The sequence below is a fragment of the Heterodontus francisci genome, unplaced genomic scaffold, assembly GCF_036365525.1.
Source record: "Heterodontus francisci isolate sHetFra1 unplaced genomic scaffold, sHetFra1.hap1 HAP1_SCAFFOLD_888, whole genome shotgun sequence".
In the NCBI taxonomy this organism is placed as follows: Eukaryota; Metazoa; Chordata; class Chondrichthyes; order Heterodontiformes; family Heterodontidae; genus Heterodontus; species Heterodontus francisci.
In genome coordinates, this window is record NW_027140571.1 from 27,729 (window position 1) to 99,817 (window position 72,089).

Sequence of the window (72,089 nt, forward strand, 5' to 3'; positions counted from 1 at the left end):
GGTAAGGTGTTTTGCCCCATGATATCATGCAATAAAGTGTTTGATTCTCAACGTCTGAGTCCGGAGAATTTGTTCAGCAATTGGGCACAATCTGGATTTTCTCCAACAGTTTGGCGTAGTCAACAGGATCCCTGAGTTCACGGGATCCAAAAGAACCTAATGAAAAAAACTAATCGACAGGATCAGGGGTAAGTCAACTTTTCTGCGACCCTAGTGTCTCAATCACCCAGCCTGAGCCGGAATTAAGAGGGCGACTGGGCCCCACGTGAAAGCCAGATAACTGGGAGAGGGGGACAAATGGGGTCAAGGAAGAATTGGCTGAAACCTGATCAGAAAAGATCTAAAATTCCGCGAAGGGAAGTTGAAAAGGAGATAAGTAGAAAATCCAGTAAAATGTGGCGAATTCGGTGTAGTAGTTGTACCAAATTCCGGGAATTTGGTGATCCTAATTTGAGTTTGCACGAGCTGTTCCTCCACCGGGTGGAGTAAAGAGGCTGTGGGACAAAAGGAGTTAGGACAACCGTCTGGGACGGTGAACGACTGGGGCTGTAACTAAACTACCAAATTGACCCGACAGGCACGTGATCGTTGCTCCTGAGTACACGAGCCGGAATCTGGCCCGAGAGAGAGAGGCTGTGGGATGGAGGGAGAACGAAAGAGCGTTGGCCTGAGAGACAGGGGTGTGCCGGTTAGCTGACCTTGAGAATTTAACATTAACTGCGCCTGTTCAAAGAACAAAGAACAAAGAACAAAGATAATTACAGCACAGGAACAGGCCCTTCGGCCCTCCAAGCCTGCGCCGATCCAGATCCTCTCTCTAAACATGTCGCCTATTTTCTAAGGTTCTGTATCTCTTTTCTTCCTGCCCATTCATGTATCTGTCCAGATACATCTTAAAAGACTCCATGTGCCCGCGTCTACCACCTCCGCTGGCAACGCGTTCCAGGTGCCCACCACCCTCTGCGTAAAGAACTTTCCACGCATATCCCCCCTAAACATTTCCCCTTTCACTTTGAACTCGTGTCCTCTAGTAATTGAAACCCCCACTCTGGGAAAAAGCCTCTTGCTGTCCACCCTGTCTATACCTCTCATGATTCTGTACACCTCAATCAGGTCCCCCCTCAACCTCCGTCTTTCTAATGAAAATAATCCTAATCTGCTCAACCTCTCTTCATAGCTGGCGCCCTCCATACCAGGCAACATCCTGGTGAACCTCCTCTGCACCCTCTCCAAAGCATCCACATCCTTTTGATAATGTGGCGACCAGAACTGTACACAGTATTCCAAATGTGGCCGAACCAAAGTCCTATACAACTGTAACATGACCTGCCAACTCTTGTACTCAATGCCCCGTCCGATGAAGGAAAGCATGCCGTATGCCTTCTTGACCACTCTATTTACCTGCGTTGCCACCTTCAGGGAACAGTGGACCTGAACACCCAAATCTCTCTGGACATCAATTTTCCCCAGGACTTTTCCATTTACTGTATAGTTCACTCTTGAATTGGATCTTCCAAAATGCATCACCTCGCATTTGCCCTGATTGAACTCTATCTGCCATTTCTCTGCCCAACTCTCTAATCTATCTATATTCTGCTGTATTCTCTGACAGTCCCCTTCACTATCTGCTACTCCACCAATCTTAGTGTCGTTTGCAAACTTGCTAATCAGTCCACCTCTACTTTCCTCCAAATCATTAATGTATATCACAAACAACAGTGGTCCCAGCACGGATCCCTGTGGAACACCACTGGTCACACGTCTCCATTTTGAGAAACTCCCCTCTACTGCTACTCTCTGTCTCCTGTTGCCCAGCCAGTTCTTTATCCATCTAGCTAGTACACCTTGGACCCCAAGCGCCTTCACTTTCTCCATCAGCCTGCCATGGGGAACCTTATCAAACGCCTTACTGAAGTCCATGTATATGACATCGACAGCCCTTCCCTCATCAATCAACTTTGTCACTTTCTCAAAGAATTCTATTAAGTTGGTAAGACATGACCTTCCCTGCACAAAGCCATGTTGCCTATCACTGATGAGCCCATTTTCTTCCAAATGGGAATAGATCCTATCCCTCAGTATCTTCTCCAGCAGCTTCCCTACCACTGACGTCAGGCTCACCGGTCTATAATTACCTGGATTATCCCTGCTACCCTTCTTAAACAAGGGGACAACGTTAGCAATTCTCCAGTCCTCCGGGACCTCACCCGTGTTTAAGGATGCTGCAAAGATATCTGTTAAGGCCCCAGCTATTTCCTCTCTCGCTTCCCTCAGTAACCTGGGATAGATCCCATCCGGACCTGGGGACTTGTCCACCTTAATGCCCTTTAGAATACCCAACACTTCCTCCCTCCTTATGCCGACTTGACCTAGAGTAATCAAACATCTGTTCCTAACCTCAACATCCGTCATGTCCCTCTCCTCGGTGAATACCGATGCAAAGTACTCGTTTAGAATCTCACCCATTTTCTCTGAGTCCAAGCATAACATTCCTCCTTTGTCCTTTAGTGGGCCAATCCTTTCTCTAGTTACCCTCTTTCTCCTTATATATGAATAAAAGGCTTTGGGATTTTCCTTAACCCTGTTTGCTAAAGATATTTCATGACCCCTTTTAGCCCTCTTAATTCCTCGTTTCAGATTGGTCCTACATTCCCGATATTCTTTCAAAGCTTCGTCTTTCATCAGCCGCCTAGACCTTATGTATGCTTCCTTTTTCCTCTTAGCTAGTCTCACAATTTCACCTGTCATCCATGGTTCCCTAATCTTGCCATTTCTATCCCTCATTTTCACAGGAACATGTCTCTCCTGAACGCTAATCAACCTCTCTTTAAAAGCCTCCCACATATCACATGTGGATTTACCTTCAAACAGCTGCTCCCAATCTACATTTCCCAGCTCCTGCCGAATTTTGGTATAGTTGGCCTTCCCCCAATTTAGCACTCTTCCTTTAGGACCACTCTCGTCTTTGTCCATGAGTATTTTAAAGCTAACGGAATTGTGATCACTATTCCCAAAGTAGTCCCCTACTGAAACTTCAACAACCTGGCCGGGCTCATTCCCCAAATTTGTGCCTATTCGTTTTGTTGTGTCTTGTTTGTTTTCCTGTGTTTTAATGCTACTTGATTCATAGAAAAGAACTCGTAAATTTAGAAGGTTTTGAGAAAGTAGAAGTAAGGGTGGACTCAACGGCTTCCAAGAAGGAAGGGTTGCCCCCGGGGACAGGTAAGCCATGTCCTCTGGAGAAAGGCAACCCACGTCCGTTTGCCCCCTCGAAGGAGACGCAGAAGCGCCACGGTAAATATGTGTTTTAAAGATAGGTATGTTTTACAGTAAAACAAGTAACTGTGTCTTTGATTCGACTGTGAGAATGTCGGAAGCTTTCGTGAATGAATTGAATATCTGGGAAGAACAGCTTGTATTCTGTAGAACTGACTGTCGTTAACTCTTTGTTGTCTGGCTTTAATGTTAAAAGCATGAGTCTATTAAGTTGTTTGGAATTGAATGAGTGTGAAAAGTGATTGTTGAGTGTGTTCATTTCGATTTAAGATTGTGCACCCAGGAATGGGATATAAAATTGAATTATATTTTAAGTTAAAGTTTTATTTTTAGTTGGTTTTGCTACTGTGAAAAGGCAATGAACAGTTTTCTGAGGGATATTCTTCAGCCTTGAAGGTCTGAAGATGTCTGGCAGAAATTTAATTTGGGGTTTGGAACATTGTTTTAATTGGAAACTCTGCTATTGTTTTATTTTACAGTCTAAATTTGAAGACATGTTTTATTGACTGTTATATTGTTTTAAGGGAAAGAAAGGATAGAAAAGGAGGTATCGGAAAGATTCTGTCTGTTTAAAAACATTAAAGTTTGTGTAAGGACCTAGTGTTAAGTCTTTTGTTGCAATAATGTTAAATAACTGTTTCTTTAGTTTTTGGTTTTGTTACAGTCATTTGAAAAGGCGCCTGAAGAAAGAGCAAGAAAATGATGTAATTTACCTATCTTTTAAAATAAGCACGTGCTATTCTGTTCTGTTGTGTGTAGTTAATAAGTATTATAAGTTACTAAGTCTGAATTGAATTAATACTGTTAAGGTTAATTGGTCTGTTTAAGTTGAAGAACTGGAAATGTCATTTGCAACCACAATGTCGAGTTTTGGAGGTGTCTTAAGTTCCGGACAGGGGACTCAATCATATAACATCGGCAGTTTTGATTTTTAAATATTATTGCAATGAATTGGAATTGGAATCATCTTTGTCATAAAATTATTTGGATTGGGAACCTCTTACAAGAGATACAAAAAGTTTGGAAACAATTGGAGTTTAATCTAAAATGCTGTCTTTCCTGATGGAGATGCTTTCCTTTGAAGTTGAAAAATCTTACACATGATTTTGTTGTTTTTAAACCCTAAGGATACCAAAAGGACTGAAAAGGTTTAAAATAGATAGTTCTTTTCGATCAGAAAAGAAAGGTTTCGTAAAGTGACGCTGCTGAGAATGTTTTGCTCTGCCCCCTTGGAGACAAACAAAGAACTTAACCTGCTGCAGCTTTTTGCATTGCTGAGAGTCAAATTTATACATAATGGACATTGTTATATTTTACATTTCTAATAGACAGAGAGAATTGGACAAATTAACTCATTGGGCTCAGGTGCAGAGCCACAATGGATTCTTTTTAAGCAGGTGACGGCAGGTTCCAAGGCCACATGAGAACTGATGCCACAACAAGAGATCCAGCAGCTTTGAGAATTTAAAACTGAATTGCAGACATCAAATATCATAGCATCTTTATCAATGAGACAAAATGCTTCAGAAGGAACGATAGTTGCAAGCATTTCTGTCCTTAACGTACAAAAAGTACAACCAATTCTATGCATAAGAAATTGGAATCCAAAAACAAAATTTAATTGATATGAGTGGTTATTTAAAGCACTCAAAGAGAAATCTGTCTGATATTTAAGAGGACAATCAAAGCTTTAGAAGATAACAAATCACAGTGGTTTACTGTGTTGGACATTAGCAATGAGTTCTGGTCCATGCAGTTGGCACAAGAGTGTCAATATAAATTTGCATTTACGTTCAAGGGACAACAGTACATCTGGACGTGTCTCTCCCAGGGATTTTATCATAATCCATCGATATTCCAACTTCCTTCAGAAGGTTGGAGTGAAAGTTAAGCAGAAAATGGCACCGATAATGAAGGAAAAGGTTTCTTATTTGGGAATAATAATAACACAGGGAAAGTATGAGACAGAGCAAAAGTGAGTGCAGACAATCCTCGAACTCCCCTCGCGCAAGATATTAAAGCTCTAAAAAAAAAGGACTGTTCCTATTTCTGGTTATGAGATTAAACAGACAAGAAGCACCAACCCCCACGGTTAGCCCCACATCCGAATTACCGACGAGTAAAGTTACGACCCAACAGCCACAAGTGACTGGTCTCCCTTGCTCGGTCTTGACAACAGGACTAGAAAATAGACTTGTGATAACAAAACCTAATAAAATTGTATATGATAATGTAAAGCTTGAGTTGGTACCGGTAATATTGATTGTCTCAGATATGCAGCTACCTGACTGGTGCCCTGAGAAGACCCGAGAGTTGTACAAGGTATTACTGTAACAATTGTTGAGACAGGAATTTGGTCATGAGAAAATAATAAAGGGAAAGAGCCATAAACGCAGTTTAGTGAATGACGCAGCCACAGTCCTTAATACAGTAACTTCAATTGTCAATACTATAGATTTGGAAAATGTGGACCAGAAGTTTAGAACTCTCAGTCAGCTAGTAAAGGATATTTTAAAAAAAGGAACAAAAGGCACAGAAGTGGTGTAGCTAAAGTAGGACAGGATCTGTCAAAAACGGTGACAGGACTGTTGAGAGTACGGGAAGGTCATGCTCATACTATTAATGATATCATAGAAAAGGTAAAGGAGGTACACGACATTTCAAATAATGAAAGTGTTTGTAGTACATATGGTCCGTGGATGTCAGAACAAACGAAGGAAAATTGGAGGCAAATTGATGCAGGACAGGTACCAGTTTGGATCAATTACACCCAGTTGGATGACTTAGCTAGTGACACAAATGATAAAATTATCAGGTGCCAACTCAGAAAACTTAAGGTATGGAAATGTCAGGAATGTGTAAATACCGGATCTATGAGTATTGTAGTAGTGTTGGAAATACCTGTAATTCTGAGATATAAGTTAGGGATACAATTACATGAAGTAGAAAATATAGGAGTGATAAGGGGAAAATATTACATAAAATACAATGATATTTTACCATATGTTGTGGAAATTGGAAAAGAGGTAATTGGAACAACATTGTCCATTGTCTGAGTGTAGTCTGGAAAACCAGGTGATCATATGTCCTCATCCTATATATAAAACGGCAGAATCAAAATGTGGATTTAATACCACTGTAAATTGCACCATTAAGACTAGGAAAGCATTGTCAAGACTAACCCATGTGACCTATATGGGAAAGGGGAGATATTGCTTAACCACCACAGCGAAGGAGTACCAGTATGGACATAAACGGACTTGTCCGGTGAGCAACAGTACATTTTGGTTCAACCCACAAATACCAATCCGAGTAGGGAAGATGGAGTTGGTACAGATACATGAACAAAAGACAGAAACGAAAACTGTGACAGAAAGTATTAAGGAGGAATTGACAAATTACCTCAGAGAATATGAATATACTATTCAGCCATTGCTCGCACGCTTGGGTAAAGAGAGACAGCAGCTGGAAGCCATTGCAAGCTGGAACAACAGTCGAAGATGCTACAAGATGAGATTGACAAGATAAACGATTCTACCTGGAAGGAGGACTTCTGGAACAGGGGGTCAGACGTGCAGATACACCCCTGGTTTAGAATTATCTCCCATGTCCTGATAGTGGTTTTGGGTATCATGGTGTTAGATGTGACATACTTAATTTGGCAACTTAAGAAATTAATTAGGCAATGCAAGAGGATATATGAACACAGGTTGGACAGCTACCCGAAAAGCAATTAGTGTTTGAACTTGCTCTGTAAAAGGAGGGACAATTAGTTATGCCATAAAAAGGGGTAATTGCATAACCTTTTCATATAAACTTAAAGTGAGCAAATGAATGATCAATGTACTTTATGAAATTGTATTATGTTTATACAATCGGTTATGTAACAGTGATGTTTAAATGAATTTTTAATTGTACAAGTGTACCACCTTTTATGTTGTAAGCAAGTATTTGAAGCCCCTGCAAAACTTATGCCTTTACAAAATTCCCGCTGCCCCCTTGTGATATAAGCAGGCGACGTATTGAATGCGACCCCTCTGGGTGTTGAAGGCTGTTTCTAGACAAATAGAGACCATTAAAGGCACCTAGGTGGGATCAAGGGAAGGATTCTTAAAAGGGTTGTAGAAGAGTCAAGAGGGGACTGTGAGAACAGAATTTTAGAATTTTAAGAACAGAATTTATGGGGACATTTAAGCTGAGATTAATCAATCATGTATTGCTAGCTTGGCCTTGCGGCTGGTACAGCTCAATGGCAGGAAAGATATTATGCTTCAATTACTACTTTAAATACCTCTCCCCTCCACATACGATGATATTGTGTTATCATGGTATGATAAAAGGAGGGATTGTTGGAGAAATTTTCTTAGCTTTGCTAATTATTACTTAACTTTGTAGAAGCAGAAAAACAGGACACAGCTTGTAGATGATCTAACCACAACCAACGGTCATAAATTGTAGACAGAGCAGCTAACCACAATCAGACGTTACGGCCAGATATTGTGTCTGGAGTGGGCATTGAATTAAGGAACTAGCTTGTTATTGCTGAAACTGATGTTTTGCTGACCTCGGACCCTGCATGGTGCACCGTTACGTAGGCAGTCTTGTGAGTGCTTATCTAATTGTGAAATTGTTAGCTCTGCCTTTTTTATACTATATAAGTCCACGGCGATCTGTAGCTCTTTGGGAGTAGCACTGAACCGCATTTAGGTAAGGTGTTTTGCCCCATGATATCATGCAATAAAGTGTTTGATTCTCAACATCTGAGTCTGGAGAATTTGTTCAACAATTGGGCACAATCTGGATTTTCTCCAACACATAGATAGGGTAGATAGCCAGAGTCTGTTTCACATGATAGGGGTGACGAAAACTTGAGGACATGGATTTAAGGTGAGAGGGAGGAAGTTTAATGGGGAAATAGGGGTAATTTTTTCACACAAAAGAGTAGCGGGTATCTGGAATGAGCTGCCTGAGGAGGTGATGGAGGCAGGAAGGGTAGCAACATTTAAGAGGCATCTGGACAGGTACTTGAATGAGCAAGGCATAGAGGGATATGGAATTAATGCAGGCAGGTGGGGTTATGGTCGGCATGGATGCGGTGGGCCGAATGGCCTGTTTCTATACTGTACGACTCTATGACTCTAAATAAATAATTGGCACCGAGCTAGGTAAGGCGGTATTAGGCTAGGTGACCATAAACGTGGTCGAAGAATTTGGTTTTAATGAGTATCTTCAAAGAGGAAAGAGAGGTAGTGAGACAGAGAGGTATGGAATGGATCGAGCTACAAAGCAAATCATTGTCTTCTCTGTTCTATCAAACACTCCCAGGGCAGGTACCATGTGGGGTTAGATACAGTTGCCTCTATATATGTCTCTCTTTCTCCTCCTCCATCCTGATGGAGAGAGCAACAAAGAGGAAGACAGAGATAGATGCAGAGAGACAGTAACGGCGAGAGGGAAGGATAGCAATGGGGAGAGAGTACCAGAGAGAACAAGAAAGAGACTGGGATGGACAGTGTCGGTCAATGTTTCTGCAAAGCTGTGTGCAGCAGCTTGGAAGGTACCACTCAGGTCCTGTTCTGTGATAACTTACATACGTCTTCAAAAATTCATTAAAAACTTAAAGGGACCACGCACAGGGCAAAAAACCAGGCAGCACAAAACAATTACATTGTCAACGGAACATTGGAGCCAGCTGTGGCTCAGTGGGTAGTAATCTTGACTCTGAGTTACACCATAGTGGGTTCAGGGCAGAGCACAAAATCTAGGCTGATGCCTCCCATCAGAAAATCAGTCCAGACCAGCGAGACTCAGAAAACGAATCTTGTGTTGAATTTCTGCGCCTCACTTTCTGGAATACTTTAGTGTTTGTTCAGAATGGTTACCCAGTGAGTTTTCTTTCCCCTGTAGGCTGACAGTTATCTAAAAAGAGATTATATCATCCTAATGCAACATTAAGGTATCGTTCGTACTGAGTGCAACAACATTTGTAGCGTCCCGTAATATAATCTACTTTGCTAGGGATAGGATCAGGATTTGATAATTTCAAAACACTGAGGTAAACTGGAATTTCCCTCGACAGTCATTTCAGTGCTTTTAATCAGCCCTGGAAGGAAAGTAAACCGAGAGACCGTCAAGCAGTGATGAATGTCAGATTTGATTGATTACTGTGGATTAATCAATTACATTACACAAAGCATACAGAATATGCTGTTAAATAGCGGGAAACAGGTTTCTTACCATCCTGCATAAGGAAGTGCACCCTCTGCAGCTGTAGTGTCACCAAAAGCAGTCAGGTTAAAATGGCTAACAGATGTAGGTGGAGTTTTACTGAGGTTCTGAGACAGGAGAGAGAAACAGGCATAGATACACACACCGATACAGATGGACAAAGTGACAGAGTGTGAGAGAAGAATATTTCGATTTACGAAAGGTATCCGCCCCTAAAACCCTCCAATTTGCTCTCCAACAAAGGACTGGACAGAGAATGGGGATGTTACTGATTGTTACAACTTGTCTCATCCTCCCTCTGTCTTTTCCTTTCTCATTTCTGTCCCTCTCCACCTTTCTCTGTTTCAGTATCTCTATTCCTATCTCTGCCGCTCTTTCTAACTCTGCCTCTCTCTATTTCTCCCTCTCTCCCTCTGGCCCTCCCTTCAACTCTCCCTGTACCTGTGTCTCTCTCTTGTGTGTAAATAGAGACACAGCTAGGCCAGGTCTCTTCCGTAATTAAATTGTTCGAGTATTTCACTTTTCATTCCATTTCACTATTACTGAGACCAGCTTTCAATACCAGAATTTTATGAATTACTTGAATTTGAATTCCATCAGCGGCTATGGGATGATTTTAACCCGTGTTCCCAAGTTATTAGCATGGGCCTCAGGATTCTTAGCTCAGTGACATTACCAGTACACCACCCTGTCACTCTGTCATCAAGCCAACAGAAGCTCCTTTGATTGAGAGCTGCTTCAGTTCATGTCCAGCTGTGCTCTTCTGCACCGTCATTTTTGAGAAACAATTCATGTATCTTCTGCAATGATAGCCAGCCTCATTAGGTCCGATGTTTAATAAAATATTACAAAATCAAGTTTACAATCACTTTAGAGTTCATTACTGTGAATAGAACATTTACCACCCTGTAGTGAGTTTAGGCTGTAGACTCTGGAATGGATTTTAGTGCTAGAATTTGAAAACATTAACTTTTTCTATGAGTTAACTAATTTAACTATTAGATTGAGTGGGTATTTCACGACCTTCCTCAGCTCCTCTCTGAATTTAGTCTGGGTCACAGCGTAAATACACGTGTTGGTGCAGGAACAGAGAAGCTGCAGCATTCCTGCTGTGTATTCTGTGATTTCAAGAGGGTCATTGATGGAGGTAGGATATAGTTTTGTAATTCGCTGATAGATGTAAAATACAACCTGCGTCACCCATAACAGTATAAAACTGCCAGATATACTGAACAGTAAAATGATGGATTTCTTTCGATTCTCCATCTCTGGGTCATTGTGATTCTCTCCGTTGCCGAGGCACCGGAGTCTCCTGCGACCTCTACTGGCCGCTAAAATACGTCTGACCATCAGAACATTGAGCAGCAAAATCAGAAAGAACGGGACACAAGGAATTAAAATGCGGTGAAACAGCTCAAAGGCGTTCCATGTGGGGGAAGTATGGAAGCTCTGTTTCAGGATACAGTACCAGGGAACATTATCAATTATATACATAGGTTCAATCGTAAAGTACCAGGGAACACTTTCGAAAGTGCACAGCACGCTCACTGTTCCGATAACCACAGCCACTGTTCTCTCAGTGCAATATTTTGTCTTCAGCTTCTCACAACAAATGGTTACAAATCGATCAAAGGTGAAAGCGACTGTCAGCCAGACAGAAACCATTGTGATTGCAAAAACCAGGAAACTAACTGAACTACAGATGGGAGTAATGGACAGGAATGAATCTGGGAAATAAATCGAAGGAATCTGCCTCAATATGGGATCTGTGATAACGACCAGGAGATCAGCCACTGCCATTCCCACCAGGTAGCGAGTGATACATTTGGAGAGACCACACTTTCCTCGGGACAGGATCAGAATCGCCACCAGGTTAACTGAAAGAGATAGAAAGGAAAGCAGAGAAATTACTGATCAGACCTCAAACTAAAACAGCAGTTTGACAGGATCCAGTGTGACATTTACAGCTTTGTTGCAGCATTGAGAACTTTCTGAAGAGACTGGTTAGAACACAATTCTAAATTATTGATTGGGAAATTGATTTGTAAAAATAAAGGTGAAATAAAATGATCACCAGATACAGTCAGGCCGCCGTGCCAGTGTGGAAGGGAGATGGGCGTTTTCAAACATGGAATCCAATGGTTTAAACCCAGTTTGGCCTGCAGACTAGTAGCCGAGATAGTGGAGGGGAAGGGGAGAATGTTTTTGCCTTAACAGTTAAGAGAGCCAGCAGGGGCTATCTCAAAACGTGAAAAGGTCGAGAGCCGCTGTGGTGTGTTTGAGACTTCAGATCCGGAGGAAGAGGTCGATGGAGGCGGAGCAAGTGTGTGGATTGGAGGGAGAGAGAGAAAAGGTCATTTGGCTACTGGAAGGGAGGCAGGTCCTGAAGGGTTTGGAAAGTGAACTAAGTGAAGCAAAGAATGCAGTCAGTAAATAACTGTTTCCACTTAGTTACTTACTCAGTTCAGATATAATGAAGAGGAGCATTCACTAAAAGAGGTTGAGGATATGACGGGATTAAACACATAGGGAGCGAGTCCAGCAGTAACACTCACCCAATCTGGCAAAATGCTCATCATACCTTCAATTCACAGTTTCACTGTAATCGTTCTAGAAAGTTCCGCAGTTCATCCTTGTGAAATATTCACACTATGGCTTTTCTCTTTCTCGTTCTCACGTCTCTCTCTCTGTCTGTCTCTGTTTCATTCTCCCTATTCCTTCTTGCTTGCTTTTGCTCTCAGTCAACTTTATCTATCCACAGTTCGTATGCGCTCCAATCGCTTCTCCAGATTATGCAAGCCTCCACATGTTCATTCAACATGATTACTCAGATAAACCAACCTCCACAATCCAGCATGAGCACAACACAGAAAGTTCTGATGAAAGGTCACGGACCTGAAAAGTTAACTTTATTTCTCACTCCCCAGATGCTGACAGATCTGTTGTATATTTACAACAATTTCTGTTTTTATTTCAGATTTCCAGCATCTGCAGTAGTTTGCGTTTATTTACTTATCCAACACAATGTCTCTGTATGGGTTACAATTTTCGTTCATCTAACATTGGCAGCACTCATTCCATCAACCTTATTCCGATCCAGAATCTGTATCCCAAGTACCAATTCCAATCCACATGAAGGCTGCTGTCTCGGAGTGACCCTTCGTACATATTCTGACCCCAAGTTATGCTTCATACTCATTGTTACGACCGAGATTGGAGGCTTGCACTGTTAATTCAGTCCCACCTCTCCATAGGTAACAACATATTCTTTAAATTTTCCCATTTACTGACAGTCAACTATCGTCCGCAGAATAGAACACGCTAACTATATTTCTTTACCGAACAACAAAATTAACAGTTTATTATAGAACCAGTCCTAACTCGTAATGAAGTTAAACAATATTACATAGATCATTTAAAAAAGATCCAACATTAAATTTTTAGTAAGTCCCGTTTTCTACCTTAACTCTTCCGCACGCACACACAATATAAAAATATATATATGAGATTTTTAGATCAGATCTCTATTCGAATCAAAAGAAAAACACACTCGGGCAGATCACTTGCCCACCCTTGAAAATAAAAAGCAGATGAGACACAGTACAATAAACGGGGCAGCACAGTGGCGCAGTGGTTAGCGCCGCAGCCGCACAGTTCCGGGGACCCGGGTTCAATTCTAGGTACTGCGTGTGTGGAGTTTGCAAGTTCTCCCTGTGACTGCGTGGGTTTTAGCCGGGTACTCTGGTTTCTTCCCATTGTCAAAGACTTACAAGTGATAGATAAATTGGCCGTTATAAATTGCTCCAAGAGCAGTCAGGTGGTAGGAAATATGGGATTACTGTCGGGTTAGTATAAATGGGTGGTTCTTGGTCGGCACAGATTCGGTGGGCCGAAGGGCCTGTTTCAGTGTTGCATAAATAAAACTGGCGCAAAGTCCAACCTCCGAGCACACACAGGCAAGATTTTTAGGATCTTCTAGAATTCGTTCTCTTCAGGCAGCGTTGAAAGATAATTTAGCGCGCCTTCTTGAAATAAAGGAAGCAAGAAAAATTGATGCGTTGAACTTTGCAGAGTCGTTTTGGGAATTGCAAGAAAACGATCTACCTTGTGGTCTTCCATTCGTCCTTGAAATTCTCTCCTTCTTTTGAGCAAACTTGACTTCTGTCTCCTTCCAGAAGATATCACACACACACTGTGACTGACAACTAGTTTTCTGCCCCGCCAGATGTTCTCTGTTACTACTGGGCTTGTCCCTTCCAAGTAGTGCTTGTCACTTTTCTAACTCTATTGTAAAGGCTTCTGCTCGTCTTTAACACAAGCCATGTGACAAACAATAACACTGTTGTCAATCCGGCTTCCTTAGACTTCCTGATTAAAAATAAAAATTCTGACGCAACATTTTTTAGCTTAACGATGAATTCCTTTTAAAAGAAAATATGTATATACATATATATATATTTAACAAAACAGAGTCACGTTCGTAACACCATGTGTCAAGCTGCAACAGTTATCCCCTCCTACCACATCATAGCATCACCACTCTTTGTTCCACTCTTGCGTCAGTCCATCAGATATTGAAACGTACATCTATGCTTTTGTCTCATCCACACTCGAATGTACCAATGGTCACCTGGCTGACGGACAATCCTCCACCTTCCATTCACTTGTGGATCCAACACTCTGCTGTTTTTGTCCTATCTCATACTAGGTTCCTTTGAGTGAAACACTGCTCTATTTGCTGACCTACATTGCACGGAGAATCCCAACACCTCCAGTTTACTTTTTCCTTCCTTGCATTTCAAAGCATCAAAATCTCATCTATCCCTATGAATTTATTCGACTGCATTGAACCCTTAATTCTTAATATGGTTGCCTCAAAAAATCTATCAACCTCAGTTTTGAAATTTTAATTTGAAATCGAGTGAAATATGTATTTTACATGCAAACCTCTCAGGTTGTCCCCAGATCCTGGCTTCTCACAATTAAGAATCTATTGTCATGCAGACCGCCACCTGCCAAGAATGAGGCATATTAATTCTATCATATGAACATTGATTTCAAACTGTTACTGGAGTGAAGAAAGGACTTAAAAAATCTGCAGACATTTGGCTGGAAAAACATTTGCATACTAACAGACAGTGCTTGGAGGGACAAAAGTGTTACTTCCCTTATCCATTTATCTTAAAATGGACTTTGAGCACTAGGGTATGGTGTGCAAGAGACATTCCAGGTTGACTGCGAAGTTGGCCGAATACACAAACGGACGTGGCCAAACCAGCTGGTCACATAATCTGCTTGGCAACCTGGATTTTCTGAATTGTACAGTTTGATCTCAGAATGCTCCTGGACTGGAAAGACATCTCGTGGCTGGCTCACCACAGCCTCTCCTGTCTGGCTCTCCCTCTCTTTCTCACGGAACTCCAGAGATCAAAAGTATAATTAGTTTACATGTTGTGAATAAACAAATGCATGTACAGATACTGATAGTTGTTTAACCTCATCGTATGTTCATCCCACAATTACACTAGGACATTGATATACCCAAGTAGGGTGGACCCTCATTCCCACAACTGGCACTGACAGATAGAAACAAAGAAAACAGGAGCGGAAGTATGCCATTATTCCCTTCGAGCCTGTTCCGCCATTCATTATGAGCATGGCTGATGATCCAACTCAGTAACCTGTTCCCGCTTTCACCCCATATCCTTTGATCCCTTTCGCTCCAAGAGCTATATCTAACCCTTTACCGAAGACATATAATGTTTTGGCCTCAGCTGATTTCTGAGGTAGCGAATTCCACAGGCTCGCCACTCTCTGGGTGAAGACATTTCTCCTCATCACAGTCCTGAAAGGCTTACCCCGTATCCTTAGCCTATTCCCCGTATTCTGGACTCCCCCAACACCGGGAACATTCTTCCTGCATCTACCCTGTCAAGTCCTGTTAGAATTTTATAGGTTTCTATGAGAGCCCCCCTCACTCTTTGAACTCCAGCGCATATAAGCCCAACCGACTCAATCACTCTTCATACGTCAGTTTGGTCAGCACAGGATTAAATCTATCGACAATGGTTGAGGGAAGAACAGGATTGGCAGATAAATGTTCCAGGATTTAGAAGCTTCAGGCGGGATAGAGGGGGATGGATAAGGGGTGGGGGCGTTGCATTACTGGTTAAGGAGAATATCACAGCTGTACTGCGGGAGGACACCTCGGAGGGGTCATGCAGCGAGGCAATGTGGGTGGAGCTCAGGAATAGGAAGCGTGCAGTCACGATGTTGGGGGTTTACAACAGGCCTCCCAACAGCCAGCGGCTGGTAGAGGAGCAAATATGTAGACAGATTTTGGAAAGATGTAAAGGTAACAGAGTTGTAGTGGTGGGTGATTTTAAATTCCCCTATACTGACTGGGACTCACTTAGTGCTAGGGGTTTGTATGGGGCAGAATTTGTAAGGACAATCCAGGAGGGCTTCTTGAAACAATATGTAGATAGTCCAACTAGGGATGCGGCCATACTGGACCTGGTATTGGGGAATGAGTCTGGACAGCTGGTCGAGGTTTCAGTAGGGGAACATTTCGGGAACAGTCACCAAAATTCCATACGTTTTAAGGTACCTGTGCATAAGGATAAGAGTAGTCCTCAGGTGAAGGTGCTAAATTGGGGGAAGGCTAATTATAACAATGTCAGGCAGGAACTGAAGAAAGTAGATTGGGGACGGCTGTTTGAGGGCAAATCAACATCTGACATGTGGGAGTCTTTCAAACGTCAGTTGATTAGAGTTCAGGACCAGCATGTTCCTGTGAAGAAGAAGGATATGTTTGGCAAGTTTCGGGAACCTTGGAGAACGCGGGATATTGTGAGACTAGACAAAAAGAAAAAGAAAGCATTCGTAATGGGTGGAAGGCTAAGAACAGACGAATCCCTTGAGGAATATAAAGACAGTAGGAAGGAACTTAAACAAGGAGTTAGGAGGGCTAAAAGGGGTCATGAAAAGTCATTGGCAAAAAGGATTAAGGAAAATCCCAAGGCTTTTTATACGTATATAAAGAGCAACAGGGTAACCAGGGAAAGGGTTGGCCCACTCAAGGACACAGAAGGGAATCTATGTGTGGAGCCAGAGGAAATGGGTGAAGTACTAAATGAGTACTTTGCATCAGTATTCACCAAAAAGAAGGACTTGGTGGATGATGAGCCTGAGGGAGGGAGTGTAGATAGTCTCAGTCATCTCATCATCAAAAAGGAGGAGGTGTTGGGTGTCTTGCAAAGCATTAAGGTACATAAGTCCTCAGGGGCTGATGGGATCTACCCCAGAATACTGAGGGAGGCAAGGGAAGAAATTGCTGGGGTCTTGACAGAAATCTTAGTGTCCTCATTGGCTACATGTGAGGTCCCAGAGGACTGGAGAATAGCCAATGTTGTGCCTTTGCTTAAAAAGGGAAGCAAGGATAATCCAGGAAATTAAAGGCCAGTGAGCTTACGTCAGTGGTAGGGAATATACATGCATTGAGGGAATTTGAGAGAAGCTTCAGTCCGAAGGCCCCTGGTGTTCTCGGGGCTTTCTTGTGAGGAAAAGTTGAACAGTTTCAGCCAATATACTTCAGAGTTTAGAAGTATGAAACAAATATTGAAATATACAATTCTGAGGAAGCTTCACAGGCAGATGTTGCCCCTCGAGGGGGAATCGAGAACGAAGGGGGGAAAAGGTACACATTTCAGGTGGAGCTGAGGAGGAATTTATTTTCTGTGAGAGTCATGAATCTTTGGAATTCTCGACCCCAGAGAGCTGCGCAGGCGGAGTCATTGATTATATTCAAGGTTAAGATGGAGATATTGTTGAACTATAGGCTAGTCAATAGTTATGGAGAACAAGCGAGAAAATGGTTTTGAGACTGAAGTCAAATTACAAATCCTCTTAATGTATTGTGGAGCAGGATCGAGGGGCCAAATGGCCTACGCCTGTTCCTATTGCTTATATTCTTACGTACTTAGCCCGAGCACCTGATCCCAATACATCCATTTGAAATATTAATCTGATCACATTCTCAGGGATAGATCAACAAAAATCATTACAGATAAAGGAACTCAGACAAGCCCGAACATTTAGAATCCAAAGACCATTCTAACAATGGGCAATGCATTCAGTACAGTGAATAATCCAATACTAAAGCAAGGATTTGATGAACACGATAATCACAGTCATTATGCTTGTGCCACAGCACAACATTTGCAGAACCTTCAGACAGCGCATCATTGAACTGACCGAACTGAACAGACGACTGTGTAAAACATTCAGCAAGGAAAACGTTATCAAATATAGCAGTCGATTTAATATTGTTTTGCAACATTAACAACTGGAGACAGCAGCTTACCGGGAACTCCAATGGCCGCAAGAACTGGAAAGTAAATATCCTCAATCTGATATATTACTGGATATACCATTTCTGTGAGAAGCAACAACTGATGTTGCTCTGAATCTCATAGCTCTGGTAGTCACTCGGAGCTGGTACATACTAATAGGCCCTGATTTGTAGAGGGGACAAGTCTCTACAGGCATGGATATACCCATGATCATTGCTATTAGTGACAATCACTTGAACAAGCACATAACATCAGCTGCCTTGTCTGTGATGTAATTAAAATGGTGCATACAAAATAAATATATCTAAGACCAGCAAAATATCTTAATCAGACCTCTCTTGGGGATAAGGCTGTAACATGTAAGCATACAAGACAGATCCCACAATAATGAGCGGCTTCACATGCAGGCTTCATGTAATTGTAATGACAATGTTCGCTCCTAATGATTCATGTATAAATGCGACGGATTTCTCCACAGTATTCACTGAATCCACGGACACAAGTAGTTAAAATGTAAACTTTGACACGAGGACAGTTAAATCCATGTTCAGGATTACAGCTGAGAACTTATTATGGGTGATATTAGGGGACAGACTCTGAGCATGCTCCATTGACATTCCTCTCTGTTATTTTATTCCAAATGTTTATCAGTTCATTCTACAGTGGCTAAAGCCTCCCGTAAAATAAGAACTGGGCCACTTCCTGACAATATTACTCCAATTCACTCCTCACTGGCAAAACAACCTCCTCCTTCCTTCAATCAAAAACTCTACCGTGCATCTCCATTCCCCAAAAGGTCCAGCAACTCGCACAACGCAATGGTTTTCACTGACCCGCATTAGCTTTCAAATTGCTCAACGGCTTAAATGTGAAATTCTCGTCCTCAGCTTAAAACCTGACGGTGGTCTCTAAATTCACCATCTCCACCCATTCCTCCAAACCTGCATCAAACCTCGCCCATGATCTCTCCATTCCTCTGGCACTGGACACTTTTGGTGGGACTGACTTTTCTTGGTTCTTGTCTTATCAATAAGATAATAGTCACACATTCTCCCGCAATGGATTCCCTCCACCTTCCAGCACGATTAATCTGCCTGTGCCTGAATTTACGACTTTGCCTCCTCCTCTTCCACATCTACATGCTTCCCAATGTCAACAGCACCTACAGACAAGGGGTCAGCTTCCACATGTGTGCTGATAATACCTTGGTCCAGCTCTCGTCCATCTCTCTCGACCATCCACTGCCTCTGTGTGACCAGACTCCAACTGTATGTTAAGCAGGAGGTGCAATTTTATCCAAGTAAAGAAATAAGAACAAAGAACAAAGATAATTACAGCACAGGAACAGGCCCTTCGGCCCTCAAAGCCTGCGCCGATCCAGATCCTCTCTCCAAACATGTCGCCTATTTTCTAAGGTTCTGTATCTCTTTTCTTCCTGCCCATTCATGTATCTGTCTAGATACATCTTAAAAGACTCTATCGTGCCCGCGTCTACCACCTCCGCTGGCAACGCGTTCCAGATGCCCACCACCCTCTGCGTAAAGAACTTTCCACGCATATCCCCCCTAAACATTTCCCCTTTCACTTTAAACTCGTGACCTCTAGTAATTGAAACCCCCACTCTGGGAAAAAGCCTCTTGCTGTCCACCCTGTCTATACCTCTCATGATTTTGTACACCTCAATCAGGTCCCCCCTCAACCTCCGTCTTTCTAATGAAAATAATCCTAATCTACTCAACCTCTCTTCATAGCTAGCGCCCTCCATACCAGGCAACATCCTGGTGAACCTCCTCTGCACCCTCTCCAAAGCATCCACATCCTTTTGATAATGTGGCGACCAGAACTGTACGCAGTATTCCAAATGTGGCCGAACCAAAGCCCGATACAACTGTAACATGACCTGCCAACTCTTGTACTCAATGCCCCGTCCGATGAAGGAAAGCATGCCGTATGCCTTCTTGACCACTCTATATACCTGCGTTGCCACCTTCAGGGAACAGTGGACCTGAACACCCAAATTTCTCTGGACATCAATTTTCCCCAGGACTTTTCCATTTACTGTATAGTTCACTCTTGAATTGGATCTTCCAAAATGCATCACCTCGCATTTGCCCTGATTGAACTCCATCTGCCATTTCTCTGCCCAACTCTCTAATCTATCTATATTCTGCTGTATTCTCTGACAGTCCCCTTCACTATCTGCTACTCCACCAATCTTAGTGTCGTCTGCAAACTTGTTAATCAGTCCACCTATACTTTCCTCCAAATCATTAATGTATATCACAAACACCAGTGGTCCCAGCACGGATCCCTGTGGAACACCACTGGTCACACGTCTCCATTTTGAGAAGCTCCCTTCTACTGCTACTCTCTGTCTCCTGTTGCCGAGCCAGTTCTTTATCCATCTAGCTAGTACACCTTGGACCCCAAGCGCCTTCACTTTCTCCAACAGCCTGCCATGGGGAACCTTATCAAACGCCTTACTGAAGTCCATGTATATGACATCGACAGCCCTTCCCTCATCAATCAACTTTGTCACTTCCTCAAAGAATTCTATTAAGTTGGTAAGACATGACCTTCCCTGCACAAAACCATGTTGCCTATCACTGATGAGCCCATTTTCTTCCAAATGGGAATAGATCCTATCCCTCAGTATCTTCTCCAGCAGCTTCCCTACCACTGACGTCAGGCTCACCGGTCTATAATTACCTGGATTATCCCTGCTACCCTTCTTAAACAAGGGGACAACATTAGCAATTCTCCAGTCCTCCGGGACCTCACCTGTGTTTAAGGATGCTGCAAAGATATCTGTTAAGGCCCCAGCTATTTCCTCTCTCGCTTCCATCAGTAACCTGGGATAGATCCCATCCGGACCTGGGGACTTGTCCACCTTAATGCCCTTTAGAATACCCAACACTTCCTCCCTCCTTATGCCGACTTGACCTAGAGTAATCAAACATCTGTTCCTAACCTCAACATCCGTCATGTCCCTCTCCTCGGTGAATACCGATGCAAAGTACTCGTTTAGAATCTCACCCATTTTCTCTGAGTCCAAGCATAACATTCCTCCTTTGTCCTTTAGTGGGCAAATCCTTTCTCTAGTTACCCTCTTTCTCCTTATATATGAATAAAAGGCTTTGGGATTTTCCTTAACCCTGTTTGCTAAAGATATTTCATGACCCCTTTTAGCCCTCTTAATTCCTCGTTTCAGATTGGTCCTACATTCCCGATATTCTTTCAAAGCTTCGTCTTTCATCAGCCGCCTACACCTTATGTATGCTTCCTTTTTCCTCTTAGCTAGTCTCACAATTTCACCTGTCATCCATGGTTCCCTAATCTTGCCATTTCTATCCCTCATTTTCACAGGAACATGTCTCTCCTGAACGCTAATCAACCTCTCTTTAAAAGCCTCCCACATATCACATGTGGATTTACCTTCAAACAGCTGCTCCCAATTTACATTTCCCAGCTCCTGCCGAATTTTGGTATCGCTGGCCTTCCCCCAATTTAGCACTCTTCCTTTAGGACCACTCTCGTCTTTGTCCATGAGTATTTTAAAGCTTACGGAATTGTGATCACTATTCCCAAAGTAGTCCCCTACTGAAACTTCAACAACCTGGCCGGGCTCATTCCCCAACACCAGGTCCAGTATGGCCCCTTCCCGAGTTGGACTATTTACATACTGCTCTAGAAAACCTTCCTGGATGCTCCTTACAAATTCTGCTCCATCTGGACCTCTAACACTAAGCGAATCGCAGTCAATGCTGGGAAAATTAAAATCTCCTATCACCACCACCCTGTTGCTCCTACATCTTTCCATAATCTGTCGACATATTTGTACCTCTATCTCACGCTCGCTGTTGGGAGGCCTGTAGTACAGCCCCAACATTGTTACCGCACCCTTCCTATTTCTGAGTTCTGTCCATATTGCCTCACTGCTCGAGTCCTCCATAGTGCCCTCCTTCAGCACAGCTGTGATATCCTCTTTGACCAGTAATGCAACTCCTCCACCCCTTTTACCTCCCTCTCTATCCCGCCTGAAGCATCGATATCCTGGGATATTTAGTTGCCAATCATGCCCTTCCCTCAACCAAGTCTCAGTAATAGCAATAACATCATACTCCCAGGTACTAATCCAAGCCCTAAGTTCATCTGCCTTACCTACTACACTTCTTGCATTAAAACAAATGCACCTCAGACCACCAGTCCCTTTATATTCATCATCTGCTCCCTGCCTGTTCTTCCCCTTAGTCACACTGACTTCATTATCTAGTTCCTTACAGGCTTTTGTTACTACCTCCTTACTGTTCACTGACCTCAATTGGTTCCCATCCCCCTGCCACATTCGTTTAAACCCTCCCCAACAGCGTTAGCAAAAGCACCTCCAAGGACATTGGTTCCAGTCCGGCCCAGGTGTAGACCGTCCAATTTGTAATAGTCCCACCTCCCCCAGAACCGGTCCCAATGTCCCAAAAATCTGAACCCCTCCTTCCTGCACCATCTCTCAAGCCACGCATTCATCCTGACTATTCTTTCATTTTTACTCTGACTATCACGTGACACTGGTAGTAATCCTGAGATTACTACCTCTGAGGTCCTACTTTTTAACTTGGCTCCTAACTCCCTAAACTCTGCTTGTAGGACCTCATCCCGTTTTTTACCTATATCATTAGTGCCTATGTGCACAATGACAACTGGCTGTTCACCCTCCCCCTTTAGAATGTTCTGCAGCCGATCTGAGACATCCCTGACCCGTGCACCTGGGAGGCAACATACCATTCGGGAGCCTCGTTTTCGACCACAGAACCGCCTATCTACTCCCCTTACAATCGAATCCCCTACGACTATAGCCCTTCCGCTCTTTTTCCCGCCCTTCTGAACAGCAGAGCCAGCCACGGTGCCATGGACCTGGCTACTGCTGTCTTCCCCTGGTGAGCCATCTCCCCCAACAGTATCCAAAACAGTATACTTGTTTTGGAGGGAGATGACCGCAGGGGACTCCTGCGCTGCCTTCCTGCTCTTTCTCTGCCTTTTGGTCACCCATTCCCTTTCTCCCTCAGCAATCCTAATCTGCGGTGTGACCAATTCACTAAACGTGCTATCCACGACCTCCTCAGCATCGCGCATGCTCCAAAGTGAGTCCATCCGCAGCTCGAGAGCCGTCATGCGGTCTAACAAGAGCTGCATTTGGACACACTTCCTGCACGTGAAGGAGTCAGGGACCTCAGCCGTGTCCCTGAGCTCCCACATTGAGCAAGAGGAGCATGACACGGGTCTGAGATCTCCTGCCATTTTTAATCTTAAGCTTAACTTAGTTAAATGAAAAAGGAACGAAAAGTTTTTACCAATCATAATAAAACCAGAGAAATCGAAAAAGCCTTACCTTATAAACACCCCACCGAGTCCTTTTTTTTTTGGTTAGAGGAGGAGGGCGGGTGGGAGACACGACAAGTGTGGTGTCTCGGGTTCAGAAACCGCCACAATTCCATGCTCATTTCGGTTATTCCATTCCCCATATGAGTTGCTGCATCAGGCTGAATGTATATTTTTTAAAGTTCATCCTGTTGTTTGCTGAGCTGACCCTCAGATCTCAGAGCCCTTCGATCATAAAATATACCAATTTCCGCCTGCCTAACATTGCCAGCTTCTCGCACTGCCTCAGTCCATCTGACACTGAAACACTCATTCACTGCTTCCATATCTGCATCTTGGAGGTGAGGACGTGGAAAACTATTCGACAATATTCGTTATTTTCTAGTACTGTGGAACAGTTTGGCACCATCTTGTTGATAATCCTGTTCATTATTGTTACTGTTGTTATTGTTTATGCTAATTAACGTGCAACTTTTTTAGATGGACAAACATGAAATATGTTTTAATTGTTGTTCATGTTTAATTTACATTAAATCTTGAATTGAGAATGGAAGGCTCAAAGCTGAAGGACGTGATTTGGAGGTGAAGGATGAGTTTAACAAATGGGAAATTCCTCTTAGCTTTGATTTGGCAAAGTACATATACCTGGTACCCAAATTTAGTGAAGAGTGAGTCGAAGTTTACATTGTGTCATTTGAGAAACTGTCACACTATGGACTGGCCCAGATCATCTTAAAAACTCCTGGAGACTCTTTTCAAAAGGAAAACTATGGAGGTGTACTCATCCCCTTCAGAAGACTAGAACGAAGTAACGATTGCTTTCCTCAATGCATTATAGTTGATGTTGCAGGATTGGGAAGTGGGCGTCCTTGGCAGAGCCAGCATTTACTGCCCATCTCTAATTGCCCTTGACAACTGAGTTTCTGCGAGCCCATTTAAGAGGGCAGTTAAGGATTGACAGTATTGCTGTGGGTCTGGAGTCACATGTAAAGCACACAAGCATATTTCCTTCCCTGAAAGGCATTGGTCAACTAGGTGTGATTTTGCGACACCCGATATAAGTTTTCATGGCACCATTACTGAGAACAGCCTTCAATTCAAAATTGATTTTTTATTATTTATTTGATTCAATTAATTAATCGAATTTAAATCAATTTTCACCAGCTTCTGTTTTGGGATTTCATTAGTGTTTCATCTTGTACGGGCTTTCCAACAGTTTACTGCAGATGTAACCAATATTCACGGGTAAATATTACTTTAAAAGAATCAGGCCCCATTCGTTTTTGTATAGAAAAAGCAGAACAAAGAAAGTAAGTTTGTTTCAGTGGAGAATATTGTTACAGTCATTTACACGATACATTGTACATGTTCCAGGGAACAGCAATGTCATTGCTGATGCTCTGACCAGAATTTTATTTTTATTCGTTCATGGGATGTAGGCGTCACTGGCCAGGCCAGCATTTATTGCCCATCCCTAATTCCCCTTGAGAAGGTGGTGGTGAGCTGCTTTCTTGAACCGCTGCAGTCCATGTGGGGTAGGTACACCCACAGTGCTGTTAGGAAGGGAGTTCCAGGATTTTGACCCAGCGACAGTGTAGGAACGGTGATATAGTTCGAAGTCAGGATGGTGTGTGACTTGGAGGGGAACTTGCAGGTGGTGGTGTTCCCATGTATTTGCTGCCCTTGTCCTTCTAGGTAGTAGAGGTCGCGGGTTTGGAAGGTGCTGTCTAAGGAGCCTTGGTGCATTGCTGCAGTGCATCTTGTAGATGGTACACACTGCTGCCACTGTGCGTCGGTGGTGGAGGGGGTGAATGTTTGCAGATGGGGTGTCAATCAAGCGGGCTGCTTTGTCCTGGATGGTGTCGAGCTTCTTGAGTGTTGTTGGAGCTCCACCCATCCAGGCAACTGGAGAGTATTCCATCACACTCCTGAATTGTGCCTTCTAGATGGTGGACAGGCTTTGGGAAGTCAGGAGGTGAGTTACTCGCCGCAGGATCCATGGCCTCTGAACACCTTGCAACTACGGTATTTATATGGCTACTCCACTTCAGTTACTGGTCAATCGTAACTCCTAGGATGTTGATAATGGGGGATTCAGCGATGGTCATGCCGTTGATTGTCAAGGGGAGATCCTTAGATTTTCTCTTGAGGGAGAGGTCATTGCCTGGCACTTGTGTGGCGCGAATGTTACTTGCCACTTATCAGCCCAAGCCTGGATACTGTCCATGTCTTGCTGCATTTCTACACGGACTGCTCCAGTATCAGAGGAGTAACGAATGGTGCTGAACATTGTGCAATCATCAGCAAACATCCCCACTTCTGCCCTTATGATTGGATGAAGGTCATTGATGAAGCAGCTGAAGATGGTTGGGCCTCGGACGCTACCCTGAGGAACTCCTGCAATGATGTCCTGGAGCTCAGATGATTGACCTCCAACAATGACAAGCATCTTCCTTTGCACTCGGTATGATTCCAGCCAGCGGAGGGTTTACCCCCTGCTTCCCATTGACCTCAGTTTTGCTAGGGCTCCTTGATGCCATACTCGGTCAAATGCTGCCTTGATGTCAAGGGCAGTCACTCTCACCTTACCTCTTGGGTAAGCTCATTTGTCCATGTTTGAACCAAGGCTGTAATGAGGTCAGGAGCTGAGTGGACTTGGCGGAACCCAAACTGAGCGTCACTGAGCAGGTTATTGCTAAGCAAGTGACGCTTGATGGCCCTGTTGATGACACCTTCCATCACTGTACTGATGATTGAGAGTAGGCTGATGGGGTGGTAATTGGCCGGGTTGGACTTGTCCTGCTTTTTGTGTACAGGACATACCTGGGCAATTTCCCACATTGCAGGGTAGTTGCCAGTGCTGTAGCTGTACTGGAACAGCTTGGCTAGGGGCGCAGAAAGTTCTGGAGCACAGGTCTTCAGTACTATTGCCGGAATATTGTCAGGGCCCATAGCTTTTGCAGTATCCAGTGCCGTCAGTTGTTTCTTGATATCCAGCGGAGTGAATCGAATTGGCTGAAGTCTGGCATCTGTGATGCTGGGGACTTCAGGAGGAGGCGGAGATGGATCATCAACTCGGCACTTATGGCTGAAGATTGTTGCAAATGCTTCAGCCTTATCTTTCGCACTGATGTGCTGGGCTCCCCTATCATTGAGGATGGGGATATGTGTGGAGCCACCTCCTCCAGTTAGTTGTTTAATTGTCCACCAGCATTCACGGCTGGATGTGGCAGGACTGCAGAGCTTAGATTTGATCCGTTGGTTATGGGATCACTTTGCCTGTCTATCGCATGCTGCTTACACAGTTAGGCATACAATTAGTCCAGGGTTGTAGCTTCAACAGGTTGACACCACATTTTTAGGTATGCCTGGTGCTGCTCCTGGCGTGGCCTCCTGCACTCTTCATTGAACTAGGGTTTGTCTCCTGGCTTGGCAGTAATGATAGAGAGGGGGATATGCCGGGCCATGAGGTTACAGATTGTGGTTGAGTACTATTCTGCTGCTGCTGATAGCCTACAGCACCTCATGGATGCCCAGTTTTGCATTGCCATTTCTGTTCGAAATCTATCCTATTCAGCACGGTGGTAATGCCGCACAACTCGATGGGCGGTATCCTCAATGTGAAGGCGGGACTTCGTCTCCACAAGGAGTGTGTGGTGATCACTCCTACCAATACTGTCATGCAGAGAAGCATCTGCGGCAGGCAGATTGGTGAGGACGAGGTCAAGTATGTTTTTCCCTCGTGTTGGTTCCCCCACCACCTGCCGCAAACCCAGTCTGGCAGCTATGTCCATTAGGACTCGACCAGCTCGGTCAGTAGTGGTGCTACCGAGCCACTCTTGGTGATGGACATTGAAGTCCCCCACCCAGAGTACATTTTGTGCCCTTGCCACCCTCAGTGCTTCCTCCAAGTGGTGTTCAACATGGAGGAGCACTGAGTCATCAGCTGAGGGAGGGCTGTTGGTTGTTATCTGGCCCTTGTTTGACCTGATGCCATGAGACTTCATGGGGTCCGGAGTCGATGTTGAGGACTCACAGGGCAACTCCCTCCCTACTGCATACCACTGTGCTACCACCTCTGGTGGGTCTGGCCTGCCGGTGGGACAGGACATACCCGGGGATGGTGATGGCAGTGTCTGGGACATTGTCTGTCAGGTATGATTCCGTGAGTATGACGATGTCAGGTTGTTGCTTGACTAGTCTGTGGGACAGCTCTCCCAACATTGGGACAAGCCCCCAGATGTTAATAAGGATGACTTTGCAGGGTTGACAGGGCTGGGTTTGCCGTTGTCATTTCCGGTGCCTAGGTCGATGCCGTGTGGTCCGTCCAGTTTCATTCCATTTTATTGACTTCGTAGCGGTTAGGTGCAACTGAGTGGCTTGCTGGGCCATTTCAGAGGGCATGTAAGAGGTAACCACATTGCTGTGGGTCTGGTGTCACATGTAGGCCAGACCAGGAAAGGACAGCAGATTTCCTTCCCTAAAGGACATTAGTGAACCAGATGGGTTTTTACAACAATCGACAATGGTTTCATGGCCATCATTAGACTCGCTTTTAATTCCAGATTTATTAATTAAATTCAAATTTCACCTTCTGCTGTGGTGGGATTCGAACCCATGTCCCCAGAGAAAAAGCCCTGTGTCTCTGGGTTACTTGTCCAGTGATAATACCACTATGCCAACGCCTACCCCCTAACACCAAAGAGAAGGTGTAAGTCTGAAGGAAAGCTCTGAAATGTGAGAATTTTACCAAGTCTGAATCATATTAAACTTAACTTTGTTATTGTTAAATTTTCTAAAAGTGTCGGCTGTCCCTTGATTCAAGGATGACGTCTAAACAGATTCACAAGTTGCTGCCATGGGTCTTCATGTGACTGAACGGCCGATTCTCGACCCACAGATCTTTGGGCACATGGGACCAGACTTCACACGAGGCAGTGAGATCCTGAGTCTGCGATTTACTTCATTTTCCTTTCTTCTCTCCTGTCACTCTGCCTCCTCACTCGGGCGATTGTACTCAATGAATGACGGGCAAGTTGTCACCGTTTTGAGTTCCTCCCATCATCAAAGTCAATGCTGCCGTGCTTCAGAGAGAGCTTCAGAGTGTCTTGCAAACATTTCCTTTGTCCTTTCCTGTAACATTGGCCATTTGAGAATTGGGAAAACAGGACCTGGAGGGGGAGACGGTTTATGACCATCCAAACCGAGTATCCTGTCCATCGAAGTTGTGTTTTAAGGCAATTTCTGTGAATGCTTGTGGAGCTAGTTTCAAAATGGAGACTGGTCCTTCTCGTTAATCTGAAGTATGCAGCAGAGGCATTGCTGATGAAATTTCTCCAGCACTTTAATGTGTCGCTGATACACAGTTCAGGTCTCACTGCAGAACAGGAGTATTGTGAAGACAACTGTTTGTGCACTAGGACCTTTGTTGACTTACAGAAGTCTATATTGTCAAACACTCGCTACTGGAGTTTGTAGATGGCTGAGCTGACACAGCTGATCCTGTGTTGGATCTCCCCATCAATGGTGGCCTTTTGATAGAAGCAGCTGCCAAGTTATGCGAAGTTTTCAACGTATTCCAGAGTATTTTCTTCAACATATATCGGATATGGAATATTTGGGAAACCAGAAATACGTTGATATATCAGTTTTGTTTTGACAACATTAAAGAACACTCAAGTCCCCTCCTTGTATAATTGAAGACACCAAGAGGGACTTTGAAAGCTGGAGCAGTGCGGCAATGAAACTGCAGTCATCCACAAACTGTTGATCATGTATGTCTATGGCGCATAGTTTAGTTTTGTCACAGAGGCGACTGACGTTGAAGTTTTCCATCTCGGCGACATTTGATACCGACACAAGAGGGCACTTGAACATTGACGAGGCGAGCAGCCACTGGCAGCTTAATAGTAAATGGTGTTAATAAAATATGGTATGTGGTTTATGTTTGCATAGGAAAGTGTCACCTCTGCAGTACACAATAAGTTATTTGTAAAACATGTTTACAGTATTAAGAACTTATTGCATTTTCTAACTGTTTGAACGAAATCCTTACTTGCAATAAGGCATTATTTTTCCCCAGGGGGAAGTGTAATGAATCCTAGGCCTGGATTTAATGCCACCCCACTCCCAGAGTTGGGCTAGGAGGCGTGTGCACTCTATATGTGCGCTGGCTGGCAGGAGAGGAATGGCCCGTCATCTTTCCATCGCACTGCAACAGGTTGTGAGTGGAAAAGGCCTTCCCGCCCAGAGGTCAATTGAGGGCCTTTAGAGGCCGGTTATTATCTGCTTAAGGGCATCTTCCTGCCGCTACTGGATTTAAGCCGAGTAAGTGTCCTCCCTGTGTGCTTGGGGATCCGCCTCCGTGGGCAATCTGTGGGGCAGAGAGGGTCCCAGCAGAAAACAACCAACCCCTTTGAAAAGCCCACGCTCCTGCATTCATCACCCACCCTCCTGCCCCACCTTCGGTGCCTGCCAGACTGTGAACTGTGTCATCCAAATTAGATTTATGAATTGATAGTAAAGGACAGGCTAGTTCCACAACGTGAAAATGTTCTTAGAACGTTGGTAGCACCATACCTATAGTACTGTGTACAATTTATGTGTCATTCCATGAATAATATATATGCATTGAGGGCAGTTCAGAGAAGGTTTGTTGTGTTGATTTCTGGTGTGAAGAGGCTTCGTTGTGAGGAATGGTTGAGCAGGCTGGGCCGGGACACTTTAAAGTTAAAATGTATGAGAGAATTATTGTAACATATAACATAATGGTGACCCCAGTTCTGTTTCGGGTAACCCCCGGTATGTTGATCGTGGGGAATTCAACATTGGTAACGCCATTGAATGTCAAGCTTAGACGGCTAGATTCTCTCTTGTTGGAGATGGTTATTGCCTCTTTCCAGTTTCATTCGTATTGATTGCTTAGCAGTTATATACAACTGACTGACTTGTTGGACTATTTCAGAAGTCAACCACCTTGCTGTGTGTCTGCTGTCACATACCAGCACAAAGACCGCAGAGTCCATTGCCAAAAGGGCATTAATGAACCAGATGGTTTTTTATAACAATCGGCGATGGTTTCATGATCATTATTAGATCAACTTTCCATTCCAAATTTACTAAATGAAATCAAATTCCACTTTCTGCCGAGGTGGATTCGAACGCTTGGCTTATTAAATTCGAATGCTTGGCTTATTAGTTCAACGACACTACACCATCGCTTGCACTACATAATGGCGTTGTCTCTATATTGGGTGACCAAATGGAGATTGGGTGACCGCTTTGTGGAACAATTCCACTCACTCTGAAAGCATGAGTCCGATCTTCTGGTCGCTTGCTATTTCAGCACCACACCCCAGCTCACATGCCCACATTTCTGTCCTTGGCCTGCCGCAGTGTTCCAGTGAACATCAATGCAAGCTTGAGGAGCAGCACCTGATAAGTCTACTGCCTTGCGGAGTGAACACTAGTTCAATAATTTCCGAGCATGTCTGGCCTTTTTAGTCTTTATGTTTTTTTATATTGTATTGTATTTTTGTAACCATTTGTCTGTTCTTCATGCAGACAGGGTAGCTCATTATTCTCCTATCAACACTCTGTCTGGACGAATGCTTTGTCTTTCAACAGAAGCAGTAACACCCTCTTTGCTGTTGTCTCAGGCCAACTATGTTATTTTATCTGTCCTGGCCTCTGCCCTATCACACACATTCCCTTCGGTTCTCTTCAGCACCAAACCACTCTCCGCCCCCTTCACTTGCTTGAAACCTAATTCTGTTTCAACCTTTGCCAGTTCTGATGAGGGGTCACAGATCTGAAACATTAACTGTGCTTCTCTCCACCGAGATGCTGCCAGACCTGCTGAGTATTTCCAACACATTCTGTTTTTATTTCAAAGTAATTGAAACTCTTTCTGTTGTAATTTTTAAGTTCAGAGTAAGTATGTGGGCTGGTTCAATGAACAAAACAGCAATAACACTAAGTTTTATAATCTTCAAATAACAAGAAGGACTCGGGATGTAAACAGATACAACGCACAGTGATACAACATACAATTAACATTTTTACTATTACAGTGAAGTCAAGTGAAGTACATAAATTCATCCGCAGTGAATCAGAGAAGGGGATGCCAAAGTGTCAGCAGCAAACTCAGTTCAGCTGCATTTGAAGCAGCGTTAGATTCAATTAAGGAAACGATGCAACGACAGTGATGACCAATTAAAATACTGAAATCCCAGTGAAACTGACACATGACGTTGGGGAAGGACGAAACTGCACTTTCTCCTTGAAACACTGAGACTGTGAGCTGTGTCAACAATCATCACCGAAATTAGTTTTATGAAGTAATATTCCAAGACAGGTTTGCTCTACAAAGTGAAACCTTTCATAACTCCTGATGGCCTGGTAGTTGTTTTAAACATTGCTTCGACCACATCTAGATTATTGTGTACAGTTTTGGTCTCCTTAAGGAGAAGATACTTGCACCGAAAGCAGTTCAGAGAAGGTTCACAATTTGACTCCTTGGTTGAAGGGGCTTTCGTGTGGCGAAAGGTTGAACAGGTTGGGCAGATCCTCTTTCGAGTTTAGAAGTATGAGAGAAGCATTGAAACATGTTAAAGTCTGAGGGAGCATGATAGGGGGATGGTGAGAGGCTGTTTCCCCTCGAGGGAGAATCCAGAACGAGGGGGCATCGGCTGAGCATTTAGAACATAGAACATAGAACAGTACAGCACAGTACAGGCCCTTCGGCCCACGATGTTGTGCCGAACATTTAACCGACACTAAGATCAAAATAACTACCTACCCTTCATTCTACTATCATCCATGTACCTATCAAAGAGTCGCTTAAATGCCCCTAACGTATCTGCTTCTACTACCACCGCTGGCAGCGCATTCCACGCACTCACCACTCTCTGTGTAAAGAACCTACCTCTGACATCTCCCCGATACATTCCTCCAATCACCTTAAAATTATGCCCCCTCGTGATAGCCCTTTCCACCCTGGGAAAAAGTCTCTGACTATCCAATCTATCTCTGCCTCTCATCATCTTGTACCCCTCTATCAAGTCACCTCTCATCCTTCTTCACTCCAATGAGAAAAGCCCGAGATCCCTCAATCTTTCTTCATAAGACATGCCCTCCAGTCCAGGCAGCATCCTGGTAAATCTCCTCTGCACCCTCTCTAAAGCTTCCACATCCTTCCTGTAATGAGGCGACCAGAACTGAACACAATATTCCAAGTGTGGTCGAACCAGGGCCATATAGAGCTGCAGCATAACCTCGTGGCTCTTAAACTCAATCCCCCTGTTAATGAACGCGAACACACCATATGCCTTCTTAACAACCCTATCTGCTTGGGTGGCAACTTTGCGCGATCTATAGACATGGACCCCAAGATCCCTCTGTTCCTCCACGACCAAGAATCCTGTCTTTAAGCCTGTATTCCGCATTCAAACTCGACCTTCCAAAATGAATCACTTCACACTTTTCCAGGTTGAACTCCATCTGCCACTTCTCAACCCAGCTCTGCATCCTGTCAATGTCCCGTTGCAACCTACAACAGCCTTCCACACTATCCACAACTCCAGCAACCATCGTGTCATCCCATAACCCAGCCTTCCACTTTGTCATCCAAGTCATTTATAAAAATCACAAAGTGCAGAGGTCCCAGAACAGATCCTTGTGGAACACCACTGGTCACCGAGCTCCATGCTGAATACTTTCCATCGACTACCACCCTCTGACTTCTATGGGCTAGCCAATTTTGTATCCAGACAGCAAACTTTCCCTGAATCCCATGCCTCCTTACTTTCTGAACGAGCCTACCATGGGGAACCTTATCAAACGCCTTGCTAAAATCCATATACACCACATCCACTGCTCTTCCTTCATCAATGTGTTTTGTCACATCTTAAAATAATTCAATAAGGCTTGTGAGGCATGATCTGCCCCTCACAAAGCCATGCTGACTGTCTCTAATCAAACCATACTTTTCCAAATAATCATAAATCCTGTCTCTCAGAATCCTCTCCAATAATTTGCCCACTACCGACGTAAGACTGACTGATCTATAATTCTCAGGGTTATCCCTATACCCTTTCTTGAACAAGGGAAAAACATTTGCCATCCTCCAATCATCCGGTACTACTCCAGTGGACAGTGAAATTTCAGAAGGAGATGAGCAGGAATGTATTTTCTAAAAGGGTGAGGAATCTTTGGAAGTCTCGAGCCCAGAGAGCTGTGGAGGCTGAGCCATTGATTATGTTCAAGTCTATGATCGAGAGAATTTTGAACTATAGTGAACTCAATGGTGATGAAAAGGAAGCGGGAAAGTGCATTTGAGGCCGATATCAGATCAGGAATGATCGTACAGAAAGGTAAAGAAAATTCGAGGGGCCTAATGACCTACGCCTTCTCCTATTGCTTATATTCTTACGCACCTGATTCCAGTACAAATAGTTCTGACATTAACCTAATAAAACACATGTGTTAAGTTAACAAAATCATGACAGACATAAAGAAACTCATACATTTAGAATCTGAAGATATCTCATCATGCACCAATACGTTCAGTACAAAGAATAAACCAATAATAATGCAAGGAATGGTCGAACAGAGATCAAAGTTATTCGGCAGCAGCGACAGGACCAAATGAACAGACACGTGGGACACTCCATCATTCAACTGATCAAACTGAACACGCGGCAGTGTAAAAGATATAGGGAGTAAAGCACTTTCAGGTACGGCAGTAAAATTACTACTAATTTACACCACTAACAGCTGGAGGAAGATTTTGCTTACTGGAAACTCCAAAGGCTGCAAGAAATGGAAAGTAAATACGTTCCATCTGATGCATTGCTGGTTATTTAGCTTCTCTGCGAAGCACTGACCTGTGTTGGTCGGAAACTCACAGCCCTGGCAGTCACGCTGATCTGATCCATTCTAATAGGCTGTGCTTGATACAGGGATATGTCTCCACTGACATGGCTATACACCTGATCATTGTTATTAATGGCAGTCAAGTGAACAAACACATTACATCAGCAACTTTGACTGTTTTGTAAATCAAATGGTGCATAGAAAACAAACATCACAAAATCCAGCACATTATCTTAATCAGACATCTGCTGAAAACGGTAATCGAACAAGATTGATCCCACGATAATCCAGAGCATTGTTTACTGGTTTAAAATAATTTCAATCATAATATTAATCTATAACAATGCACTTATAAATGTCAACGATTTATCTTCAGTATGCACTGAATACAAGGACATGAGCAGTTAAAATGCGAAATTTTACATGGGGACAGTTGCATCCGTGTGCAGGATTGCAGCTGATAACTTAGTGTAGGTGTCACTCGGAGAATGATACTCCTCTCTCTGTTATTTTTATTTCACATGTTTAGCGATTTATTCTACAGTGGCTCCTGTAAAATTAGAACTGTGCCACTTCCTGACAATATCTCTCTGGTTCACTCCTAACTGGCACCTCGACCTCAAACTCCTTTCCATCCAACACGGTGCTGTACAACTCCAGACCTCAACTCGTCCAGCTCGCCCAACACCGTCGCAAACACTGACTTTGATTAAATCTCAATCCTCCCAACACCTTACAATTAAAATTATCATCCTCAGCTAACATCTGTTCATGACCTAAGCAACCACCATCACCACACTCCTGCAAAACTACATCAAACCTAAACCATGAACGCTCCATACCTCCGACATTGGCCGCTTATGGAAGGACTGCCCTTGCTTGGTTCCGATCTCATCGATCAGATCACTGCCAGAACATCTCCAGCAATGGCTATTTCTTCCATTACAAACACTGTTCAAACACGAGTCCCGGAACTTACGATCTTTGCATCCTCCTCTTCCACTTCTACATTCTTCCCAATGGCCACACAAGGGGTTATCCTCCACATGTATGCTTACAACAGACAACTCCAGCTCTCCACCATCGTTCTTGACCCTCCACTGCTTTGTGTGATCAGACGACAGCTGTCTGCTTTGTGTGAGCTATGTTTCTCTCCAATTAAACATACAGAACACCGAAGCAATCATCTTTTGCACTACCATAAACTCCACCGACCTCATTCCCATTTGAAGCTGTTGTCTCAGGCCGCATATAGTTTTTATTAACCTTTACCCCATTCATCCTTCCGATCTGAGCTTCCGATCTCATATCCCCTCCTTCATAAAATATGCTATCATCTGCCTCGCTAACATGACGTACTCTAGCCGTGCCTCAGACCATCGGCCACTGACAAAACATATATTGGACAGTGACTGCCCTTGACCTCAAGGCAACGTTTGAGCGAGTATGACATCAAGGAGCCTTAGAAAAATTGAAGTCAATGGAAATCAGGGGGGAAACTTTCCGCTGGTTCAAGTCATATGTAACGCAAAGGAAGATGGTTGTGGTTGTTGGAGGACAATCATCTGAGCTCCAGGACATCACTGTAGGAGTTCCATAGGGCAGTGTCCTCTGCAGAGCCATCTTCAGCTGCTTCATCAATGATCTTCCTTCAATCATAACGTTAGAAGTGGGGAAGTTTGCTGATGAATGCACAATGTTCAACACTATTCGCGACTCCTCAAATACTGAAGCAGTCTGTGTAGAAATGCAGCAAGACCTGGACAATAACCAGACTTGGGCTGATAAGTGGCAATTAACATTCGGACCACACAAGTGCCAGGCTATGACCATCTCCAACAACAGAGAATCTAACCATCTGCCCTTGACATTCAATGGCATTAACATCGCTGAACCCCCACTATCAACATCCTAGGGACTACCATTGACCAGAAACTGAACTGGACTAGTCATGTAAATACCGTGTCCAGAAGAGCAGGCCAGAGGCTAGGAATCCTGCGGCGAGTAACTCATCTCTTGACTCCCCAAAGCTTGTCCACCATCTACAAGGCACAAGTCAGGAGATTGATGGAATACTCTCCACTTGCCTGGATGGGTGCAGTTCCAACAACACTCAAGAAGCTCGACACCATCCAGGACAAAGCAGCCCTCTTAATTGGCACTCTATCCACAAACATTCACTGCCTCCACCACAGACACACTGTGACAGCAGTGTGTACAATCTGCAAGATGCATTGCAACAACGCACCAAGGGTCCTTGGACAGCACCTTTGAAAGCCGCGACCTCTAACACCTAGAAGGACAAGGGCAGCAAATGCATGGTAGCACCACCACCTGCAAGTTCCCCTCCAGGTCACACACCATCCTGACTTGGAATTATATTGCCGTTCCTTCACCGTCGCTGGGTCAAAATCCTGGAACTCCCTTCCTAACAGCACTGTGGGTGCACCTATCTCACATGGACTGAAGCGGTTCAAGAAGGCAGATCACCACCACATTCTAAAGGGCAATCAGGCATGGTCAATAAATGCTAGCCGAGACAGCGACGTCCACATCCCATGAAAGAATAAAAAAACATGGCCAACTCTACTTCCTCTCGGATAATCTGCTGCCTCTTCATTCCTCTGACACTGGCCTTTGGGTGGGAATTCCCTCTTTGTTTTCACAGTTATCCATCTGATCAGCTACAGAATCACCCGTCAGCCCACATCAGCATTACCTTTGATGTCTCTCTTCATGCTCAATAACAACTTCCCATTGGAACTTTCACCAACAGGTGTGGGCTGCCATTTTACTTGTACGCAGATGACATCCATGTTTTCTCTCTCTCTCTCAAAGCTGCCCCCATTGTATATGTTTTATCAGACTATTTATCCAAAATACTATTTTGCATGGTCACAAATGTCTCCTATCAAACATCGACAGGACTAAATCCAACACCTTTCGGCCCAGTCACAAACTGTCTATCCCAGGCACCAATTCCAAGGCACACGACGGCTGCTGGCTCCAAGTGACACTCAGCGCAGGAATTGTTCACAAATTATGCTCCATACAGATGTGTCACTCCTTGACAGAGATCACCACCTTCCACCTCAGCAGCACCTGCGAGTCCACTCTTGTCTCAGCCCAACAGATATTGAAACGCTTGTCCATGTCTTTGTCAGTTCCAGACTCAACTATAACAATGGACGCCAGAGTGACCTCCCACCATCCATCTTTCATTCGCTTATTGATCCAAACCACAGCTGTCTTTATCCAATGCCCTCCCAGGTTTTCCTCACTAATCACTGCTCTGCTTGCTGACCTACATTGGATGGAGCACCCCCGATGCCTCGAACTTATTTTTGCTTCACTGCATTTCAACCTCCTTTAGCCCTACTAATACAATTTTCTGTTATATTGCTACAACGCTTAATACACTTGTCTCACAAAAATCATTCGAACAGTTATAAGATTTCCCTTTTACCCCTCATGAATTATGTACTTGGCCATGCAAATCGGTCTACTTCTCCGCAGCCCCGAGCCTCTCACAATGAGGAAAGTACTCTGATCTATCTTTCTTTGGTACAAAATAGAAGACCTCACACCTCCGCACATTGAACCCAATCTCCCCTAATTTTACCAATCATTTAAACAATCAACGTCTCTTTATTTCTTGTTTTTTCTCTCTCTCATTTCTACTGTTTCCTGTGCCACTGAAATTACACTCTTCAGCAAATATTGATAGATGACCCTCCATTCCCTCAACCTATTCATCTAGAAATTTCGTGAAAAATGCCACTCAAGTCCAGATTGCTGGGAGACAACAATAATAACATGCTGACAATTTCAGCACATAGCCTTTGGCCCTACTCTGCCTGCTTGCTCCTGGACAACTCCACAGCCGAGATAATAGGTTGCGTCCAATTCCAGGTGCTTTATTTTTAGATGTCTCTGATGTGCAATCTCGTCGAATGCCTTCTGGAAGTTCCTATAAATGAAACAATCCACATCTACCACATCAGCTTTTTGTTGTTGCCGACTACCTTCTTGCTGTTATCAAATCTATGCAGCAGAATGCATTCCTTAATCCCCTCTACCTTCCACTCCTCTCCTCATATAAGCCCTGATAACAATACAATCCTCTGACTGAGCTTATGGTTAGCTCCCCTAATACCTTTTTTGGGCAGGATCTACTGGCCTCTCAATATATTTTTTGTGAATTGTCCTTCAACGTTTTTCTACCTGAAATGTGCTATATAAATTCAAGTTGTTATTGTTTGATTGTATTATCCTCCAGTCTTGCCCTCTTACAATCCATGCCCATGTCTTAGTTGATTAAATACAACTCTTGGAAAACTTGCCTGTTCTTCCTATCTCTCCATCTCCCACTCTTCCATTCATATCCTCATTGAAACTCGCTCTCTTACCAAGCTTTTGGTCACTTCTTATGTTTCCTTATTTACTTGTGTCTCTCTCCTCAGAGCATTCTGAATAACCTTGGGAAAGATTAGGGATATAGAGACATTGATTCATTTACAGCAAAGTCGGAGGCCATTCGGCCCATGCTGGCTCACCTCGGAGCAATCCAGTCAGTCTCATTCTCCCGCTCGATCGTCATAGACCTGCAAGATTTTTTTTTCAGTGCCTATCCAATTTTCTGTTGAAATCATTAATTGCCTCCACTTCCTGCATCCTCATGCGCAGCCAGTTCCAGAGCAGTACCATTTGCGACTAAAAGAACCCCACATTCCCTCGCATCTCTTGCCCAAAACATTCAATCTTTGTCCCCTCGTCCTTGCACCATTAGTTCATGGGAACAGTTTTTCCTTGTCTAAGGGATGTAAGCCTGTCATAAAATTATAAAACTTTATGATATCACCCCTGAATCTCCTTTCTTCAAGAAGAGCACCACTAGCTTTTCGAACATTACATTGCAACCAAAATCCCCCAGCCCTGGAAACATTCTGTTAAATTTCCTCAGCATCCTCTCAAGGACACGGAATCCTTCCTGAAGTGTGATGTCAGAGCTGGATGCAATAATCTTTTTGTGCTCTAGCCAGAACTTGATGAAGGTCCAGCAAAGCTTCTTGTTTTGTACTCTATGTGTCCATTGATGAAGCCCGAGATCACATATGCTTTAATAACCAGTCTCTCAATATGTCCTGATGCATTCAAAGAGCAATGCGCATGCACCACCGGGTCCCTCTGTTCCTGCATATTCTTCAGAAGTGCGCCATTGCTTCACCTATACCTTCCGCCAAAATGCATTACTCCCTCGTTTCTGTATGAAATTCCATCTCTCACTTGTCTTCCCAAACTGCTCACCTGTCTATGTCCTTTTGAAGGTAGTTCATATCATCTGCACCGTTTGGCGCCATAGACAAATTTTCAAATTCGACTCTATTCCAAGATTCAACTGATTTGCATACAGCTAAAAAAAAACAGGTCTTAGCACAAACCGTTGGGGAACATCACTGTCGAGCATATTGCAGTCTGAAAAGCAGCTATTTGCCACGCTCTGCTGTTTTCTGTAGTTGAACTATTTGTGTATCCAATTGCACACTGACCCTCCTATGATATGAACCTCAACGTTGTCAACCAGCCTTTAATATGGCACTTTGTTAAACAAAGACTACTGTGACAATGGGTCCCTTAAACCCCCCCATGTACAGCGGACATCTCAAAGCCCTGGAGATATATCACCAGTGGTGCCTCTGCAAGATCCTGCAAACTCAATGCCAGGTCAGGCGCTCCAATAGCCGTCTCCTCTTTCAGGCCGACATCCCAAACGTCAAGGCACTGGTCATTGTTAGTCAATTATGTTGGGTGAAATACATAGTTCAGAGGCCTGATGCAGGACCCCCCCCCAAGCAAGCTATGTACTCCGAGCTCCGTCACAGCAAGAGGCTGCCAGGAGAGCAGATGAAACACTGCAAGGATGTCCCTAAAGCCTCCAAAAAAATGTGACATCTCCACTGATGTGTGGGAGCCTTTTGCCTGAGACCGCCCAAAATGGAGAAGAAGCATCCTGGATGGTGCCAGCGAGTTCGAACAATGTAGACTTGCTCAGGCCGCGAACCAAGTGCAAACAGCAGAAGGAGCGTTCGGAAATCCGAGCATCCCATTCTCTAGCCTCACCAAACACCACCTGTCCCAACTGCGGCACAGTGAGCGGATCCAGAATTCAACTATTCATTCATTAAGGACCGACAACTCTCGAGTAGAAGAAAGGCATCCTCGTTGCCGAGGGACTGCCTAAGAAGAAGACTTTGTTGTATACATTCTTAAAAACCATAGTGACAACATTCGCCACATTCCCTTCATCAACATTCCCTGTTATCTCATCCAAAAGTTCAACTAGATACTTAATTAAGGCGGGCATGGGTGAATGAGATTTAAGTTGAATATTTTAAACCCAGATTATTCTTTCGTGGGATTTGAGCGTCGCTGGCAAGGATTTGTTGCCCATCCCTAATTTCCCTTGACAATCTAATGTCTTTCCAGGCCATTTCAGTGGGAAGTTAAAAGTCAATCACATTGCTGTGGGTCTGGAGTGACATATCAGCCAAACCAGTTAAGGACGGCAGATCCGTTTCCCTAATAGCCATTGGTGAACCAGATGGGGTGTTGCTACAATTGATGATAGTTTCATGGAACCATTGCTGAGCCAAGCTTTCAATTCCAGATTACACTTTTATTTTTGATTTTTGATTATTTAATTGGATTTAAATTCCACCAGCTGTCATCGTGGCATTAACCTGGGCATCTCAGAGTTAAAAACAGCGAGAGTGGAGCCAGAGCATAAAGAGACTGGGAGAGAGAGAGAACGAGATTTTGAAGACAAAGTGAACAGGAAGACTGAAAGGTGATTGGTTGGTGATTAACTGCTGTTAAGAATAACTCTAAATGGCTGGGTTAGTAGTTTAGTTTTTAGTTTAGTTTAGAGATACAGCACTGAAACAGACCCTTCGGCCCACCGAGTCTGTGCCGACCATCAACCACCCATTTTTACTATTCCTACACTAATTCCATATTCCTACCACATCCCCACCTGTCCCTGTATTTCCCTACCACCTACCTATACTTGGGGCAATTTATAATGGCCAATTTACATATCAACCTGCAAGTCTTTGGCATGTGGGAGGAAACCGGAGCACCCAGAGGAAACCCACGCAGACACAGGGAGAACTTGCAAACTCCACACAGGCAGTACCCAGAATTGAACCCGGGTTGCTGGAGCTGTGAGGCTGCTAACCGCAGAAGTAACAGAAGTAAAGAGAACGTTAAGGGCTACAGTTTTTTTATACAGTAAGTAGTTTTTTTTTTAAGGGAATCAAGGTCCCTAGTGTAAATAACCTCTAATTTTGATTAATTTAAGGGAGTAAATTAAGGGTAAGTTACAACAGGGATGCTCGGTAGCATGGAGTGCTCCTGCTATGCAACGTGGGAAGTCAGGAACACTTCCAGTATCCAGGGCGAACAAGTGTGCAGGAAGTGCCTCCAGCTGCAGCGACTCGAAATTCGCGTTTCCGATCTGGAGTGGCGGCTGGGGGCACTGGAGCAGCGGTAAGGGTGCGTTCATTGTGGATAGCACGTACAGGGAAGTGGTAACACCGTAGGTAACGACTGCTCAGGCAGAAAGGGAATGGGTGAACGCCAGGCACAGTAGAATAACTGGGCAGAAAGTGCAGGAGACCCCTTTGTCCATCTCCCATTCTGACAGATTTTCCACTTTGGATACTGTTGAGGGAGACAACTTCTCAGAGGAATTCAGCAAGAGCCGAATTTGTGGTACCACGGTTGGCTCTGCTGCAGAGGAAGGGAGGAAAAAGAGTGGACGAGCTATAGTGGTCGGAGATTCTATCGTAAAGGGCACAGATAGGAGTTTCTGTGGTCGAAAGCGTGACTCCAGGATGGTATGTTGCCTCCCTGTAGCTCGGGCTAAGGATGTCACGGAGCGGCTGCAGGACATTCTGAAAGAAAACCGTGAACAGTCAATGTTCGAGGTTCACATTGGTATTAACGCCATAAATGGAAAGAGGGATGAGGTCCTGCAACAAGAATTTATGGAATGAGGTAGCAGGTTGAAAAACATGACCTCAAAGACTCAAATCTCTGGATTACACGTTGCCAAGTACTAGTGAGGATAGGAATAGCAGGATAGAGCAGATGAATGCGTGACTGAGGAGATGGTGCAGGAGGGAGGGCTGTAGTTTACTGGATCACTTGGTCTGTTTCTGGCGGGGGTGGGACCTGTACAAGTCGGATGGCTTGCAGCTGAACCAGAACGGCACCAGCGACTTGCTGGGAGGTTTGCTTGTGCTGTTGGATGTGGGGGGAGGGGTGTGGGGGCGGACGGATTTAAACTAATTTGGCAAAGGGATGGGATACAGAGTGGAAGTACAGTAGGAGGTGATGCACAGCCAAATATGGAAGACACACTGAGTCAGTCTGGAAGACAATTGAAATGTAGACCTGTTAAGGCACATGCAAATAATGCAAGGCTGGATTGCATCTATTTTAACACAAGCAGTCTTACAATTAAGGCAGATGAATTGATTAACACATGGGCATATGATACTATTGCTATCACAGAGACATGGTTGAGGAAAGGGCAGGACTGGCAGCTCAATATTCCAGGGTATAGAATCTTCAGGCGTGATAGAGGAGGGGGCAAAAGAGGGGGTGGTATTGCGCTGTTGGTCAGGGAGTCAATTACTGAAGTAAGGAGGGATGATATCTGAGAAGTTTCCTCAAATGAGGCCATATGGGGAGAACTTAAAAACAAAAAGGGCAATCAATTGGCTGGGAATGTACTACAGGCCTCCAAACAGTCAGGGAGAGATAGAGGAGGAGATATCCAGAAAGAAGTCTCTGAGGGTGGAGTTCGAGACCAGTAAGCATAAAAACCTTACCACGGGGATTCGCGGCCGACATCCAGGGAGAAGACTCGAAGGGTGGTGTTCTGGACCGGTAAGTATAAAAACCTTATTTTGGAGATTCGCGGCCTACACCCAGGGAGAATACTAGGAAGGCAGACTTCCGGACTGGTAAGTGATTTCAGGTGGGCAAAAAAACTGAAAAAAGTGATGTGACAGGAAAGTTCTGACCTGATTGGCTGGCAGGGAATCTGCACTGAATTTGAAAATGAAGCATTGATTAAAATTGATAAAAACCCGAATTAACTAATTAATTAATAATTAGAAGAGTAACTAAACCGGAGGGAGGAGATTACTGTATTTAACATTTAATATTTATAGTAGCAATCCAGCGCCAGGGACCATATAGTTAATTTTAACTTAATTTAGTCATGATTCAATAAGTATTTATTTGAAATTTATTTATTAATTGGTGCTAGAAATGTCAGTTAGAGGGGTAAAGTGCTTCTTCTGTGAGATGCAGGAGGTCATCTTAGCATCCTCATTTGCTGCACGTGAGGTCCCAGAGGACTGGAGAATAGCCAATGTTGTTCCTTTGTTTACGAAGGGTTGCAAGGATAATCCAGGAAATTATAGGCCGGTGTGTTTTATGTCAGTGGTAGGGAAATTATTAGAGGGGATTCTTCGGGACAGGATTTACTCCCATTTGGAAACAAATGGAATTATTCGCAAGAGGCTGCATGGTTTTGAGAAGGGGAGGTCGTGTCTCTCTAATACGATTGAGTTTTTTGAGGAAGTGACGAAGATGATTGATGAAGGAAGGGCAGTGGATGCCATCTATATGGACTTCAGTAAAGCCTTTGACAAGGTCTCTCATGGCAGACAGATACAAAAGGTGAAGTCACACGGGATCAGAGGTGAGTTGGCAAGATGGATACAGAACTGGCTCGGTCATAGAAGACCGAGGGTAGCAGTGGAAGGGTGCTTTTCTGAATGGAGGGATGTGACGAGTGGCGTTCAGCAGCGATCAGTGCTGGGACCTTTGCTGTTTGTGGTATATGTAAATGATTTGGAGGAAAATGTAGCTGGACTGATTAGTCTCGGGACGACACAAAGGTTGGTGGAGTTGCGGACAGTGATGAGGATTGTCAGAGGATACAGTAGGATATAGATCAGTTGGAGACTTGGGCGGAGAATTGGCAGATGGAGTTTAATGCGGACAAATGTGAGGTAATGCATTTTGTAAGGTCTAATGCAGGTGGGAAGTATACAGTAATGGCATAACCCTTAGGAGTATTGACAGGCAGAGAGATCTGGGCGTACATTTCCACAGGTCACTGACACTGGCAACGCAGGTGGATAAGGTAGTCAAGAAGGTATACAGCATGCTTGCCTTCATTGGTCGGGGCATAGAGTATAAAAATTGGCAAGTCATGCTGCAGCTGTACAGAACTTTAGTTAGGCCACACTTAGAATATTGTGTGCAATTCTGGTCGTCACACTACCAGAAGGACGTGGAGGCTTTGGAGAGGGTACAGAAGAGGTTTACCAAGATGTTGCCTAGTCTGGACGTCATTAGTTATGAGGAGAGGTTGGATAGACTCGGAATGTTTTCATTGGAACGACGGTGGTGCAGGGATAGAGGTTTACAAAGTTATAAGCGGCATGGACAGAGTGAATAGTCAGAAGCTTTTCCCAGGGTGGAAGAGTCAGTCACGAGGGGACATAGGTTTAAGGTGAGAGGGGCAAATTTTAGAGGGGATGTGCGAGGCAAGTTCTTTACACAGAGGGTGGTGAGTGCCTGGAACTTGTTGCCGGGGGAGGTGGTGGAAGCAGGTACCATAGAGACGTTTAAGAGGCATCTTGACAAATAAATGAATAGGATGGGAATCGAGGGATATGGACCACAGAAATGCTGAAGGTTTTAATTTAGGCAGGCATCAAGATCGGCGCAGGCTTGGAGGGCCGACTGGCCTGCTCGTGTGCTGTACTGATTTTTGTTCTTTGTTGTTCTTATCCGTGACACTTCCAGCGTTCTGGACAACTACATCTGCAGGAAGTGTACCTAATTGCAGCTCCTCACAGACCGCATGGATCGGTGGAGCAGCACTTGGAAGCATTTCGGAGCATGCAGGCGGCGGAAAACATCATAGACAGGAGTATTAGAGACGTGGTTACACCCAAGGTGCATGCTGATAGATGGGTGACCGCCAGAAGGGGCATGCAGTTCGTGCAGAAATCCCCTCCTCTCGAACAAGTTTAACGTCTTGGATACTGTTGAGGCGGGATGGAATATCAGCGGAAAGCAACGCAGCAGCCAGAGCAGTGGCTGATTCTGTTGTTCAGCAGGGAGGGACAATGCGTGGAAGAGCAATAGTTATAGCGGACTCTATAGTCAGGGGCACGTGAAAGAGACTTCAGGATGGTCTGTTGCCTCACTGGTGCCAGGATCAATGATGTCTCTGAACGGGCAGGAGGCATTCTGAAGGCGGAGGGTGAACAGCCAGAGGTTGTGGGACACATTGGTACTAACGTCATAGGCAGGAAGAGTGAGGAGGTCCTGCAGGGGGAGTGCAGGGAGTTAGGTAGGAAGTTAAAAACAGGACCTCTCCAGTTGCAATCTCGGGATTGCTTCCTGTGCCACATGCCAGCGAGGCTAGAAATCGGAAGATAGTGCAGTTAAACACGTGGCTGAACAGCTGATGTAGGACGGAGGGTTTCAGATATCTGGATCATTGGGATCTCTTTCGGGACAGGTGGGACCTGTACAAGAAGGACGGGTTGCATCTAAACCAGAGGAGCACAAATATCCTGGCTGTGAGGTTTGCGATCGTCACTCGGGAGGGTTTAAACTAGCGTGGCAGGCGGCTGGTAACAAGAGCAGTAGGTCAGCAGGTGATATAACTGAGGGGGAACTAGTAAATAAGACCAGTAAGACTGAGAATAAGAGCAGGCAGGGAGATGTTGCTGAGTACAGCGGGTCTGGTGGTCTGAAGTACATTTGTCTCAATGCAAGAAGCATAACAGGTAAGTCAGTTGAACTTAGAGCTTGGATTAGTACTTGGAAATATGATGTTGTTGCTATTACAGGTTGATGGACGGATAGGATTGGCAGCTAAACGTTCCGGGATTTAATGCTTCAGGCGCGACCGAGGGGGATGTAAAAAGTGTGGGTGAGTTGCAGTCCTGGTAAAGGAGAATATCGCAGCTGTACTGCAGGAGGACGCCTCGGAGGGCTCATGCAGCAAGGCAATATGGGTAGAGCTCAGGAATAGGAAGGGTTCAGTCACAATGTTGGGTGTTTACTATCGGACTCCCACAGCCAGCGGGAGATAGAAGAGCAGATATGTAGACGGATTTTGGAAACTTGGAAAAGGAAAAGTGTTATAGTGGTGGGTGATTTTAACTTCCCCTATATTGACCGGGACTCACTTAATGCTAAGGGCGTGGATATGGCAGAACTTTTAAGGAGCATCCATAAGCGCTTCATACAGGATCAGTGCTGAGCTGGCACGCTGGTTGCTGAAGTGGCTCGGTTATGTAAGACAGAGGGTGGCAGTGGATGGGTGCTCTTCTGAATGGAGGGCTGTGACTAGTGGTGTTCCACAGGGATCAGTGCTGGGACCTATGAGGAGCAATTTATTTTATTTTATTTTATTTAGAGATACAGCACTGAAACAGGCCCTTCGGCCCACCGGGTCTGTGCCGAACATCAACCACCCATTTATACTAACCCGACACTAATTCCATATTCCTACCACATCCCCACCTGTCCCTATATTCCCCTACCACCTACATATACTAGGGGCAATTTATAATGGCCAATTTACCTTTCAACTTGCAAGTCTTTTGGTGGTGGGAGGAAAACGGAGTGCCTGGCGAAAACCCACGCAGACACAGGGAGAACTCCACACAGGCAGTACCCAGAATTGAACCCGGGTCGCTGGAGCTATGAGGCTGCAGTGCTAACCATTGTTTTCACTTGCACGACGGAGGTGGACTAGTGACATGATAGAGGTTGACAATGTTATGAGTGGCATGGACAGAATGGATATTCAGAAGCTTTTTCCCAGGGTGGAAGAGTCAGTTATTAGGGGACATAGGTTTAAGGTGCAAGGGGTAAAGTTTAGAGGGGATGTGCGAGGCAAGTTATTTATACAAATGTTGGTAAGTTCCTGGAACTTGCTGCCGGGGGAGGTGGTGGAAGCAGATACGATAGCGACGTTTAACAGACATCTTGTCAAATATATGAATAGGATGGGAATAGAGGGATATGGGCCCCGGAATTGCAGAAGTTGTTAGTTTAGGATGGCATCAAGATCGGCGCAGTCTTCGAGGGCCGAATGGCCTGTTCCTTTGCTGTACAGTTATTTATTCTTTGTTCTTTGTTTCTAATCCATATCCTTTAAGTGAGGACGACAAGCCGATCATTATACTTAGTGATACAGGAGCAACCCAAACTGTTTTGCGAGGGCAAAATATAACATTTCCACCAGAGAACGCACTGAATGCATAAGTTTTAGTTAATGGTATTGGAGGGGAGTACATCCCCGTACCTTTGTATCGAGTGCATCGAAAGTGTGACCAAATGTCTGTGATGTTAAGAGTAGGAGATGACCATAGTTTGCCAGTAGAGATATCTGACCTAATCCTAGGGAATGATTTAGCCTGAGCAAATGTATCAGTTTCTCCTGTCGTCACAGAGAAACCAAGTGAAGTTAAAGAAACAGAACAATTGCAGGAACAAGTTCCGGGAATATTACCTGCACGTGTAGTAATCTGTACAGGGATAAACAATTTCAGTTGTTGGCGGTACAATTGGCACCACAGACAAATAGTCGAGTATCTGCACCTTGCTCGGGGATTTCAGTAATTCAAATAAGATGTTGAACAAATCTTCTGTAATCACAGTACAACCAGCTGATCCAGAATTATATGAAATAGCACAGTCAGCTCTGAAAGGAGCTGAGGCAAAATGCGTTCCAGAAGGCTATTACGTTGAAGACAGCTATGGAAATGGAGACCGCCTCATCGACCAGCGGATGAAGACTGGATGATTACTCGATTGGTAATGGTACCAAATAAATTACACCGGTAATTATTAAGGTTAGCACATGACATTCCTGTAGCAGGACATATGGTGCTCTGAAGTAAGGCAGACATGGACGGAATGAGATGTAAACTGGACATGTTAAGCTCAGATGAGTTATTGACAAACAATGCTGGACTAATAATATGAGAGGCACTGAAAAATGTATTGAGTATAACACGCATCGAATGCATAGAACCTGTGCTGTCTCTTTGGAAGAGATACTCAATTAATCCCCATTCTCAGTTGTCTCCCCTTGACATTGTATTCTGTTTCATTTGAAGTATTTATATAATTTTCTTTTGAGTGTTTTAGGCAATCTGAAACCACCAAGCTTTCGGACAGTGCATTCAAGAGCACAATAACTCGTTGTTCAAATATAGTTTCTCCATGTTGCTCCCGATTCCGCTGCCAATCGACTTAAGTCTGTGTCCTTTGATTACCCTCCCTTTTACCATGAAAGAGATTTTTCTAAAAAAAAAAAGATGCCTGATCTTGAACATCTCTCCCAGATCTCCTTTTGACCTTCTCTGCGTAAAGGCAAACATTGCCATCAACATGTTATTTTTCAACATTCTTGAAGTAGTGCAGAACTAGTCTCTACAAGAGAAAAGAAAACTGAAAATAAAAGGGGGAGGTGTCATGCTATGAAATTATTCAACTCAACGTTCAGGCTGTCGTTTGCCTAATCTGTAAATGAGATGCTGTTCCTTGAGCTTGCGTAGATGTTCACTGCAAAACTGCAGCAATCCCAGCACAGATATGTGGATATGTGCTTTTGGACTTAGCCTCGAGTTATAATAACAAGGATCATTCTAAACTCCACAGAAATGCTCCATTTAGCTCAGAAAGCAAGCGCTGGTAGTGCAATGGAGAAATAGCTGATTATTATGAAGTTACCCCCGGCGTTCGATTCCCAGTGACTTTTCCCCTGCTTTAGGAAAAACAATATTTGAAATGAACTTGATGATACTCTGAGGGAATGTTTTCCTCCAACACAAACACATATAAATTGCATTAAATCATACCACACTCCAGCGACTTAAGGTCGTGAACTATCTACAATTGCATATGTCTGGGTTGAAGGAGGGTGAGTTGATTTGAAGCCGAGTACATCCTTGAAAGGGGTATAAAAATAAGGGACTAATTTATTTGCCCTGTTTAATACAAGAGGCGCAGGCCTTTTTGGACAGATCCAAGTAGAAGGGAAAACACCCATGTCGAAATGAAGTGAACTGTGAATATGATGAATACAAAGCGACACGGGTGTGCAAACACGTTCACTACTTGGAATTAAGAGGCATACATCATAAGGGAGGCAGTTCAGTAGTACAGCAAATGCATTATTCATCTGAGAATATGGGTCCAATCCCACGAGCCTCTTTATTTTTTTTGTCGGGAATTTTATCTCGAAAAAGACGAACAGGGTAATAAAAGCAAAATGCTGCAGATGCTTTAAATCTGAAATAAAATCGTTATGTGCTGCAAATACTCAGCAGGACTGGCAACATTGTGAAGCAAAGAAATATTGACGGACAAGCACCTTCCTTTCTTGAAATTGCGAAAGAAAAGCTGAAAGAGCTGCAGCTCAATGGTCGAGTGTCCGCATGTATGTAGAGATCCTTGGTTCAATTCCCAGTCGTTGCAGCCCTTTATGATGTTAATCGATCTTAAAATATGTTTAGGTATCAAATAGATAAGGAGAACGATCAAAACAAATGTGGGGTTTGCATACCAAACGGGAAGAACTTCAGTTTCAGTGCCTTGCGAAGGGGTCCAGCACTGGTGGCTTGGAAACAAAGACTGGCCAGGAATACAGTAAAGGGACGATGAAAGGCCTTCGCAGTGGAAGCAGTTCAGATAAAAACAAGGTTAAAAGGAAACAGGGGCATTGGAACCTCGAACTGATGGGATGGCAATGGAAATAGTGGTTAAAATAAAACAGGAAAGGAGGTTGATGGGCAAAGAAACTGTAAGGTACAGAAAACCCGGCAGAATAGTATGAGTATAGTGGGTAGGAATGAATACGGACATGAACATAGCAAAGAGAGAGCATGAGAAAAGATTATCAGGTAAAATAAGGACATCCAAATGTCTTTTATAATATTGAAACTGTCAAAAGGTAAGTAAAGGCATCTGGGGGCAGATTCGGGTCAATAAAATGAATCTTCTGGCAGACAGACACATGACTTTGGTGTTGAATGATAACTTTACATCTAACATCACAAGAGAAGTGGATGAAGTTAATGTTGCAGTAGAGGAGGGGCATAATAAATATTGGGAAGGACAAAATAGATAGAAGGGAGGTGCTAAATAGTTTGGCATCACTCAAGGTAGCGAAATCTTCCGGTCCAGAAAGGATACCTTATATAAAATAATAGAATACCAGAGCACAGAAGAAATACACTTAACCTGAAAATCAGTCTTCCTCAGTACTTGTCCAGTGGTCTTTTAAAGTTCCTATGGAATCTGATTCCAAAACATAGTTAGACTTAGCAAACAAGCCGTGTTTAGTTGGAAGCACTCTCGGTTCTTTCTTACAAGGTCTGCATTTCCAAGGCCCTCTCCAGAATTTGAGTGTAACAATGTACAAATAACAAAGAATAAAGAACAGTACAGCACAGGAACAGGCCATTCGGCCCTCCAAGCCTGCGCCAATCTTGATGCCTGCCGAAGCTAACACCTTCTGCACTTCCGGTGCCCATATCCCTCTATTCCCTTCCTATTCATATATTTGTCAAGATGTCTCTTAAACGTCGCTATCGTATCTGCTTCCACCACCTCTCCTGGCAGCAAGTTCCAGGCACTCACCACCCTCTGTGCAAAAAAACTTGCCTCGCACTTTAAACCTATGTCACCTAGTAACTGACTCTTCCACCCGGGGAAAAAGCTTCTGACTACCTACTCTGTCCATGCCACTCATAACTTTGTAAACCTCCATCATGTCGCCCCTCCACCTCCAAGTTCCAGTGAAAACAACCCGAGTTTTTCCAACATCTCCTCATAGCAAATGCCCTCCAGATCAGGCAACATCCTGGTAAACCTCCTCTGTACCCTCTCCAAAACCTCCACGTCCTTCTGGTAGTGTTGCGACCAGAATTGCACGCAATATTCTAAGTGTGGCCTAACTAAGGTTCTGTACAGCTGCAACATGACTTGCTAATTTGTATACTCTATGCCCCGAAGGATGAAGGCAAGCATGCCGAATGCCTTCTTGACTACCTTATCTACCTGCGTTGACACTTTCAGTGACCTGTGGACCTGTCCGCCCAGATCTCTCTGCCTGTCAATACTCCTAAAGGTTCTGCCATTTACTGTATACCTCCCACCTGCATTAGACCTTACAAAATTCATGACCTCACATTCGTCCAGATTAAACTCCATCTGCCATTTCTCCGCCCCAGTCTCCAACCGATCTATATCCTGCTGTATTCTTTGACAATCCTCATCATTATCCGCAACTCCACCAACTTTTGTGTCGCCCACAAACTTACTAATCAGGCTAGCTACATTTTCCTACAAATCATTTATATATACTACAAACAGCAAAGGTCTCAGCACTGATCCCTCGGAACGCCACTAGTCACATCCCTTCATTCAGAAAAACACCCATCCACTGTCACCCTCTGTCTTGTGTGACCGAGCCAGTTCTGTATCCATCTTGCCACCTCACCTCTGATCCCGTGTGTCTTCACCTTTTGCACCAGTCTGCCATGCAGGACCTTGTCAGAGGCTTTACTAAAGTCCATATAGACAACGTCCACTGACCTTCCCTCTTCAATCATCTTCATCACTCCCTCAAAAAACTCAATCAAATTAGTAAGACATGACCTTCCCTTCACAAAACCATGCTGTCTCTCGCTAATAAGTCCGTTTGTTTCCAAATGGGAGTAAATCCTGTCCCGAAGAATCCTCTCTAATAGTTTCCCAACCACAGACGTAAGGCTCACCGGCTTATAATTTCCTGGATTATCCTTGCCTCCCTTCTTAAACAAAGGAACAACATTGGCTATTCTCCAGTCCTCTGGGACCTCACCTGTAGCCAATGAGGATAGAAAGATTTCTTTCGAGGTCCAAGCAATTTCTTCCCTTGCCTCCCTCAGTATTCTAGGGTAGATCCCATCAGGCCCTGGCGACGTATCTATCTTAATGCTTTGCAAGACACCCAACACATCCTCCTTTTTGATAATGAGATGACTGAGACTATCTGCACTCCCTTCCCTCGGCTCATAATCCACCAAGTCCTTCTCCTTGGTAAAAACTGATGCAAAGTACTCATTTTGCACCTCGCCCATTTCCTCTGGCTCCACGCATAGATTCCCATCTCTGTCCTTGAGTGGGCCAACCCTTTCCCTGGTTACCCTCTTACTCTTTATATATGCATAAATAGCCTTGGGACTTACCTTAATCCTGTTTGCCAATGACTTTTCATGATCCCTTTTAGCCCTCCTATCTCCATGCTTAAGTTCCTTCCTATTGTCTTTATATTCCTCAAGTGCTTCATCTGTTCCTAGCCTTCCAGCCCTTACAAATGTTTCCTTTTTTTTTGACTAGGCTCACAATATCCCGTTTTATCCAAGCTTCCTGAACTTTGACAAACTTGTCTTTCTTCCTCACAGAAACATGCTGGTCCTGGATTCTAATCAGCTGACGTTTGAAAGACTTCCACATGTCAGATGTTGATTTACCCTCAAACAGCCGCCCCCAATCTAAATTCTTCAGTTCCCGCCTAATATTGTTATGATTAGCCTTCCCCCAATTTAGCACCTTCACCCAAGGACTACTCTTATCCTTATCCACAAGTACCATAAAACGTATGGAATTATGGTCACTGCTCCCGAAATGCTCCCCCACTGAAACTTTGACCACCTGGCCGGGCTCATTCCCCAATACCAGGTCCAGAATGGCCCCATCCCTAGTTGGACTATCGACTGTTTCAAAAAGCCCTCATGGATGCTCCTCACAATTTCTGCCCCATCCAAGCCCCTAGCACTAAGTGAGTCCCAGTCAATATTGGGGAAGTTAAAATTACCCACCACTGCAACCCTGTTACCTTTACATCTTTACAAAAGCTGTCTACATATCTGCTCCTCTACCTCCCGCTGGCTGTTGGGAGGCCTGTAGTAAACCCCCAACATCGTGACTGCACCGTTCATATTCCTGAGCTCCAGCCATATTGCCTCGCTGCATGACCATTCTGAGGTGTCCTCCTGCAGTACAGCTATGATATTCTCCTTAACCAGTAATGCAACTCCCCCACCCCTTTTACATCACCCTCTATCCCGCCTGAAGTAGGCTGAAGCTCCAGTGTGGTACCGGGTGAGTGCTGCCTGTCATGGTGACATTTTTCAGATGAGATAGTTAACCGAAGCCGAGTCTGTTGTCTCATGTGGACATGAAAAATGCAATGACACTGTTTTGAAGGCGGCCCGTGTTGCTTTGCCTGGTACCCGGCCACTATTTATACCTCAGTTAATATCACAGAAAACAAAAATAACACGTGGGAGCTTGCTGTGCACAACTTGACTGCTATATTTCCTACATGACAATACTGACTGCACTTTATTGTACTGCACATGGCTCAGAAGGGCCTTGGATCGTGAGAGACTCAGTAGAAATGCTAGTCTTCCTGTCTGTTTCTGTCTGAGACAATGTCTTCACATTTCAAACGCTAGTTCTTTTCTGATTATTTTAAATGTATGATAGCTCGTTAGAGGCCCTATTCGATACATCAAACTCTCATAATAACGAATATCTCTGCTAGGTCTCACATTAACCTTCTCTACTCGAATGAGAGCAATTCCAGCTCAGTTTCCAATCCCTCCATATCATCGAAGTCCCAGTGTACAGGATGTTGAGAGTAGTGAGGTCAGGGATGAGGTTACAAGGACGCAAGAGGGCACTGTCAAGCAAGAACTTGGTTTAAAGTGTGTCTACTTCAACGCCAGGAGCATCCGGAATAAGGTGGGTGAGCTTGCAGCATGCGTTGGTACCTGGGATCTCGATGTTGTGGCCATTTCGGAGACATGGGTAGAGCAGGGGCAGGAATGGATGTTGCAGTCTCCAGGATATAGATGTTTCAGTAAGAACAGAGAAGATGGTAAAAGTGGGGGGGGTGGGGGTGTAGTATTGTTAATCAAGGAGAGTATTACAGCGGCAGAAAAGACGTTTGAGGTCTCGTCTACTGAGGTAGTATGGGCCGAGGTTAGAAACAGGAGAGGAGAGGTCACCCTGTTGGGAGTTTTCTGTAGACCTCCGAATAGTTCCAGAGATGTAGAGGAAAGGATAGCGAAGATGATTCTCGACAGGAGCGAGAGTAGCAGGGTAGTTGTTATGGGGGACTTTAACTTTCCAAATATTGACTGGAAATACTATAGTTCGAGTACTTTAGATGGGTCAATTTTTGTCCAGTGTGTGCAGGAGGGTTTTCCGACACAGTATGTAGACAGGCCAACCAGGGGCGATGCCACATTGGATTTGGTATTGGGTAATGAACCCGGCCAGGTGTTAGATTTAGATGTAGGTGAGCACTTTGGTGATAGTGATCACAATTCGGTTTGGTTTACCTTAGCGATGGGCAGGGACAGGTATATACCGCAGGGCAAGAATTACAGCTGGGGGAAAGGAAATTATGATGCGATTAGGCAAGATTTAGGATGCGTAGGATGGGGAAGGAAACTGCAGGGGATGGGCACAATCGAAATGTGGAGCTTATTCAAGTATGTACCTGTCAGGTAACCTAACAGGTAAGTATGTACCTGTCAGGCAGGGAGGAAGTTGTCGAGCGAGGGAGCCGTGGTTTACTAAAGAAGTTGAAGCGCTTGTCAAGAGGAAGAAGGCGGCTTATGTTAGGATGAGACGTGAAGGCTCAGTAACGGGGGTTGAGAGTTACAAGCTAGCCAGGGAGCATCTAAAGGGAGAGCTGAGAAGAGCAAGGAGAGGACACGAGAAGTCATTTGCGGATAGGAGCAGGGAAAACCCTAAGGCTTTCTATAGGTATATCAGGAATAAAGGAATGACTAGAGTTAGATTAGGGCCAATCAAGGATAGTATTGGGAAGTTGTGTGTGGAATCAGAGGAGATAGGGGAAGCGTTAAATTAATATTTTTCGTCAGTATTTACAGTAGAGAAAGAAAATGTTGTCGAGGAGAATACTGAGATTCAGGCTACTAGGCTACATGGGATTGAGGTTCACAAGGAGGAGGTGTTAGCAATTTTGGAAAGTGTGAAAATAGATAAGTCCCCTGGGCCTGATGGGATTTATCCTAGGATTCTCTGGGTAGCTAGGGAGGAGATTGCAGAGCCTTTGTCCTTGATCTTTATGTCGTCATTGTCGACAGGAATAGTGCCGGAAAACTGGAGGGTAGCAAATGTTGGCCCCTTGTTCAAGAAGGGGAGTAGAGACAGCCCTGGTAATTATAGACCTGTGAGCCTTACTTCGGTTGTGGGAAAAATGTTGGAAAAGATTATAAGAGAGAGGATTTATAATCATCTTGAAAACAATAAGTTCATTAGCGATAGTCAGCACGGTTTTGTGAAGGGTAGGTCGTGCCTCACAAACCTTATTGAGTTTTTCGAGAAGGTGACCAAACAGGTGGATGAGGGTAAAGCAGTGGATGTGGTGTATATGGATTTCAGTAAGGCGTTTGATAAGGTTCTCCACGGTAGGCTATTGCAGAAAATACGGAAGTATGGGGTTGAAGGTGATTTAGAGCTTTGGATCAGAAATTGGCTAGCTGAAAGAAGACAGAGGGTGGTGGTTGATGGCAAATGTTCATCCTGGAGTTTAGTTACTAGTGGTGTGCCGCAAAGATCTGTTTTGGGGCCACTGCTGTTTGTCATTTTTAAAAATGACCTGGATGAGGGTGTAGAAGGGTGGGTTAGTAAATTTGCGGATGACACGAAGGTCGGTGGAGTTGTGGATTGTGCCGAAGGATGTTGTAGGGTACAGAGGGACATAGATAGGCTGCGGAGCTGGGCTGAGAGATTGCAAATGGAGTTTAATGCGGAAAAGTGTGAGGTGATTCACTTTGGAAGGAGTAACAGGAATGCAGAGTACTGGGCTAATGGGAAGATTCTTGGTAGTGTAGATGAGCAGAGAGATCTTGGTGTCCAGGTACATAAATGCCTGAAAGTTGCTACCCAGGTTAATAGGGCTGTTTAGAAGGCATATGGTGTGTTCGCTTTTATTAGTAGGGGGACCGAGTTTCGGAGCCACGAGGTTATGCTGCAGCTGTACAAAACTCTGGTGAGGCCGCACCTGGAGTATTGCGTGCAGTTCTGGTCACCGCATTATAGGAAGGATGTGGAAGCTTTGGAAAGGGTGCAGAGGAGATTTACTAGGATGTTGCCTGGTATGGAGGGAAGGTCTTCTGAGGAAAGGCTGAGGGACTTGAGGTTGTTTTCGTTGGAGAGAAGGAGGAGGAGAGGTGATTTAATAGAGACATATAAGATAATCAGAGGGTTAGATAGGGTGGATGGTGAGAGTCTTTTTCCTCGGATGGTGATGGCAAACACGAGGGGACATAGCTTTCAGTTGAGTGGTGATAGATATAGGGCAGATGTTCGAGGTTGTTTCTTTACTCAGAGAGTAGTAGGGGCGTGGAACGCCCTGCCTGCAACAGTAGTAGACTCGCCAACTTTAAGGGCATTTAAGTGGTCATTGGATAGACATATGGATGAAAATGGAATAGTGTAGGTCAGATGGTTTCACAGGTTGACGCAACATCGAGGGCAGAAGGGCCTGTACTGCGCTGTAATGTTCTTCTAAAAAAAAGTCCCCTATCTATGGTATCACCCTGATAAACCACCACTGTCGCCGCTTCAGTGCCTCGGCATCCTTTCTAAAATGTAATAACAAGAATTGCACACAATATTCCAACTGTGGCCTGACTTCTTGTTTTTTGCTTTCAATGACCTTATCTATACCAAGATTAAGAAGACCCGTTCAGATACCTCTGCTGTGTCTGATATTTCCCATTGTCAAGGTGGCCAACCTTCACCTGAGGCTCTCTATTATCTAACTCTTACCCAACGTACTTTTCTAGTTTTATTTCTATTGTCCCTCATTCCTTCGCCGAGTTTAACTTGCCACTGAGACCCACGTCTTGCTCCCTCGATCTGGTTGCGAGTGAAGAACAGACCGCCTAACTTCCTTTCCGGGCTCCAAACCAGCTGAAATGATCCATGCTGAATCTGCTCAGGTACTGTCCGTCTTTTGAAAAATTACAGTGAGGTTTTTTGTTTGTCCCCTCCGATCTCTTCTGTTCTGTTTTCATACTTTCCCTAAATAAGTCTCCTTTCCAATTGAGCAGCTATTATGCGGAATATTAAATATTTAGATGTATTTTGAACGATTAAAAGTCGATTTTATTGGGAAATAATTGTTTTGAATAAGTCTATTATTTCTTCCCTGGTATTGGTGGTCTTCAAAGATTTACTTAATTTGAGCTTCTGTTGAAAACACATCAGAAATATTTTCACAACATATTCAATCTGGTTAAACACACTCTTGGTTCTAGTGCACTGTTCTAACTGTTGGGGCAAGCTTCCTGTTTGTCTGAGATGAAGTTTCACCATTTGACGTTACTGCTAAGATCAGTTTTTAATATCCTCAGGTTCCTTTCTAATTGATATTGTATTTCTAATCTGCCTTCAAAACCGGTAACACAACGAGTGTGATATTTGTGATAGTGAGTTAACTATCTATAAACATCCCACTTTCCAATGAATAGTATCATTATGAATTCTCCACTTCCTCATTCAGAATGCTAGAGTTGACCATATCACACAGATCGGCACAATGTAGGGGGGGCACTAAAGTCCTTAAAAAGACATGGCGTACAATGCCCACATGTGCTCAGCTTTTATACCTTAATCACCAACGCTTGAATGAGAATTCCAAATTGTCAACATCAAGTCCCACCTTGAATCCATCCATCAGTTCAATACTGGGCCTCTGATCCTTGCACTGCAGTTCACAATGAACCCCACCTCCCTCGTGACGTTTCCATCTCACGGAGCATCTCTACTCCTCAGGTCTAGGAGACAGGAAAGTCCATATACAACTATTTAATTTTAACCTTCTCCACAAGCATGCCCTGAATTACTTGAAACCAATTCCCTTCTGCGTGTGTCCTTTGTCCTAACCGCTTCCTCAGTTACTGACAATGCACTCTCAGACGCCCAGCTGGCTATCTCTTGTATTTCGACTTGCCATTATTAAAGCAGCAACGATAAATCTGTTCAAACGCTGATGTTCTTCCACATGTGACACCCGTGTCATGTGTAAACGGCCGCTCTCCCCCATTTTTACAATTTCCCGTGTACTGTCCCTCTAATTCAAGGGAAGCCGACTTTGGCGTGTGCCAGACACTTTGATTTAGCCTTCTCAAGTTTTATAATCTCCCTATCTAAATTAAGGCCCCCATCCTTGGTGCCATTATCGCAAATCTTCCCTTACACTTCTAGGCCAAAAGAAAAACAGTCCCAGCCTCTGTAGTATAAAAGCAAAATACTTCGGATGCTGGAAATCTGAAATACGAACAGAAAGTGCTGGAAATCTGTGAAGAGAGAAGCAGAGTTAACATTTCAGGTCAGTAACCTTTCACCAAAGCTGGTAAAGGTTTGAAATGTAATCGGGTTCAAGAAGTGAAGTGGACTGGGGAGAGAACAAAAGGGAAGGTGTGTGTATGGGCAGAGGGCAGGAAAGATAAACAGACAAAGATAGCATGCGACAAATGCAAAGGGAGTGCTAATGGTTGTGATGACAGGCAAAATAATTAGTCCAGAGAGAGTGTTATTGGCAGAATAATGATCAAATCCGTCCAAATGCATTAACATGAAAAACTAGGTTTAAGGCATGGTTCAAAAATAAAATAAAATAACAATAATAAAAACGGCTAGTCATGCTCTGAAATCGTTGAACACAATGTTGAGTCCGGAAGGCTGTAGATGAGGTGCTGTTCCTCGTGCTTGACAGTTCTTTAAATTGTTGTATACCGAACAACTTGCCAGTGGAAAAAAAAATCTGTACACTTCTATTGTGAATCAGGCTAACACAAGAAGTCATGAGGCCATACAAAGGAAATCGAAAGATAGATTAAGACTTCTGAAGATGCATTAGGCTGAAGTTTACAGTGAGAACAAGTGCTTGTGATGGAAAACTGTTGTTTCAGATCAGAGGCACTCACATCAGACAGAGGAATTTAACCCTTAACATTATGAATAGGGAATCAGAGCTCACAATGTGTTTAGACATACTGAATGAAATACGTTGCGGAAATTTCTCTTACACTCTTCCAAACAATCAACCAATTAACATTGGATAACCCACCACCACTTGTACTTTAGCAGACTGAATATCCATACATTCATTTATTAGTATTGTCACGTCCATGTGCTTTGTTGAATGATAATTTTCTTTAATCCGTTGAATGGAGATCTTAATTTTTACTTTTTAAAGACGTTTTAAAGGGAACGGATAAAAAGTGACTTTGTTAGCAGCTTAAGATGGCCACATAATTTGTAACACTGCATCCTACATTGCAAGACCTGTGAGGAAGGAGACGAAATGTCTACACATCCCAATAAGAACCAAGACTCAGGAAGTTTAACAGAACTGCTTGTTCTTTATTTTTTTCAGCAGGAAGAACTATACTGCTAACCGCTATGCATGAATCACTGAGTGACTACCCAATTAAATTCATTCAGATTTGGCAGTCTCCAAATTCCTTTAAATGGTCAACACAGATCATTTCTCTATGGAATTATTTTTCACTTTATTGATATAGACAAAACCAGTTGTAACATTTTTACACAAGGCACCTGAGTGTGAAAAGCAGATTGTAAGGAAGAGAGCTGTACAGATTCACAACCACATCTTCATTTACAGATTCTCATCCGCATCCTCACTCAAATATTCCAAATGATCATGATGGGATGCTACTCTATCTCTAAGTGTGAGTATGCATTTCATCAGAGGCTGGAAGGTTTCAGTTCAGTTTTGTTCTACTGAAGAGAGTTGAAAGACAGTTCCTTAGTATCATTAGATTAGTTCCTGTCTTCATTTCTCTGGATGGATGAGGTAGTGTTGGAGGAAGATTGTTATTGTTGCTGTTATCGTGCTGTTTTGGCTGTGGAGTTCATTGCACCTCCTTCATCCTGTCATCTAATAGTCAAAGGCTGTCATTTTGGACCTTGCAACGTTCTCATCAGTATCTCCCTGTGTTTACGTGGGTTTACTCCGGGTGCTCTGGTTTCCTCCCACATGCCAAAGACTTGCAGGTTGATAAGTAAATTGCCCATTAGCAATTGCCCCCAGTATAGGTACGTGGTAAGGAAATATAGGGACAGGTGGGAATGTGGTAGGAATATGGGATTAGTGTAGGATTAGTATAAATGGGTGGTTGATGGTCGGCACAGACTCGGTGGGCCGAAGGACCTGTTTCAGTGCTGTATCTCTAAACTAAACTAAACATAACTCAGTGCTATTACTTTAATTATATCGACTATTCCTTTTCCTTCCAGCCTCTGTATCCACTCCCATTCAACACATACCTGATTTGAACTTCTGAGGGATGGAGAAAGAGACTCAGTTGTACTTTCTTTTTCTAGCTCTCATGTCTCGAAGCGGCTCCCACTAGGACAGGGACAAAGCCGCCTTAACAGTGCTGTTTGTTGAGTGGTGAAACAATTTTATACCAAAGCGACTGGATTTAGGATCTGTGAGGTAGCTGAGTGGGCAGATGCATAATGTAAGCTGGTGAGATTTGAGGTTTCCCAGCGGCGTTAAGTTGAGTTAAATAATTTTCTATCAGTGAACGTGGAAGCTAGGATTGGTACCAGAGATGAAATACTTCAGTTACTTTGGGATACTATTAAAATACTGGCTTTGATCTATGTAGAGCAGAAGAGGTTAAGGAGAGGTCTAACAAAGGCATTTAGAATTATGATAGCATTTGACAGAGAAAGCAGTGAGAAACGGCTTCCTATCACAAGTGGGTCAGGAGGCAATGGTCAATGATTTACAATATCTGGAAAAGAACAAGAGGGGAAATGAGGCGAATCATTGTCACACTGAGTATTAGTATCACACTGACTATTCTACACATAAAGGTAGCATTCAATGTTCGACATCCACTGGGACATCATACACAGTCAGTGGATATTTTAAGAAATAGATATTGAACTATTTTAAGCTGTGAAACTACCCTTCCTCCTGGAGGCTCCGTTTCTTTTTTTTGACCTAACTCTTCTCCAAATTGACACCACAGCCTTCCGTTATAACACCCAACTGCTGTTACTGTCCTGTTCAGTGCTGACCATGTTCTGCTTATTTGCTTATTTTCATTCCATTTTCCATCTTGCATCTGAATTGCAGGCACTTTGTGTCATATTTGTGAGGATGTGCATGTATTTCCTGCAACAAATAAACCCTTCTGGTGAATAATTCAGGTGGCTTTCAGATCTAGGAATTTATATTAATTCCACTTCCTCATTCAGCCTGCTAGAGTTGACCATTTCACTGAGACACAGATCTGCAGAGTGGGGGGATACTAATGTCCTTCAATAAACACAGTACTGCAGCTGCCTTTGTGTTCACAATTTATCTTAGTCTCCTCAGGTACTGTCATACTTCTGTGAAACTGCAGTGTGGTATTTTTGCATTATTCAATCTCAGCCTGGTTTCCTTAAATAAGTCTCACTCTTTATGGATAAAAATCAATTAGATGCAATATTAAATATCTCTATCTCTTTTAAGTACTTGAGTACAATATTATTAATAAGGGATAGCCAGGGGGTACGATCTATTATTTCTACTGTAATTGTGGTGGCCTATGAATTTATTTATATAAGTTTCGGTTAAAAGCATAACAGAAAGATCGTCACAGTATATTTTCACCTAATCTGTTTAAACTCAATCTTGGTCCTCATGCACTGTTCTTACTGTCACAGGCTACATTTCTGTTTGTCTAAGGTGATGCATTTCTGAAAGCATCAGTATTTGATGTCATTGCTAAAATCAGTCTGAAATAAATCAGTCCCAGAGGGACTTCGTTCTCGCCAGTTGTTCACCAAAATGCCTCATAGATTTGAATCCCTCCATCAGATGTCCTCTTCACCTTCTCTGCTCTAAGGAAACAATTAGAGCTTCTCCAATCTCTCCACATTAACTGAAGTCCCTCATCCCTGGTACCATTCCAATAAATCCTCCACACCCTCTCCATGGATTGACATCGTTTCCAAAGCGCAGTGCCCAGAACTGGACACAAGGCTCCAGGTGAGGCCTAACCATTGATCTACATTTCTTTTAAAATAGCCTCCATTTTCTTTGTAGTATGCACCTTTGTTTTTATAAACACGTACGCTATAAATTTTTAAACAAATTGTACAATTTTTCCCGCCATCTTGCACTCTCCCTGTATTTGAATTATGTTCCTGACTGCCCTGTAACATTTTATCATTAACATTATCGTAACTCTCCTCATTCCTCCTGCTACGGAGCATAACTTCACAATTCCATGCATTAGCTGTCATCTGTCATGTGTCTCCCATTTCATCAATCTGCCTGAAACAAGCTGAAGTTTGCGACTGCCCTGCTCACTGCTTACTGCAATTTTAAATTTATTGCATTGCTGAGCATGTCACAAGGTAACCTGCCATTTAGAGAATATAAAACGGAAAACTGAAAAGTAACAAAAGAACATGAGGAGACCATTCAGCCCTTCGAGCCTGTCTCGCCATTCAGCGAGATCATGGCTGATATGTGGCCTAACTCCATATCCCCACCTTTGCCTCATATATCTTTTAAACCTTGAGTTAACCAGAAACTATCAATCACAGAGTATCATTAATAATTGATCAAACATCAATTGCCAATTGCGGAATAGATTTCCAAACTCCTACCATCCTTTTTGTGTTCAAGTGTTTTCTAATGTCACTCTTGCAAGCTGTAATGTTTAGACTATGTCCCTCGTCTTGGACTCCCCAACCAGTGGAAATAGCGTCTCCCTATCTACCCGCTCTGTTCCCATTTATATATTGAACATTTGGATCAAAAGAACCCTTAACCTTCCAATTTCCGGGCAATGCAACCCAAGATCACTCCTGGTAAGTTCACCCTTGGAGACCAGCTATCATTCTGATAAAATTACACTGCACTCCCTCCAGTGCCAATATATCCTTGCTCAGGTGCGGTGACCAGAACTGCTCACAGTAACTCCAGGTGTGGTCTAACCAGGGCTTGCTACAGATGAAGCATAACTTCTACCGCCTTGTATTCTAGTCCTCTAAATATAAAGCTCTGTTGTGACTATCCTACATCTAGTCATAGGAACATAGGGACAGGAAGAGGCCATTTAACCCATCGAGCTTATTTTATCATTGAATAAGATCATGGCTGATATCTGCTCGAACACAACATGCTCACTTTTTCCCCCGATCCCTTCATATATTTGGTTAACAAAAATCTATCAATCTCAGATTTAAAATTTACTGTGGACCTTGCATCAAATTCTGTTTGCAGAAGTGAGTTTCAAACTTTTAACGCCCTGAAAGGCCTGGTTCCAAAATGCTGACTATATTCCCAATCCGTACCCTCAATTATGCAGTGCTTCTGGAGAAGCTGGGGTTGATATCCTTAGGACAGAGAAATCTAAGAGGAGATTTCATAGAGGCGTTCAAAATCATTGAAGTTGCTGATGGAGTGGATGCGGAAAATAGTTCCCAGTGACAGAATAGCTGGTAACCAGAGGACACAGATTTAACCTGATTGGGAAAAAAAAAACACATGATGATTTTTTTCTTTTTTATACATCATGTTGTTCTGATCTGGAATGTATTTCCTGAAATGGAGATGGAAGCAGATTCAATTTTAACATTCAACATATAATAGGATAAGTACGTGAATGGGTAAATACAGGATTATGCAAAAAGAACAGGGGAATGAGATTGACTGCATAGCTCTACCAAAGAGGCAGGACATGCAAGATGGGTCGAACAACCTTCATTCTGTGATATATCATTTTATGATCCCATGGAAAGTAATATGCGTTTAATAACTTCATCCTTTCCCTTTTTAATGTTTGTTTCTGGAATTCGATGGAACGCTTCTCAAGATTAGTGTCTATGTGTTCTATAAATTACTAACAAGGAGTAACTAGGTTACTGTGCTATTAAATAATTCAGTTTGTTTTTATAACATTTAATTTCATTTCTGTGACTAATCGTGTTATGACATTGATAACGGTGATGTAGGTCTGCAGCTCAGCAGCTGTCATTGGGAAGACGTTATCAAAAATGTGATTACTTTGTGACATTTCATCCATTTCCTTTCTCTCTTGAAATTCACAATACTGCACATAGCACTCCAGATGGTCCCAGACCAATATTCTATTGAATATTATCATTACTTCCAGATTTCTCTCAGTTAGTCACCCAATTCCTAAAATGTGGCAACGGAATTTAAGAGGAGGCCATCCAACACCTCACGCTGGTTCACCCATTCAGATTCAACATGACTGATGTTTACCTTCTCTCACTTTCCTTTCCTTGCTTCCATATGTTTTAATCCCCTTTTCTAATAACAAACTATCAATCTCAAGCCTGAAATTTTCAATAGGCCTCGGCTGGAAAGTGTATTTTTAAGGTCGGAGTGCCAGACTTAAACTACTCCCCCTGTGAAGTTCAGCTTCCCGACATCACTCCTGAACGTTGACACCACTCCAACTGTGAGATTATCTCGTCTTTATTCTGGACTCTAACACAAGAGGAGACCGTTTCTCTCTACTGAGCTGGTAGGGAGAGGTTGGAATGGTTTCGATGTCCCTGAGCTAGTAATGCAGAGATCCAAGCTAACGCCCTGCGGTTACACGTTTACATTCCACCACGACAGTTGATGGAATTCAAAAACAATTAATTAACATAAATCGAGAATTTGAAGCTTTTATCCGTAATAATGTTAAGAAACTGTCCTCGATTGCTGTAAAAAGCCATCTGGTTTCCAGTCTTATCTAGGAAATCATATCTGCCTTCCTTACCATGGCTGGCCTCCAAATGACTCCAATGTGTTTGACCCTTAATTCCCTCTGAAATGGCTCAGCAAGCCTCTCAGTTCAAGGGCATTTAGAGATGGGTAACAAATGCTGACCTTGCCAGCCACGCCACACCCTGAAAGAATGCAAAGAAAATATTTCATTTCTCTCAAACACCTCAATTATAACATGCATGGCTCTTCTGTATGTTCTCAAAATTTAGCCCTGTATAATTCTGGATAATTTGTGTTTCAACCGCTCAATGGGCAACAGATCATTCCTGAGGTGTTCTGCCCAGCATTGACTGTGGTCTAAACACAGCTACATAAAACGAGAACATAACTTCAACCCGTTTATATAACAGCCCCATCGAATTTCAATCCAATATTGCTTTCGCCCTTTTCATTTATTGGGGATATTTACACTGCATTTTGGGATTATTTCTTCCTGCAGATCTATTAGTGTTTTTGCTCTTACAATATGCCTCGCTTCTTAATTTCCTAAATTGCAGCTGTGACTGCAGTTCAGATGTACTTCATTGGCTGTGATGTGGCTTAGCACGTCGCGAGTTACTGAAAGGTGCTATGGAAATGCCAATTATACTATCCTTTTTAAATCAAATTCCGTAATCTATTCTTTGTGGAATCTGTGTTCCCGAGGTTAACACGTCCCTGCAACACAGAAAAATCAGTGTTGAATGATCAATCTTCTGCTTTAGATGACATTCCATCTGTTTATTTCTAATTGTGCTCTCCATTTATTTTTACCACACTAACCTAACACAACCAGTTATATCTCTTGATCAATAGACTGGTGTGTATGTTGTTTGAGAGAGAACCGCCATTACCTGCACCGTGACTGGAGGAAATCGTGATAAAACCTTCCTCTTTTACAGAATTGATCAACTGCTGTCGGCCAATCAAATCATCAAAAAGGACAACGTTGGAACATTCCAGGTTACCAGTGTAAACAAAGGAGGGCGGTACCAATGCCTATATGGAATTTCCCTCCAAGATAAGCAGCTAGGTTCCCAACTGAGCAAGGCTGTGACGATAATTGTTGCAGGTCAGTGACAGGGAAAATAATCTGTTAATATCTCCATTCAATACACTTGACATTTTTTTTTAAAATCCAACACATTTTATGCACTGCAACAAAATGAAATGTTTAACAATAATATAGAAGAGTGGGACGCAAAGAGCTGCCACGTCTACCTCAGTGGCTAACACTCTCACTCTGAGTCCGAAAGATGTAGGTTCAAGTCCCACTCGAAGACTAGAACATAAAAATCTAGGCTCACACTTCAGTGCAGTTTGAGGGTGTGGAACGTTGTCGGATAGGTAGGACTGAGGCAGAGCTGCACGGTTGGAGGTGCTGTTTTGCAGAGGCGAATGTAAACCGAGAATCTGTTTGCCATCGCAGGTGGAAATCAAAGTTCCCACGGCCACGCTTTGGATAAAGAGTAGGGGAGTTCTCCGCGGTGTCCGGGGGTACTTATCCCTCAATCAACATCACATAAACAGATGATCTGGTCATTATCACATTGCTGTTTGTTGGAGATTATTGTGAGGAAATTGGCTGACACACTTCTTACATTAGAACAGTGCCTATATTTCAAACCGTTCTTCATTGAATAAAAAGTGCTTTGTGATATGGTCATGAAAGGCGCTCTATGAATTCAGCATCGCTGCAACAGTTTACCCGCTCTGGACCTACACACACCCACAAAACTATTTAGATATAGTGGGTGAAGCATGTCTCCAGCACTGGAACTGAAAGGCAAGCCTGTTTTTTCCAACTGTTGTGCAATTGGAGGCAAAATAAATGAAAATCTGGCCGTGTGTAATGTGAGCTGGTGATGAGACAGTTGCACAAGAGGAGCATGTATCCCATTGAGTCTGACTTAAACTCCGCCCAACCAATCAGCTCACACCTCATGGTGACATTGATGGTGAATTTTAACCAAATCCACAAAGTGTAAAGAAAGGGATTTGGATCGGCCACACGATTTGCACTCCGCCTGATCTTATCCCCCATTCACTTTAATGCAGCATAAATTCGGGATGGCTGATCCACTTCACAATCTGCTGGAATTTACTTTCACTTGACTCAAAGGAGAGCAATTACAGCTGTAGTGAACAGCAGGTGGCGATTGTGTCCCCAGCCAGCGGCTTCTTGTGTTTAGCGCGAATGTGTTGCCTTGCTCTCCTAATAGATTACCCTGAAAAATCATCAATATCCCTGGTCGCTCCAAATGAAGAATTTGTGACACGGGAACTAGTCAGATTACCCGTGAAACGCCGACTTCATATTCAGGAAGCAGTTTCGCTTTGTCCAGAGTAAGACAGAAATAACTGATCAGAACAGACACAGCCAATACATCATCATATTTGCCTATTGTCATCACGGACCTAGTGTCTACCTGGCCAGTATATTACTCCTGTGTGCACAGAAAGACAGTGTCAGTGAGGGAGGTCACCGCAGTGCCAACGGACACCATGACGGTAATGGTTGTGAGCAAGTTTCAACACCCTTCCCCTGAGATCATCCAATATCATTTGCTGCCCTCTCATTTCTCTCAAACACCTCAATTAGATCATGCATGATTCTTCTGTAATTATCATAGACAATGCCATCTGTTCTCATAATTTAGCCCAGGTATCATTGTAGTAAGTCTGTGCTGTACCCGCTCAATGGACACTATATCAACCCTGAGCTGTTGTGCCCAGCAGTGAATGTGATATTCCAGCCTTGGTCTCAACGCAGCTACATATAACAAGAGAATAATTTCAACCCCTTCATATACCAGCCTCCCTGAATTTCAATCTATTATTGCATTTGCAGTTTTGATTTATTGTGGATAGTTGCACTGAATTTTTAAATTATTTCTTCCTGCATGTCGACAAATGTTGTTGTTCTTACACTCTCTCTAACTTCTTTATTTCCTAAATTGCAGCAGTGACTGCAGTTTAGATCTACTTCAATCCTCTGATGCGTTTTGGCACATCCTGAATTACTGAAAGGTGCCAAGTAAATGTAAATTTTACTTTCCATTTTTAATCAAATTCTGAAATCCTTTTTTTTAAGGAATCTGTGTCCCGGAGCGTTAAACTTCCTTTCAACACAGAGCAATCAGTATTGAGTTATCAATCTGCTACTGTACATGAAATTCCGCTAGTCAATTTCTAATTGTGCTCTCCATTTATTTTACCACAGATCAGCCAACAGCACCAGTGATATCTCTTGATCAACCGCTTGGGGTGTATGTTGTTGGAGAGACGACCACCATTACCTGCACAGTGACTGGAGAGAATCATGATAACAAACTTCTTCTTTACCCGAAATTATCAATAACTTTCCATCAATCAGATCATCACAAAGGACAACATTGGAACAATCCAGGTTACCTGGGCAAACCAAGTACAGCGGTAGCAATGTCAATGTAGAAATTCCTTTGGCAATGGGCAGTCATCTTCCTAACCAAGCAAGGTTGTGACGGTTACTGTAGCAGGTCAGTGACAGAGAAAATGATTTGTTAATATCTCGATTCAACACACTTGGTATTTTCACAAATTCAATTTTTATTCACGATATCTAAATGCAATGGTTAATATGAAGAGAGAAGAGTGCTAGGAGTGCCTCAGTGGCTAGCACTCTGATTCAGTAGGATGTAGTTTCAAGTCCCTCTGCAGGACTGGAATGGACAAATCTAGGCTCGCACTTCAGTGCAGTACTGAGAGAGTGCGGCACTGTTGGAGGGATAGTGCTGAGGCACCGCTGCACTGTCGGAGGTGCTGTCTTTCAGAGGAAATGGTAAATCAAGGATCTGTCTGCTCTCACAGCTGGAAATCAAAGCTCCCATTGCCACTATTTGGAGAAAGAACAGGCAAGCTCTGTAGTGACCGGGGACCAATGCTTATCCCTCAATCAACATCACAGAAACTGATTATCTGGTCGTTATCACATTTCTGCTTGTGGGATTTTGCTGTACCGAAATTGGCTATTGTGCTTCTTAGCTTAGAACAGTGCATACACTTGAAAAAGTACTTAATTGAATATAGATTGCTCTGGGATGTGGTCATGAAAGTTGCTATGCAAATGCAGCGCTCAACTCTTGACCAAACCCCTGTAAAATCGGCTCCGAATTCCTCCTCTGTACATCTATTTACCATTACTTAGATATAGTTGGGGGGAGTTTATCGCGGCTGGTACAGCAACATCAATTAAAATCTGGCAGTGTGTAAAATGGGTTACCAATGAGCTAATGACTATTTCAGGCTGTCGCCCAAGAAGAAGTAACATCCCATTTTGTGAGAATTGAGTGTCTTAGACCCCACCGGACCCTTGAGCTCACAGATAGGAGAGAGGGTGGGGGAATTCCGATCCTCCACACCTTTATCACTCCTCCCAATTTTAACCTCCAATATTTCTAATGCAGTATGAAATCAGATTCGATGGTCCTTTCACAATCGGTTGAATCTTACTTTTTATTGCCTTCAAGGAGAATAAAAAATTGTGGTGGCAGACCTGTTCCCGCCAGTCAGGTTCCTGGGTTTAACATTAAAGTGTTTCCTTGCTATCCAAGCAGATTGCCGTCAAAACTTTCAATATCCCTTCACCAGCATGGCTGATATGCGTCATATCCCCATATACCCGAATGTTCCCCATATCCCTCAAAAACTCCAGATAACTGAAGCCTATATATCTCGGTTTTTAAATTAGCAATTGACATTTGTGGAAGAGAGTTCTCCACCAGCCGTTGTGTGTAGAAGTGTTTCCTAATTTCACGCCTGAAACCTCTGGCTCTAGTTTTTAAACTTTGCCCCCACCCCCAGTCCAGTATTCCTCAAGTACCAGGAATAGTTTCTTTCAAACTACTTTCCTTATTTGTTTCCCTAAACTTTGATGAATTCACCCCTTAACTTATAAATACCAGGAAATACAACTTGTGTTTATGTAACCTCTCCTTGTAAATAAACCTTTGGTGTCCAGGTATCATTCTGCTAAATCTGCACTGCCTTCCCCCCAAGTAAAGTGCATCCTTCCTGAAATGTGATGCCCAGAAATGATCAAGGTAACTCCAGGTGTGGTCTAATCAGGACTTTGTATAGCTGAAGCATGACTTCCAAACCGTTGCATTCTGGTCCTCGAGATGCAGATAGGATCGGGTTAGACCGCAGCAGTTCAAGAAGGCGACTCACCACCACATTCTCACGGGATATTAGGGATGGGCAATGAATGCTGGCCTTTTCAACAACAGTCACATCCCAGCACACAGCAACTCTTAACTCCGTTATTTTAAACGCAAATCCCCACCGTATCGACTTCCTCTCACCCTATCTGCTTATCCATCGTCTGCATTTCTCACTCATGAATATCGATATGCTCCTTAAATACAGCTATTTGCCTCAATCTCTTTTTCTGCTAGCAAGATCCCCATTCTCACTACTTTCTGCTCCTTCATAATCTTTAAGGCCTCTGTCAGGTCATTTCTCAGTCTTTCTTTTCTGCAGAAAAGATGCCCACATTGTTTAGTCTTTTCTGATGGTTATAACGTCTCAATTCTCTTATCAACTTTAAATCATCTGTTCACATTATCGTGTGCCTCTTCATTACTTTTAACAATGTGGAGACCATAATTATTTGCAATGAAAATCGCTACAATTGATGGAATGTTCAATCCTTTCATTTTAGTAATGCCTTTATTAAATTAGTGAAATGCGAATTTCAAACCAACTCAATCCCCTTCTTCTCCTGATATTCCAGAGTGGCGTTTCAGGGCTGAACCCTGGGTTTTGGAATTAGATTACAGCTAATTTATTGCCTAAGGAATTGTTGTTTGATTCCACTAAAGAACCCCATTTTCCCCTTTTGTATAATCTCAACCGTACCTGGAAACATTTCCCGTTAACACAGAGCCATCGTTATTCAGTTACCAGACTTCCACTACAGGTTCATTCTGCTTCTTTGTTCGATTTATTTGATGACAGAAACGCTAACAATGCCAGGGATATCACCTGATCAACCGACTGGGGTGGATGCAGATGGAGGAAGCGTCACCACTACCTGCACAGTGAACACAGATAATCCGGGTCGAATCTATTTTTACAGAGATACTCACTTGCTGAACACTCCTAAAATCGTCACAAAGGACAACATTGGAACATTCACAGTGATCAGTAAAAACAAGGGAGGGCAGCCCCAATGCAAATATAGAGCTTCCGTAAAAGATAGGGTGTCAGATTCCAAACTCAGTGAAACTGTGACACTCACTATCGCAGGTGAGTGAAGGGGGAACAGAGATTGTTTGAAATGTTGGTCAACACTCTTAGTATTTTCAATATATATATATATATTTGTTTTAAGTCTGGTTTGCATTTTATTCATTTTACCAATTACAGGTCTCCCCAAAACAAATGTATCAGTGGATTCTACTGTTACTGCGAAGGGTGGAGAGGGCATATTTACCAGTACAATCCTCCTTGACCTTCCTGGCATCACATTTTCCCTGTACAGATAAGGAGAAGCCAATTACTCAGATGTCAAGTCTGCTGCTGCAGGGAGTAATTCTGCCACCTTCACCATCAAGAATATAGATCATGGTGAAGGAGGAAATGATACCTGTCGGTCTGAAGTGGATATAAAGGGAGGGAGGCTAACATCAGCTCTGAGTGAGACTGTACATATCACTGGAAGAGGTGAGTGACATTCTCGCATTCACTTTGTTTATCAGCCCTCAGTAAAAGCTGTATTTTTTTGATTTCCTCTGTGTGTCAGTTGTTTAAGGACCGATTTACTGTGGTGTGAAATGAGAGACAGATGTAAAATTATCATCTTGAGCTGAATCTCACCTGCCTCCCGCTTTACAACCCGCCCAATATTCACTTGCGTTGACATCAATGGAACTGAATATCGGGCGGGTCCTAAAACATGTGTTCCATACAACACCGCCCACTTTGCACTATTGTCCTAAGACATTTCACTCCCTATTTCATTATGT

The 72,089-nt window shown here is 43.5% G+C and overlaps 1 protein-coding gene across 1 annotated transcript; it reads right to left on the reverse strand.

Annotated features, from left to right (window-relative positions):
• Positions 1–10,479: 10,479 nt before the first annotated feature.
• Positions 10,480–11,304, reverse strand: LOC137360179 (probable G-protein coupled receptor 139). The gene has a single exon (XM_068025730.1). It carries the CDS (start codon positions 11,302–11,304, stop codon positions 10,480–10,482), a length of 825 nt encoding a protein of 274 aa, XP_067881831.1.
• Positions 11,305–72,089: the final 60,785 nt, after the last annotated feature.

What these genes read in the sequence shown, in the direction of transcription:
- LOC137360179 (XM_068025730.1), bottom strand. Translation starts at nt 11,304, where the DNA reads ATGGCAGTGGCTGATCTCCTGGTCGTTATCACAGATCCCATATTGAGG.